General features: G+C 41.6%; 3 protein-coding genes and 6 long non-coding RNA genes across 9 annotated transcripts in view; 8 read left to right on the forward strand and 1 right to left on the reverse strand.

Moving 5' to 3' along the window:
* Positions 1 to 5837: 5837 nt before the first annotated feature.
* si:dkey-30c15.2 (uncharacterized protein LOC558938 homolog) lies at positions 5838 to 14279 on the reverse strand. The gene is made up of 12 exons (XM_039000399.1): positions 14214 to 14279; positions 11793 to 11836; positions 10116 to 10179; positions 9215 to 9349; positions 8475 to 8582; positions 8337 to 8386; positions 8100 to 8219; positions 7919 to 7964; positions 7755 to 7826; positions 7446 to 7596; positions 6913 to 6986; positions 5838 to 6551 (listed from the first exon to the last, which is right to left on the reverse strand). The coding sequence occupies exons 1-12, from the start codon at positions 14277 to 14279 to the stop codon at positions 6393 to 6395; spliced, it is 1089 nt and encodes a 362-aa protein (XP_038856327.1). The 3' UTR covers positions 5838 to 6392.
* A 1856-nt stretch (positions 14280 to 16135) lies between these two features.
* LOC120053994 (ADP-ribosylation factor 4-like) lies at positions 16136 to 27147 on the forward strand. The gene is made up of 6 exons (XM_039001346.1): positions 16136 to 16369; positions 17054 to 17134; positions 17886 to 17995; positions 18125 to 18196; positions 25443 to 25568; positions 25648 to 27147. The coding sequence occupies exons 1-6, from the start codon at positions 16303 to 16305 to the stop codon at positions 25732 to 25734; spliced, it is 543 nt and encodes a 180-aa protein (XP_038857274.1). The 5' UTR covers positions 16136 to 16302; the 3' UTR covers positions 25735 to 27147.
* A 4686-nt stretch (positions 27148 to 31833) lies between these two features.
* LOC120053471 lies at positions 31834 to 33298 on the forward strand. Its single transcript, XR_005477511.1, has 3 exons — positions 31834 to 31931; positions 32392 to 32463; positions 32822 to 33298. It is a non-coding gene; the product is annotated as an uncharacterized LOC120053471 (long non-coding RNA).
* Positions 33299 to 34039: 741 nt separating this feature from the next.
* Positions 34040 to 36158, forward strand: LOC120053473. The gene is made up of 2 exons (XR_005477512.1): positions 34040 to 34318; positions 34567 to 36158. It is a non-coding gene; the product is annotated as an uncharacterized LOC120053473 (long non-coding RNA).
* An 11583-nt stretch (positions 36159 to 47741) lies between these two features.
* LOC120053474 lies at positions 47742 to 49205 on the forward strand. Its single transcript, XR_005477513.1, has 3 exons — positions 47742 to 47839; positions 48299 to 48370; positions 48729 to 49205. It is a non-coding gene; the product is annotated as an uncharacterized LOC120053474 (long non-coding RNA).
* Positions 49206 to 50173: 968 nt separating this feature from the next.
* Positions 50174 to 52136, forward strand: LOC120053475. The gene is made up of 2 exons (XR_005477514.1): positions 50174 to 50296; positions 50545 to 52136. It is a non-coding gene; the product is annotated as an uncharacterized LOC120053475 (long non-coding RNA).
* Positions 52137 to 63748: 11612 nt separating this feature from the next.
* On the forward strand, positions 63749 to 65192 carry LOC120053476. Its single transcript, XR_005477515.1, has 3 exons — positions 63749 to 63846; positions 64307 to 64378; positions 64737 to 65192. It is a non-coding gene; the product is annotated as an uncharacterized LOC120053476 (long non-coding RNA).
* Positions 65193 to 66107: 915 nt separating this feature from the next.
* Positions 66108 to 68070, forward strand: LOC120053477. The gene is made up of 2 exons (XR_005477516.1): positions 66108 to 66230; positions 66479 to 68070. It is a non-coding gene; the product is annotated as an uncharacterized LOC120053477 (long non-coding RNA).
* Positions 68071 to 68546: 476 nt separating this feature from the next.
* LOC120053996 (peroxisomal membrane protein 11A-like) overlaps positions 68547 to 71708 on the forward strand; it is a 3284-nt gene continuing 122 nt past the window's right edge. Inside the window, exons 1-3 of the mRNA XM_039001348.1 lie at positions 68547 to 68728; positions 69276 to 69391; positions 69801 to 71708. The exon at positions 69801 to 71708 is cut by the window's right edge and continues 122 nt beyond it. Of these exons, the coding sequence (XP_038857276.1) occupies positions 68673 to 68728; positions 69276 to 69391; positions 69801 to 70369 (741 nt within the window). The 5' untranslated portion in view covers positions 68547 to 68672 and the 3' untranslated portion in view covers positions 70370 to 71708. The remainder of the gene's footprint in view (positions 68729 to 69275; positions 69392 to 69800) is intronic.

Here is a 71708-nt window from a genome sequence, read left to right on the forward strand (position 1 = left end):
TAGTGTACTGCAGTCAATATTGTACTTACATCCACATATGCTCGTCTGACCTCTTTGTTTCTTTGAGAGTTTCTCTCAAACGGCACCTTATAAAGTTGTTTCATTCTGATTTGGTTTCACTTGAGAATGCGAGCCAATGTGGACAGACTGACTCGTTGAATGTTGTTGAATATGGTGTTGTCTCGGATGATGTGGCTTTGAATTTCTCGTAATCTGATTTTATTATTTTCCAAAACCAAGTTTACAATGGCAGCTTCCTGTACCCCGGTGAACATTTGGCCCCTTCCTCCACCATGGTTACATCTCTCAGTCCTTTAGAAAAACAAAAAAACAAAAATATATGGCTTGGACAATGCAGCCTAAAGATATTTCCCCCACAGTAGAATAAATTCTACAGGAGATTTGTGCAGTTAGTGTATGACATCAGCCATTCATGAAGTAAACAGGTGTCACCCAACTGATACACTATGACATGGGGTGTACTACATAGTGTGAAATAAATGTTGGTTACATACCTGTACTCCAGTCTAAATGTCCGGATGACACAGGCAACAGTAAAACGTCTCAAGTTGGGCTGCACTCTCTGTCCAGCCTCTCGCATTGTCAACCCATGGTTGATGACATGATCAACTAAGGTTGCTCTGATTTCATTTGAAAGATGTTGTCTTCTTTGGCCATGAACTCCTCTACCAGCTCTACCCCTACCTCTCACTCTTCCTCCCCCTCATTCTTACCCTCCCTCTTCCTCTTCCTCTCTCTGCAACGGCTTCCATTGTTGTTGTAAAACAAAAAGTACTCACCTGTGGTCTTTTCATAGTGCTTACTTCTTGATTGAAGTGGTAACAATTAACCATTGAGGTGTTTGGCCAGGTGGCACATGTATTGGCCAATTAGCTCATGTAGTGTCATTTTGAATGGCAGTGTTTTGAAATGGCAAACATGTGACTTTATGTCAGATTGTTGTGTCTTATGCAGAGAACCGTGTGCAGTGCATTTAAAAAGTGCCATTTTGAATTGCAAAATGTGTGTAAAGCAGAAAATGTGTTTAGACTTTTGGAGACTTGAGAAGAGGTTTTGCTCTCTGTGTGTCAGTTTAAATAATTGTGCTGTGCATGTCATTTTAGTGTGTTAGCAATTGGAAAAAACTGTAACACAAAATACAATTAACTTCTACTGGCTTAATCTATTGATGTAATTAATAATTAAAATAGTATAACTCACTTTATTTAAAAATCATGCACAGTATTCACTAATGACCTGATTCACAGATAACATAATCACATGCAACTAGAACTTTGGCATAGATGATCCATGTCAACGGCAGACATGCGCTGACAAGTTAAGCACGCAACTGTGGACTGATCTCAAATCAGAGTACAGCCTGCTGAAAAGTGAAAAGGCACAGGACCTAACTATGGCTTTTGTCTCTGTAGGTGCTGTAGAAATTCACTCTTTTCACCCCTGTCTCAGCACCTGTGGGCCAGAGACACACACAGGAAGTACAAACACATACAGGAAGTACAGATGTTAAAACATTCATAGATTTCAGACACAGCATCAAATAACAGTATTGGAGATGAGTTATTTGAAACAGGAGGAAGAGGGGTTAATAAATAATTACGAGACTTACCAATCACCTTGTAGATAAATTGTCTCTACTCCATGGCTCTAAAGTTAGTGAGGGAGAGCAGAATTGAAATAGCTATCTAAGAAATCGAAAGTATAGCTCAATTGTTACATGGATTACTTTTAACAGTAAATAAACATGGAAGAGGTGCACAATTGGCATCTAAACATTGAGGTGAAAATAGAGAAAAGAAGAATGTCAACACAATAAAATAGTTTTTATCAATGTCGAGGTGTTACTAGGAAAAGCTACGACTCTCTCCCAGAGCGTCCGGGTCTTTCTGCCTTGGGCTCCAATGTGTATGACTATTTACTTTATGATACGTTATCAATAACGCAAATTAACCTCCATTTGCATACATTTGGTTTCCATGCAAAAATGTTTTGTTGGATTTCCATGGAGAATATACTTCAATATTGTATAATAACTGTAAAGAATGCTATTTTATTTTATAGAAAGTTCAAACAATACATTATGTGTTTAATGTCTGGGTTAAGTGCTTAGCTGGTGCAGGGCAGATTTCATGTTTTTCTTAGTTCATTGACCAGTCTAATGGCTACAGCAAAAAACATTTCCTCCTGTTAGTCTTACAATGGGGGCAACAGAAGAGCTTTCCAAATGGCAGGAGTTCAGATGCAGGATTGAGGATATGGGTTCCATCACCCTAGATTGCATAATATGGGCCTTCCTAAGAGTTTTCAGTCAGGCTTGCTTGACCTTGGAGCTGAGGTTCACAATACTTTGAATGTCAATATTCAACCAATGATCTTCACACTATAAGGGATTTGGGAAACAAAATGTGTCCTTATAAAGTGTACCTTGCCATGTCAAGTAAAACGACACCACTGACCTTCTGGCTCTAGGGAGTGTGTACCATGGCAAAGTAGGTAAACACAAATACTTACTATGAAACTCTCCATTTTCCACAGACTGTGCCTGTATATCTCTTTGTGTAGGTAACCCAGTAGTCAAATGATGTGTTATATAACACCTTGTCCTGATCAACCATTAACACAAAACGTCATATAGTACCTGCCCTGGGTCTCTCTGGCTAACCATTAACAGTGGTGTAGTGTCAATATAGAGTGACCTCTCGACCTGAACCACTGTTGTGTCTGCAGGGTGGTGTTTATATTAGGAGGGATAGGGTGGGGCAGATTGATTGAGGAGAGAGGTTGTGAGGGAAGGGGTGTATGTGGAACGTATGATAATGGAGTGAGGGGGGCATTGACATGAGGGGACATGGGGGGGGGTTAGGAGTGAGGGGGGATATTTCGGCTTGGCCCTTAAGACCCTCACAAACTTCTACAGATGCACCATTGAGAGCATACTGTAGGGCTGTATCACCACCTGGTACGACAATTAATTGCACCGACCGCAACCACAGAGCTTTCAGAGGGTGGTGCGGTCAGCTCAATGTGTCACACTGCCTGCCCCCCGGGACATCTACAGCACCCGGTGTCACAGGAAGGCCAAGAAGATCATCAAGGACCTCAGCCACCCGAGCCACGGCCTGTTCACCCCATGAAGGGGTTAGGACAGGTGCATCAAAGCTGGGAACGAGAGACTGAAAAACAGCTTCTATCTCAATGCCATCAGACGATTAAATAGTCACCACTAGCCGGCCTCTGCCCAGTACCCTGCCCTGAACTGAGTCGCAGTTTCTAGCCAGCTCCCACCCCGTTCTCTAGCCTGAACCTTAGAGACTGCTGCCCTATGTACATAGAGTCATTGAATAGCCACATTCTTATCGGCAGACTCAACAGCCTTGGTTTCTCAAATGACTGCCTTGCCTGGTTCACCAACTACTTCTCTGATAGAGTTCAGTGTGTCAAATCGGAGGGCATGTTGTCCGGACCTCTGCCAGTCTCTTTGGAGGTGCCACAGGGTTCAATTCTCGGGCCGACTCTCTTCTCTGTATACATCAATGATGTCGCTCTTGCTGCTGGTGATTCTCTGATCCACCTCTACGCAGACGATACCATTCTGTATACTTCTGGCCCTTCTTTTGACACTGTGTTAACTAACCTCCAGACGAGCTTCAATGCCATACAACTCTCCTTCCGTGTCCTCCAACTGCTCTTAAATGCAAGTAAAACTAAATGCATGCTCTTCAACCGATCGCTGCCCGCACCTGCCCGCCCGTCCAGCATCACTACTCTGGACGGTTCTAACTTAGAATATGTGGACAACTACAAATACCTAGGTGTCTGGTTACAATAACTGTTCGTCGGGAGCTTCATGAAATGGGTTTCCATGGCCGAGCAGCCGCACACAAGCCTAAGATCACCATGTGCAATGACAAGCGTCGGCTGGAGTGGTGTAAAGCTCGCCACAATTGCACTTCTCTGGAGTGATGAATCACACTTCACCATCGGGCAGTCCGACAAACAAATCTGGGTTTGGATGATGCCAGGAGAACGCTACCTGCCCCAATGCATAGTGCAAACTATAAAGTTTGGTGGAGGAGGGATAATGGTATTGGGCTGTTTTTCATGGTTCGGGCTAGGCACCTTAGTTCCAGTGAAGGGAAATCTTAATGCTACAGTATACAATGACTTTCTAGACAATTCTGTGCTTCCAACTTTGTGGCAACAGTTTGTGGAAGGCCCTTTCCTGTTTCAGCATGACAATGAAAACTCCCTTACATAAAGCAAGGTCCATACAGAAATGATTTGTTGAGATAGGTGTGGAAGAACTTGACAGGCCTACACAGAGCCCTGACCTCAACCCCATCGAACACCTTTGGGATGAATTGGAATGCCGACTGCGAGTAATACGTAACCGCCCAACATCTTGACCTCACTAATGGTCTTCTGGCTGAATCGAAGCAAGGTGCGTGACCTTAATCTTTTAAACTCTCATGTCTCTCATTACATACTTCAACATGTATAGTCACACACTGACTGGGCCTGACACAGCACAAAATCCTATCTCATCTATGTCACCACTTGACTCAGCACTCCGATGTCTGAAGTCATTATGATACAAGGTCAACATAGGACTAAACCATTCTTTTCTTAGGTTACCATAAAAGAGATTAGGAGAATATCAGTAGAATGGGACTGGGTAAGAATGCATTTATTGTACAAATAAAACATCATAACGACATGTTATGAAATGTTCTCCTGGGATTTTACTGGCCACAAAAGAAGGTATACTTGCCAAAATATAATACAGTACTGGTCAACAAATAAATGCAAAATGACTCACATTCTTATTTTTCTACTTTTATACACGTCAAACAATATTCCCTTTAAGCTGCGCGCAGTAGCTTGTGACTTCCCCGCAGCTCCCCCAGGATTGCCTTGCAGAGCACAGAAGAAATATCAGCCCACAGAGAGAAGCAGGAGATTGAACTTGACTCAACTTTCTAGAGTTTTCCCTGTTAGTTAACACTATCAACGTTTCCCTTTACTGTGGCAATTGTGATCAAGTGAGTTATTAGCTCAGTTATAGATAATGTGTAGTCAGCAATAGGAGAGTGATTGCTTCCTACAAGAGCACAAAATGTCAACATTTCTAGACATCTTTGAAAAGCTAGTCAAATAAAGAGCTTTTTTGTCTTAAAGGGGCAGTGTTGTAATTTGAGACAGGCTTGAATAATAGAACAGCTATTTCCATGTGTTATGGGATGCATTTTCTCCATTGTTTTTGATGGTAGGCCACTCTGGAAGGCCTATATTATGATCAAATAGCAACAGTAGCCTACTTGGCCACTGTTAAAACGAACTTAAAGCGAGTACAACCTCAGTGTTCACAGTAAATGTGCTGAAAGTTGCACAGAATTTTCACAACGTTCAGGTTCGCACTCAGCAGACCTGCAATTTGCTAAATGCCCCCCCAAAATTAAGGGATCATTGATGTCAAATGATAGAATAAAAAACATACCCCTGATCTTTCTTCAGTTTGTTCAGGGTGATACTATATTTACATTGACATTTTTGTCATTTATTAGACATTCTTATCCAGAGTGACTTACAACCTGATACAAAAGACTGTGAATGTGTACAAATGATAACTTGCTATGCTTGCTAGTTACATTGTTTGCTATGTTGTAGACAATTCCTGCCATAGTAACTCTAGCTATCTATTGGAAATTGTGAAAGGGGCCCATCCCCCAACCCTTAAGGAAGTGCTTTGTAAACCATATTAATCAATGAATTAATCAAACCAGAATCATTGTCATATCATGTTGACTTTTATTATTCTCCGGCCCATCTGGCTCTACAACTCATCATAATAATCACCTTATCAACCCATCTTACAGAAATAACACAGTACTAAAAAAGGAATATTAAAGCATTGAAGATTATTTTCAGAATAAATAACACTAAAATAAGTACATAGTAAACTCCATTGCCTTGGCTCCAGACTCCCAGTGGGAGTAGAGGAATGAAGTTATCCCTAGAAACTGATCTAAGTCCAGTGTTGAATCGCTTTCCTCAATGGTGAAGGTTAGTATTTGAGCAGGGTAAACTCTTTCTAGATCTGGGCCAGAGGGAGAATTCCACCAGCAGCATCTCTCGAGTCAGGGTTAAGGGCTAGAGGTCAGGCGTCAAGGGCGCCCCCAAAAATGGTGGATAGATGAGATGTCCCACTCAGGCCGTTTACCATTGACCAAAAATGGTCAGTTCCTTTCTGCTTAAGGGGGTGGCTCTCCCATAGCACCATTGCATTAGTAGCTGGGTTTGGTCTGTTTAGTTTATTGACTGTATATGAACCAGAAAAAACTTGCGAGTGGAATGTCTCGCTTCCTCTTCCGTCACTCTGGTGGCCCCCTCAGTGATTCGTCGAAGAAGGACAGGGGGGCGTCTTGGCTGAGCAAGGGCATCCTCTCTCCAAGCACAGCGTCTCTGAAGTTTGGTCGTCTCCAGGCGTAGACTACACTGTTCAGACAGCCCTGCAGAGACACCGTCACCGCCTGCAGCGACACCAAGATGGAGTATAGTGGGTACCCAACCAAAAAAATCTGTATTTATTTTCACACAATTTTTTGCCTAAATCCAATGACATGTTGACATTTTTTTGTTGATTTCACATTGAATTCACGTTAGTTGGCAACTCAACCAAATGTCAGTCAGTTCAATGTCTAGTTTTGATTTACATCTGTGCCCAGTGGGTAAGGTTAAAGCATTATGGGTGCTTATCTAGTGTCATTATTAATTTTACATAGTTAAAGAACACTCTCTAGGGGAAAGGGTAATTCATTCTGGGTGATGGCATCTTGTTAGGGCTATGTATGTCTGCAGTCAGCAGTGAGATAGTTGTATAGAAATACTGACCTGTATAACATAGAGGGGGAAGAGCTTCTCTTTAGGTATGTCTGGCATCACAGACAGGACAACCAGAAGAAGAGCTGGTGACAGGAAAAAAAAATAGGAGGTTGGAGATACACGCAGACAATGTGCGTGTGTGTGTCAGAGGAGGCTGGTGGAAGGAGCTATAGGAGGACAGGCTCATTGTAATGGCTGGAATGGAATAAATGGAATGGAGTAAAACACACTTTTCCATGTGTTATATTTGTTTGGTACCCTTCCATTGATTCCGTTCCAGCCATTACAATGAGCCCGTCCTCTTATAGCTCCTCCCACCAGCCTCCTGTGTGTGTGTGTGTGTGTGTGTGTGTGTGTGTGTGTGTGTGTGTGTGTGTGTGTGTGTGTGTGTGTGTGTGTGTGTGTGTGTGTGTGTGTGTGTGTGTGTGTGTGTGTGTGTGTGTGTGTGTGTGTGTGTGTGAGTGCGTGCGTGCGTGCGTGCGTGCGTGCGTGCGTGCGTGCGTGCGTGCGTGCGTGCGTGCGTGCTTGGATGACTTGTGTACCTGGCGTCCAGCAGAAGATGATAACCACAATCATGTAGCGAACAGTGGAGAACACACCCCTCAGTCTTTTCCTGGAACGTGCGTCTCCCTCCACAGGAAATAGTCCCTCCCCGTACCTGCGATACAAGCTGTCCACCTTGTAGTAAACCACCTGCACAGGTACAGTACATCATCACTCATCATTTTCATGATCATCATTCTTCATTATATTGGCTGTAAACTACTTAAACTACTGTAAATGAACCCATGTTGATATGGTAACTGTATTGTGTGTTGTATGCTAGACTAGTGAAGATGTCTGGTACTTACTGTGCAGCACACCAACACTAGTATCACACTGAAGAAGAGAAAGCATCGCATGAACATGTCATGGATCTGTTCCTGAAAAACAAAACAAGGTCTCATTCAATATGCTCTCCAGTCCCTTCATAAACACACAGATACAACCCAGGTGGAACCAGGTATTTACTCACAATATCTGAGCAGTGGTCACTCCAGACATGCAAGAAGAGGATACAGCTAGGAGGAAACAAAATCACAGAGAGAGGTGAGATAAGGAAACCATTTCATTCATACGATTTGTTTCGCTATAGTATCTACATTTTCTCTCATTAGTGTCATAAGACACATTTTGACAAAGACACACACACACACCTGGTGCAGTATGTGCTAACTTCACTGTTGTTTGCTGTCCCGTGGCCGGCTGGTACCAAGTCCGCTGTGGTCAGGACTAAAGACATTGTGTACGCAAAGTACATCACCAACGGCGTAAACCTGTTGGGGCATCACACACACAAACAGTTAGGGACATATGTTGCTTTTAAGACACTACGCAGATCAGTTTGGTTAAAAGCAGGGATGTTATCAGTTGGAAATTAAATGGTGACTCACCACACAAGTGTATATACAGGCAAAACCACCACCCTTCGTCTACACTGGGACTGGGGGGAGAGAGAGATATTTGATTTTAGAATGAATCAAACAAAGTCGAGGTGTGTGTGTGCCCTTGGTGGAGGGTTGGGACCTCACCTCTTCCTCTCTTGGTCTCTCCCTCCATCCCTCGACAGCATGCTTTGACTCCCAGGCATACACTACCACCAGCAGAAACGACACACAGTAAAATGTCTGGAACAGAGAACACACACACACCATACACCCACAAACACACCCACAAACACACAAACACACCCACAAACACACAAACACACACACAAAGTTAAATGTATAGAAAAAAGCACACAGTAAAGTGTCAAGAACAGCAAGCGCACACAGTTAAAGGTCTGTAATAGAAAAGGACAAGCTGTAATACTGCTTCTTCACACTCTGTCTCTATAAATGACACAGCATAATGTCATGCTCCATGACATAACACAGTATAGAACAGTTCCTCCACCCCAAATGTACTGCGTGTTCTGTCTGACCTGCACATTATGTGAATGTGAAGTCTAAACAAACATGAACTAAAATGCTTTTAAAGTTGGATCACTCGCACTGCAGCACTCAAAGACAGACTATGTACAGTATCTATGCCTTATCTATACCTTAGTCTAGAGGTGAGCACACAAGCATTCTAGTCTTTTTATAAACAAAATTTCAAGTAATTGTTTGGCAATTCACAGATCTGTAGTGCGTCTCAAAGCTATAGAGTGTTTTTTAAGGAGACCACGTACAAAATTGAACTCGATTGTATCTACAGAACGTTCATTCTAAGTTGAGGATTATTATAGTGCACTATCCCTGCAAATAAGAACCACAGTAGGCTGGCTCACCAGTGACAGAGGCAGTAGGTGTTTACAGATTAACACACTGTCGGTGAAGCTGTCGGTCTCATTCATTGCATTGGTGAACATCAAGGTGGCTGCTGCCAACAGATCAGCTACAGCCAGCTGGACCAGGGGCTGCACCTAGAGAGACACAGGTGTGTGTTAGCAAAACTAAGAGAAAATGACAACAACATTGTACATCAACGGCCACAGAATATAGCCTGTCTAATGTGCTTGAGGTAAGTGGGAATAGACTTGATATCATTCATAGCCGTGGTGTTACAGCGTCTGTAAGACTGTGTCAAGGGTCACATTGGTCCCATCACCAACATTTCTGACAGTGCTCTGGATGGGTTATTGTATGTTTAGGCTCCATGGACATTCAGTAAATAGTTTGTACTGGTACTGTTCGTTCCCTGTTCTATAGTTCAGGTATTATTGTCCCTTTGTCCAGCCAGCCTCTGTGACCCTTCTAGAATATGCCTCTGACTTTAGCTAGAGTTGATAGAGCACACAGTCCTATAGTTCTGCCTCAATGAGGGAGTATAGACACAAGCAGACAGAGAGGGAGTAGCCTGGGCCACGTTCAGTTGGCCACAACGTTTCAGGAAACATAATGATTATGTTTTGTAGAAAAGACATGCCTCTATTTGACATTTAGAGTAAGGAATCATGTCAGCTCCATTCATGACTATTCTACCTGCAATGTTCAGGTAGTTACATCCTAATGAGAGTGAGCCTGGTAGACAGATATTTAGCCAAGACACCGCCTTGGAAATCATTTTTACAATAACTAAGTTGCATTATCACACTCACACACACACACATAGGTACACATAAGCACACACGCACAAACATACACACACACACACACACACAATCAAACATTCTCTTCTTATCCACCCACCTGTTCTTGTAAGTGCCTCCTCCTTGCGATGGAAACCACCAGCACTGAAAAACTCCCAATCAAGCTGTAAGCAGAAAGTAAAATACCTCAATACTGATTGTATAAAATTATAGCACTATTACATAACATTCCATCATTTCATTCAGCATGTTCACAAAGGTTGTGATGGAGAATAATTACAATTAAATTGAAACAGAAACCCATGAAATACAATAAAGAAATATAAAATCCAAGATAAAATGTAATGTACTGTAAGCCTACACCATGACCTATAAACCATCGGAATAACTAGCAGGTATGCCTGACGTAGATGGATTTAATTGAGCACACTGCCCATGAACTAACTAACTCTCTCTCTCTCTCTCTCTCTCTCTCTCTCTCTCTCTCTCTCTCTCTCTCTCTCTCTCTCTCTCTCTCTCTCTCTCTCTCTCTCTCTCTCTCTCTCTCTCTCTCTCTCTCTCTCTCTCTCTCTCTCTCTCTCTCTCTCTCTCTCTCTCTCTCTCTCTCTCACTCACTCACTCACTCACTCACTCACTCACTCACTCACTCACTCACTCACTCACTCACTCACTCACTCACTCACTCACTCACTCACACACACACACACACACACACACACACACACACACACACACACACACACACACACACACGTTTGTTTTACTATCATTGTGGGGACCAAACAATTGATTCCCATTCAAAATACTATTTTCCTTGAACCCTTAACCTTAACCCCAAACCCCTAATCCCAATTGTAACCCTAAACATAAACCTTAAGCCTAAAATAGCCTTTTTTCTTGTGGGGACCAGCAAAATGTCCCCACTTGTCAGAATTGTCCTTGTTTTACTATCCATGTGAGGACTTCTGGGCCCCACAAAGATATTAAAACCAAAAACACACACACCCACCCACACACACATACACATTGTGGAGGGGGCTTGGTTGAGGGTATTTAGTAAAAAGGGGGAGCTGTCCAACCGAGTAGGTGCTGAAATGGGAGACTAACAACTCAAAAATCACTCACTCATCTCAATACCTCTGCAATCAGATATAGGCTACATACATTCAAATATAAAAAGTCAAGGAAAAGAACAAGGTAGCCTCAAAAATTATGTATATCAAATTTGACCCCAAATAAACATATCATAATCAAGCGGTTCTTTGCAGCCAAGCAACAAACTCCTCATCTGCTATGCAGGCTTAAATTGCACTATGGTAGTGGCGTAACGAGCTATGGTTAGACATAAAAACACAGTGCTTTATATTTTTCTATGGGCCCAGGCTATGATGTGTTAGGATACATTCAGCATTGCGTTAGTCACATGCATGTCAGGTTGCTCAACTGGTCTGACTGGCAACACTGAAGAAATATGAATCTGAAAAGATGGGAGGCCAACCGTGTTATTATGACTTGACACATGAAGTCAACTTCTCAGTGGTGTAGCTTGCCAGTCTACATTTTCAACAACAACAAACTAAAATATGTTCTAGACTAACCAACTATACATTGGTTTGATTTGAAAACACAGGTAAAGTTATTTTCACTACACTTAAGAGCAGATAAATGTAGAAACAGCTAGACCTAAAAATCCTCAAATCCTAGCCAACATGGATGCAACACTTTACATCCATGTGTCACAGATAGTCTAAGGGTGTTTGAAGTCAGATATGCTTACCTTACAGACAGAGATACTAGGTACACAGTCGAGAGACCAGTGATCTAAATAAAGGAAGAAAATTCAAATCAATTCAATAGTGTGTTAAAATAGCCTACTATATAAAACAGACTGAGCCTGGGCTTATAGCGCCAAAAAGAGCGGCAAAATCTGGACCCCTACAAATCAGCCGGGCTAGACAATCTGGACCCTTTCTTTCTAAAATTATCTGCCAAAATTGTCGCAACCCCTATTACCAGCCTGTTCAATCTCTCTTTCGTGTCGTCTGAGATTCCCAAAGATTGGAAAGCAGCTGCAGTCATCCCCCTCTTCAAAGGGGGGGACACTCTTGACCCAAACTGCTATAGACCTATATCTATCCTACCCTGCATTTCTAAGGTCTTCGAAAGCCAAGTCAACAAACAGATTACCGACCATTTCGAATCCCACCATACCTTCTCCGCTATGCAATCTGGTTTCAGAGCTGGTCATGGGTGCACCTCAGCCACGCTCAAGGTCCTAAACGATATCCTAACCGCCATCAATAAGAAACAATACTGTGCAGCCGTATTCATTGACCTGGCCAAGGCTTTCGACTCTGTTGATCACCACATCCTCATCGGCAGACTCGATAGCCTTGGTTTCTCAAATGATTGCCTCGCCTGGTTCACCAACTACTTCTCTGATAGAGTTCAGTGTGTCAAATCGGAGGGTCTGTTGTCCGGGCCTCTGGCAGTCTCTATGGGGGTGCCACAGGATTCAATTCTTGGACCGACTCTCTTCTCTGTATACATCAATGATGTCGCTCTTGCTGCTGGTGAGTCTCTGATCCACCTCTACGCAGACGACACCATTCTGTATACTTCTGGCCCTTCTTTGGACACTGTGTTAACAACCCTCCAGACGAGCTTCAATGCCATACAACTCTCCTTCCGTGGCTTCCAATTGCTCTTAAATACAAGTAAAACTAAATGCATGCTCTTCAACCGATCGCTGCCTGCCACCTGCCCGCCCGTCCAACATCACTACTCTGGACGGTTCTGACTTAGAATATGTGGACAACTACAAATACCTAGGTGTCTGGTTAGACTGTAAACTCTCCTTCCAGACTCACATCAAACATCTCCAATCCAAAGTTAAATCTAGAATTGGCTTCCTATTTCGCAACAATGCATCCTTCACTCATACTGCCAAACATACCCTTGTAAAACTGACCTACCGATCCTCGACTTCGGCGATGTCATTTACAAAATAGCCTCCAATACCCTACTCAATAAATTGGATGCAGTCTATCACAGTGCCATCTGTTTTGTCACCAAAGCCCCATATACTACCCACCACTGCGACCTGTACACTCTCGTTGGCTGGCCCTCGCTTCATACTCGTCACCAAACCCACTGGCTCCAGGTCATCTACAAGACCCTGCTAGGTAAAGTCCCCCCTTATCTCAGCTCGCTGGTCACCATAGCAGCACCCACCTGTAGCACGTGCACCAGCAGGTATATTTCACTGGTCACCCCCAAAGCCAATTCCTCCTTTGGTCAACTTTCCTTCCAGTTCTCTGCTGCCAATGACTGAAATGAACTACAAAAATCTCGGAAACTGGAGACACTTATCTCCCTCACTAGCTTTAAGCACCAGCTGTCAGAGCAGCTCACAGATTACTGCACCTGTACATAGCCCATCTGTAATTTAGCCCAAACAACTACCTCTCCTCCTACTGTATTTATTTATTTTGCTCCTTTGCACCCCATTATTTATATCTTTACTTTGCACATTCTTCCACTGCAAATCTACCATTCCAGTGTTTTACTTGCTATATTGTATTTACTTCGCCACCATGGCCTTTTTTTGCCTTTACCTCCCTTATCTCACCTCATTTGCTCACATTGTATATACTTATTTTTTTTCTACTGTATTATTGACTGTATGTTTATTTTACTCCATGTGTAACTCTGTGTTGTTATATGTGTCGAACTGCTTTGCTTTATCTTGGCCAGATCGCAATTGTAAATGAGAACTTGTTCTCAACTTGCCTACCTGGTTAAATAAAGGTGGGGGGGGGGGGGGGGGGGGGGGGGATGCAGCTCTGTATGGTTTTACATAGGCCACTAGGCCTATAGCTATACCTAAAATGTAAATAGGTTTAGGATACACATCAATTTACTTGCACTAATCAGTGAAAAAAATATTTCATACCTGGTCATTATTTAAAGTTCCATTTGAAGGATCCATAGTGAATGAGCCGCACAATTGCCACCTTGGCAAAGTTATTCAAAGCGAACCTGTCCTTAGCCTGAAATAAAGAAAGCGTTATCCATGTGGTCCACAGCACAAAAGATATGATTCTTTCCATAAATCTGAGTGGGTTATTAACAGATGGCCCCGCCCATGGCACAAAGATATCTGCACCTTGGACCGGTCTGTCACGTGTCCACTTACCTGCACAACGAAAAGCCCCGCAGCACGGGACAGGTGAAGGAATGTCCCCTCGGGAATGCCGTGCATGGCTTTCTTTTGCCTGTCAATGAACCATGACTCATACAGGTTTGGAGATTTTTAGAAAAGGCCAGAGATTGAAATGAATCCTTGCATAACCTGGAGATTCCAGAATATGGGGCCATTGAAGTTATTTCTTTATGGGACACACAAATACAGATGAGAAATACTAAAATGCAGTAAAAACATTGTTTACTCTTAATACCCGATTAACACATTTCTCTGTGATAGTAGACTGTGATAGTAGGCTAGCTGCCCTAAGTGTCTGTTACACCCTCTATAACCACTGTGGTTATTATTTGACCATGCTGGCCATCTATGAACATTTCAACATCTTGTAGAACGATCTGGCTTTAATGGCCATGTACTCTATAATCTCCACCAGCACAGACAGAAGAGGACTGGCCACCCCTCAGAGCCTGGTTCCTCTCTAGGTTTCTTCCTAGGTTCCTGCCTTTCTAGGGAGTTTTCCTAGCCACTGTGCGTCCACATCTGCATTGCTTGCTCTTGTTTTAGGCTGGGTATCTGTATAAGCACTTTGTGATAACTGCTGATGTAAAAAGTGCTTTATAAAATAAATGTGATGGATTGATTGGGGCAGCACACTCCTGATAACACAGAAGTCTCACGTTTTGCACATCTATTGCACAGAATATCCTCAGTTAGTCAGGTGTGCTCTACACCTGTCGTGAGTGTGCACGTCGTGCGTGCAAGTTTATGTTTCAAACAATCTCTATAATGTGTGACATTGGTCCCTGCCCACTGCAGAAACAAACACATGACATCCCTCACACTTTAGAATTGAATGACATGCATCATGAGAAGGATAAAAAAATGCATGCTACCCTCTGATGTTAAATTGTGCTGTCAGATGCTATGGTGCGCTGAGAAATACCAAAGATGATCTATACCGTGGGGCAAAAAAGTATTTAGTCAGCCACCAATTGTGCAAGTTCTCCCACTTAAAAAGATGAGAGAGGCCTGTAATTTTCATCATAGGTACACTTCAACTATGACAGACAAAATGAGAAAAAAAATCCAGAAAATCACATTGTAGGATTTTTAATGAATTTATTTGCAAATTATGGTGGAAAATAAGTAGGGAGTTTCAGAGGGAGTTTGAAACTTGGTAGTCAGTGTTGCAACCGAGGACAGAATAATTGAATTTGCTATGTGCTTCAGCACTAGGCGGTCTCATTCTGTGAGCTTGTGTGGCCTACCACTTCGCGCTGAGCCGATGTTGCTCCTAGACATTTCCACTTCACAATAACAGCACTTACAATTGACCAGGGCAGCTCTAGCAGGTTGAAAAGGTGGCATCCTATGACGGTGCCACGTTGAAAGTCACTGAGCTCTTCAAGAAGACCATTCTACTGCCAATGTTTTGTCTATGGAGATTACATGGCTGTGTGCTCGATTTTATACACCTGTCAGCAACGGGTGTGGCTGAAATAGCCAAATACACTAATTTGAAGGGGTGTCCACATACTTTTGTGCTTCTATATACAGTAAATGCAGTACATCGACTCTTCCTCGGGAAATACTGGCCAGAGGGTCAATCTGATGTGACATTAGTTCGCATTGCAATAACAGCGTAACCGTGTTGTAATGACATCTGGTGCCACACAATTGAACTGCAGCTGGCTGGCAAAATCAGTGTGAACAAGTGACCTTTTACTCATTTTTTTTATGTGATACAAATGAGTAGGGTTGGGTCGGTCGAACCCGTAAATGCAGAGTCGTTTTACTTACGATAATGTTTGTCAAGACACCTGGCCTTGCATTAATGGGTTAATATTATTGTTGTTGTTCAATTTCCATCAGCACATTGAACCCACTGTATTACTAATAAAGTTGAGTCAAATAGATGACGTCGGGAGTTCCACGTTGGCCCGGACGTGGCAGCAGCATCAGAGGACAGAAATAAACGATTCTTGCTTTGGGTGTCACAAACAGAACGATTCACGCCTCGTCTCAACAACGACAAGAATTTAGAAAAGCTTTGCTTAAGATTTTGACATTCACTCACAACATGGGGCTTCTAATCTCGTCAGTTTTTACCAGACTGTTCGGCAAGAAACAGATGAGAATACTTATGGGTAAGTGTCAGCTGTTCGCTAACTAGCTGAAGTCGATGTCAGGTCATCTGTCTAACTTTAGCTTTCAAATGTAAAACTCACGCCACTGGAGTCTTTATTGAGTAAGTAGCCCATGAAGAAAAACTGATTCGTTGGACCCAAATGATTTAGCTTGAAGATTCAATAGTAACGGTAACAAATTAGCTAACGTTACGTTAGTTAACATTAAAGTAACGTTAGTAAATATTTGTTAGTGTTGCTAACTGCTACATTACTGTAGCTAGCTAACGTTAACTTTTTAACTCCCTCGTATTTCATATGTTACAACGATTCATCGATACGTATGCTATGATGCTGGTGAAGTTGTTTCGCGCACCTACAGTGCTGGTCATTAGAAAAAACTATTTTTTGTTGGTTCATTGTCGTGTCAACAAACTTGCAGAATGTTCATAGCCAACTAGCTAACAAAATACCTATCTACTCTAGCAATGTTGTCTTTGAGTAGTTTTTTTTGAGTAGTTTGTTAGTTCTAGTTAACGTTAGCTAGCCATTTTAGCTTATCTGTCATTTGCTGGTGGATTTTCGTATCTTCAAACAGCTGTATCGATATGGATAGTCAATGAGTGATTGCTCGCTCATGCTTGCAGTTGTATGTGCGAATGAGATCTCATTATTTTAATCATAACGTTGTTTGTGTGTTCTCAGTTGGCTTGGATGCTGCAGGGAAAACCACTATCTTGTACAAACTGAAGCTGGGAGAAATAGTGACCACCATTCCAACTATTGGTAAAACACACTCAAACAGTCACACCCACCACCTGTCACCCTCCAGTCTCAACTGTTCCTACTCCGGGCATCAACCTTTGTTGATGATCACCATAGCTAGGTATATTGGAGTCACTAATCACATTCACACAGAGTGTACAAAACATTAGGAACGCCTGCTCTTTCCATGACATCGACTGACCAGGTGAATCCAGATGACAGCTATGAGCTCTTATTGATGCACGTGTTAAATCCACTTCAATCAGTGTAGATGGAGGAGACAGGTTAAAGATGGATTTTTAACCCTTTAGACATCGTTTGTGTGTGTGCCATTCAGAGGGTGAATGGGCAAGACAAAATATTTAAGTGCCTTTGAAATAGGTATGGTAGTAGGTGTCAGGTTTACAGTTTGAGTGTCAAGAACTGCAACGCTGCTGGGTTTTTCACACGCAACAGTTTCCTGTGTGTATCATGAATGGTTTTCCACCCACATTAGATCCAGCCAACTTGACACAACTGTGGGAAGCATTGGAGTCACCATGGGCCAGCATCTCTGTGTTCCTAATGTTTTGTACATGTTGTATATAGCCTAATATTGACATCCATAAATTGTGGGAGTGACATTTAAACCCAATACATGCATACATACAGGTCCACCACACCCTCAAAGTTTCCAAGGTGATAGCTCATGTGACGACAATTGTTTTTGAACACTGGAAATTAGAAATGTCTATTTGTTTAAGGCCCTTAATGGTGTGTGTGTGGGTGACAGGCTTTAACGTGGAGACGGTGGAGTACAAGAACATCTGCTTCACCGTGTGGGATGTGGGTGGGCAGGACAAGATCAGACCTCTCTGGAGACACTACTTCCAGAACACACAGGTAACTCACGCACCAAAAGGAAACCGGGGAGGCTACACTACAGCCTGCTCTTTTACTACTCTTATGTAATGCCTCCGGACATCCTCCTGACTGTCCCTGCCCTGCTCTGACTTTGTGTTCCTCCCTCAGGGTCTGATCTTTGTAGTAGACAGCAACGACAGAGAGAGAGTGGCTGAGTCTGCAGAGGAGCTCTCCAAAATGGTGGGTACAGTGCTCTAGATTAAAATAAGAAATACACTGGTGCTCACAAAAATACACTGGTGCTCACAACTTTAAAAAGTTAGAAGCACCACATGACATTTAGGAACACCTGAAAATGTGTTTTTTAAATGCATTTTTTTTTAAATTCAGAGCCTAAATTAATTCTAGCTGCTCTTGACACCTGTTGTGCCCTAGAAACTAATATGTAACATTGTAAATTAGGGCTGCACGATATATCGGTGAACCTATCGGTATCGGATGATATTAGCTAAAAATGCCAACATCGGTATTGGCCGATGTCTAGTTTAACACCGATGTCAAAGCTGACGTGCATACCTATATATCGTAGGTACGTGATGTAATGACGCCATGTAAAATTTTGCGGTACACCTGCAACACAGCATTCCTAACCTAGCCCACAATGTCAGTGTGACAACTCAAAAGACGAAATCCATTAAAGCCAAGATGATGTAATTCTTTGCCCTTGACAATCAACCGTTCTCTGTCGTGGCTGATGTTGGCTTTCGCCAACTGGTCGAGCACCGGTACATACGATCAAGTGCGCTATTTTTCAGATGTTGCCCTTCTGGAGTTATACAGTAATAGCGTCACTGCTATTAGCTTCACAACATACATACTATGGAACACCGTTTGGGTCTTTGCGTTTCAAAAAGATACAGTAGCACTGTCAAAGCTGTGCAAACAAGCAAAAGCCGGCCACGAAATGTGTTTACAATACCTTGTTGGTAATAAAGCATAATTTGTTTGACCGCAACTTCTGGGGTAGCTAGCTTTAGCTTGGTACCTAGCTAGCGCCAATACAACCAGCCTGAAAACAATGACCAGTGGAAACGGCAGTCATTTTCATTATTCTCACATGTTGTTCGCCTATTGAAATTTAACTTCAGTTCATGAAAATAAATAGCTAGCCAGCCACTTAACCTTGTTTCCCAAAGCTAACGTTATAAGCAGCCAGCTAGCTTCATCTGGCTAGTGAGGCTTGACCGGACTTGGTTATGTATTGTGAAGCTAGCCACAATAAGGATTAGGTACAATAGTGGTATTTGCGGTGTGTCTTCAAAATAAAAGTATGTGATGCAAATATATACAAATAGTAGAATTATGTTATACTTTTATTTTGAAGGCTAACTGCAAAGTCCACTAGTGGCTAATCCTTATTGTGGCTAGCTTCACAAAGATGGGTTTACATTTACATTTTAGTCATTTAGCAGACGCTCTTATCCAGAGCGACTTACAAGTACATACATTCATACTTTTTTGTACTGGCCCCCCGTGGGAATCGAACCCACAACCCTGGCGTTGCAAGCGCCATGCTCTACCAACTGAGCCACACGGCTCAGCCACACGTTTGACCACCATTAATCAAATAAGAACTGTCTTATAAATTAGGGTTATTTTAGATGACACCTAGCTATATAGTTAGCTAGCTAACTATAGCTACTGAAACAGATTATGTTGTTTTGCTATGTTTTTTGGGAAGAACATTGTTTGCATCCATGAGCTAGCTAGCTTTTTATGACCAGCACTATAGGTGCACGAGACAACTTTACCAGCATCATAGCATACGTATCAAATCGTTGTGACAGATGAAATACGAGTGATGGTGTATGAACGCGTTAAATTATGTGACGTGCAGTCATATTCAGGTCCTGATTGGTCAAAAAGCTTATTTGACACGTCAAGTAGTGTTATTTGACGTATCTTTTTTTGACATGCAAAGACCCAAACGGCGTTCCATAGCAATCCTGGTTGAGAATGAAACGCCTGAACAAATAAACAACGAAACAGCACAGCAAGTAAGTGAAAGAAATAATGGGAACATGCGTAAATGCCAACAAAATAACTCTTTGGTCAGTGTGGTGTGCGTGTGACCTTTATTTAACTAGGCAAGTCAGTTAAGAACAAATTCTTATTTACAATGACGGCCTACCCCGGCCAAACCCGGATGAAGCTGGGCCAATTGTGCGCCGCCCTATGGGACTCAATCGCGGGCGGATGTGATGCAGCCTGGATTTGAACCAGGGACTGGAGTGATGTCTCTTGCACTGAGATGCAGTGCCTTAGACCGCTGCGTCCATGTGTCTGTTAAGCATTCTAGTACAGTTAAATAGTTAAAAGGCCGCAATTTTTTTTAATATCGGTATTTTTTGGGTGGGGCAAGGAAGATATCGGTATCAGCCAAAAATGTAATATCGGTGCATCACTAGTGTGAATACATTAGTTTATTATAAAAGCTAAAATGTTGATACAAATATCTGGATATACTGGTGAAGTTACCAGACGGGTATACTACAAAGCAGGATCAATGAGTTAGCCAGCTAACTTTGATAAACAACCAGAAAAAACAGATTTTTCTGGTTCGTTAAGAAATCAAAACTTGTTGGTTGATTTTGGTGGTTGTCAATTAGACAACCACAAAATGCCCATTTCAAGCTTATCCCACCCCAAAAAATTGTTATTTCAGAATATTTAGGTAAGTTAGCTGGCTAATTCATTTATGCTGCTTTGTAGTATTATACTCTAGTTAGCTAGATAGCCATTGAGTTAACATGGCTGAACAAAGTGTAACAAATGGTTAACAACGTCAACGTGCGAGTAGTTTTAGAATGACCCGCGACATGATTTATCAATGTGAAATGCACTATGGGAAGATAAACATTTTGCACCGGTAATATGGGCCGATTCTTTTGACCTGGTTGGTCTAGAAATGAAGCTGTTTGCGCTGCAGTAATGGTGCAACCATGACTCTTATGAATCTGCACAGATTTGTTTCCCTAGGGCACTCGGAAACAACGGTACAGCAAAGCTTTATCATTACAACAATTATCTGGGAGGTTTTTCACAGTGCTCCCAAAATAAAACAAAATATTTAGTCTCGTATGCAACCAAATTAGTTGTACTTTAGAGCCCTGGGTAGGAATATTTACTGTATGTATGATATGTAGCCAGCTAACAGTAGGTATATTTAGTGTTGGTATGGTATGTAGGCATAAAGGCCTGGTCTGTTTATTTATAATTGACTGGACATTGAAACTTGGTGGGGGTGCACACCCCCATTTACATCGACGGGGCCGCAGTGCAGAGGGTCAAGGGCATCAAATTCCTCGGTGTCCACTTAACGGAGGACTTAACATGGTCCTCTCACACCAGAAGGGTTGTGAAGAAGCCACGGCAACGCCTCTTCTCCCTCAGGAAGCTGAAACGTTTTTGCATGGCCCCTCAGATACTCAGGAACTTTTACAGCTGCACTATTGAGAGCATCCTGACTGGTTGTACCACCGTTTAGTACGGCAACTCCCATGACCGGAAGGCCCTACAGAAGGTGGTGCGGATGGCCCAGCACATCACTGGGGGTGAGCTCCCAGGACATATATGCCAGGCGGTGTCTAAGAAAGGCCTGAAAGATTGCCCAAAACTCCAGCTACCCAAGACATGGGCTGTTCTCCATGCTCCCGTTCGGCAGGCAGTACTGGCGCATCAAAGCTCAGGCAGACTCCTAAACAGCTTCTATCCCTTGGCCATAACTGTTAAATGGCTAACAACTACTCCTCTCCCACAGACTATCCAAACTGACTCTATGCCCATCCACAGGTCTCTACTGACTCAGACACAACTTACGCTGCTGCTAAAGTGATTATTGATTAGATGTATTAATTCCTTAAGCTGCTGTACATTGATTGCCAATACCATTAGTATTTATCCTGCTACTGGTCACTATTACCCCTGTTTACGTGTGTGTATACACTATCGTTCAAAAGTTTGGGGTCACTTGTAAATTTCCTTGTTTTCCATGAAAACATACATGAAATGAGTTGCAAAATGAATAGGAAATATAGTCAAGACGTTGACAAGGTTATAAATAATAATTTTTAATTTAAATATTTGTGTCCTTCAAACTTTGCTTTTGTCAAAGACTCTTCCATTTGCAGCAATTACAACCTTGCAGACCGTTTGCATTCTAGTTGTCAATTTGTTGAGGTAATCTGAAGAGATTTCACCCCATTTGCTTGATGGGCACTTTTTACGTACCATACGGTCAAGCTGCTCCCACAACTGCTCAATAGGGTTGAGATCCGGTGACTATGCTGGCTACTCCATTATAGACAGAATACCAGCTGACTGCTTCTTCCCTAAATAGTTCTTGCATAGTTTGGAGCTGTGCATTGTCCTGTTGTAGGAGGAAATTGGCTCCAATTAAGCGCTGTCCACAGGGTATGGCATGGCAAAATGGAGTGATAGCCTTCTTCAAGATCCCTTTTACCCTGTACAAATCTCCCACTTTACCACCACCAAAGCACGCACAGATCACATTGGCTCCACCATGCTTGACAGATGGTGTCAAAGCACTCCCAGTATCTTCATTTTTTCCTGCGTCTCACGAATGTTCTTTGTGATCCAAACACCTCAAACTTAGATGCGTCTGTCCATAACACTTTTTTCCCCAATCTTCCTCTGTATAGTGTCTGTTCTTTTGTCCATCTTAATCGTTATTTTTATTGGCCAGTCTGAGATGTGGCTTTTTCTTTGCAACTCTGCCTAGAAGGCCAGCATCCCGGAGTTGCCTCTTCATTGTTGACGTTGAGACTGGTGTTTTGCGGGTACTATTTAATGAAGCTGCCAGTTGAACTTGTAAGGCGTCTGTTTCTCAAACTAGACACTCTAATGTACACTCCTCAAAAAAATAAAGGGAACACTAAAATAACACATTCTAGATCTGAATGAATGAAATATTCTTATTAAATACTTTTTTCTTTACATAGTTGAATGTGCTGACAACAAAATCACACAAATTATCAATGGAAATCAAATTTATCAACCCATGGAGGTCTGGATTTGGAGTCACACTCAAAATTAAAGTGGAAAACCACACTACAGGCTGATCCAACTTTGATGTAATGTCCTTAAAACAAGTCAAAATGAGGCTCAGTAGTGTGTGTGGCCTCCACGTGCCTGTATGACCTCCCTACAACGCCTGGGCATGCTCCTGATGAGGTGGCGGATGGTCTCCTGAGGGATCTCCTCCCAGACCTGGACTAAAGCATCCGCCAACTCCTGGACAGTCTGTGGTGCAACGTGGCGTTGGTGGATGGAGCGAGACATGATGTCCCAGATGTGCTCAATTGGATTCAGGTCTGGGGAACGGGCGGGCCAGTCCATAGCATCAATGCCTTCCTCTTGCAGGAACTGCTGACACACTCCAGCCACATGAGGTCTAGCATTGTCTTGCATTAGGAGGAACCCAGGGCCAACCGCACCAGCATATGGTCTGAGGATCTCATCTCGGTACCTAATGGCAGTCAGGCTACCTCTGGCGAGCACATGGAGGGCTGTGCGGCCGCCCAAAGAAATGCCACCCCACACCATGACTGACCCACCGCCAAACCGGTCATGCTTGAGGATGTTGCAGGCAGCAGAACGTTCTCCACGGCGTCTCCAGACTCTGTCACGTCTGTCACGTGCTCAGTGTGAACCTGCTTTCATCTGTGAAGAGCACAGGGCGCCAGTGGCGAATTTGCCGATCTTGGTGTTCTCTGGCAAATGCCAAACGTCCTGCACGGTGTTGGGCTGTAAGCACAACCCCCACCTGTGGACGTCGGGCCCTCATACCACCCTCATGGAGTCTGTTTCTGACCGTTTGAGCAGACACATGCACATTTGTGGCCTGCTGTAGGTCATTTTGCAGGGCTCTGGCAGTGCTCCTCCTGCTCCTACTTGCACAAAGGCGGAGGTAGCTGTCCTGCTGCTGGGTTATTGCCCTCCTACGGCCTCCTCCACATCTCTTGATGTACTGGCCTGTCTCCTGGTAGCGCCTCCATGCTCTGGACACTACGCTGACAGACACAGCAAACCTTCTTGCCACAGCTCGCATTGATGTGAGACTCCGTCTCATGCTACCACTAGAGTGAGAGCAACGCCAGCATTCAAAAGTGACCAAAACATCAGCCAGGAAGCATAGGAACTGAGAAGTGGTCTGTGGTCACCACCTGCAGAACCACTCCTTTATTGGGGGTGTCTTGCTAATTGCCTATCATTTCCACCTGTTGTCTATTCCAGTTCCACCTGTTCCACCTGTTGTCTATTCCACCTGTTGTCTATTCCAATTTGTAAGTCGCTCTGGATAAGAGCGTCTGCTAAATGACTAAAATGTAAATGTAATTTGCACAACAGCATGTGAAATTTATTGTCAATCAGTGTTGCTTCCTAAGTGGACAGTTTGATTTCACAGAAGTGTGATTGACTTGGAGTTACATTGTGTTGTTTAAGTGTTCCCTTAATTTTTTTGAGCAGTGTACTTGTCGTCTTGCTCAGTTGTGCACCGGGGCCTCCCACTCTTTCTATTCTGGTTAGGGCCAGTTTGCGCTGTTCTGTGACGGGATTAGTACACAGCGTTGTACGAGATATTCCGTTTCTTGGCAATTTCTTGCATGGAAAAACCTTCATTTCTCAGAACAAGAATAGACTGACGAGTTTGAGAAGAAAGTGCTTTGTTTCTGGCCATTTTGAGCCTGTAATCGAACCCACAAATGCTGATGCTCCAGATACTCAACTAGTCTAAAGAAGGCCTGTTTTATTGCTTCTTTAATCAGAACAACAGTTATCAGCTGTGCTAACATAATTGCCAAAGTTTTTTTTATTTTTATAAACTTGGATTAGCTAACATAACGTGCCATTGGAACACAGGGGTGATGGTTACTGATAATGGGCCTCTGTACACCTATGTAGATATTCCATAAAAAATATGCAGTTTCCAGCTACAATAGTCATTTACAACATTAACAATGTCTACAATGTATTTCTGATCAATTTGATGTTATTTTAATGGACAAAATGTGATTTTCTTTAAAAAACAAGGACCCCAAACTTCTGCACGGTTGTGTATATAATTGGTATATTACCAAAAGTATTTATATATTCATGCTACCAGTCACTTTTTCAGCCCTGTTTGCTTGAATAGCCTACCAGTCACTTTATGTATAAACCCACCTTAACCACTCCTGTACCTGCACATTGAATAAGGTACTGGCACTGACATGTGTATATACTTGTGTTCCTTAATAAACTGACGAGTTACTCTATCACTGCATTGTTGGGAACGCCCTCTCAAGGTAAGAATTTCACTGTGCTGTTTTACACCTCTTGTATCCTGTGCATGTGGTGAATAAGCTTTGAAACTCAGTATCTCAAACTAGCGAATCAATCACTGTCTCCCCCCCCCCCCCCCCAGCTCCAGGAGGATGAGTTGAGAGAAGCAGTATTGCTGGTGTTTGCTAACAAGCAGGACCTTCCCAACGCTATGGCGGTCAGCGACCTCACAGACAAACTGGGACTGCAGAGCCTCCGCAGCAGAGTGGTGAGTCTCACTCACGCCCGTGTAAACTCCGACATAGACATACACGCACACTATTCTCAATGTTTTTCTTCCTCCTTAGTGGCACGTGCAGGCGACCTGTGCGACGCAGGGCACAGGGCTGTATGAAGGACTGGACTGGCTTTCCAACGAGCTGTCCAAGCAGTAATACCGGACATAACAGGCGAGAGAAGCAGAGAACGATAGAGGGTGAGAACACCTCGGGGAGAGAGAGACTGACACCTTTAATCAACTTTGGTCTTGAAGAACCTGTGCCCCTAGAGTGGACAGAACTTGTGGACAATGCAATCAATACCTATTGGAACATGTTATGTTACTACTCTTTTTACTTTATTGTCATCCCTTCAGATACTTGTCTAATCTTCACATTTTCCCCAACCTCATGTCTCGCAGCAGATAAACTGTCGCTCTGTTGCATGTTTAGAAATTGCTGCTCTGAGACACCATGTTCAACTGGGTCGAAGTTGCCCCAAAACGCTGATCCTGGGTCACACTTTTTTCTTATTGTTTTGTATATGGTTAAGATTAGGATTGGGTGTGTTGTAATCTGATCCTAGATCTGTGGTTAAGGGCAACTTCTACCTCAAAGTGTTCAGCTCCACTAGACTTCATGGACATTTTCACTGAAACAACCTTACCCCTGTGACCTCATTGCCATTCTATGTCACCTCGGTAAGGACAGAAGCTTCTAGAATGAGATGAAGACACTGATGCCATAAACCTCAAGATGTTTGAGGAAGTCTTTCTGTGCTGGGAGCCAAATGGAACTCCTTTAGTGACTGGAACCACTGGAAACAGTTGGCTCCTGGTACTTACTATTTTCTTCATCTCATTGTAGAGTAGGTTTGCTCTGGGTTCTCCACTTAGAAAATATGAGATTCTTGACACTTGTCCTTTTTATTTTTTATGCAATAACCCATTTCCTTATGTGCTTTGATGTAAACTGGGAATCTGAAATGGTTAGGTAGTTGCTGCCACTAAGCATTGAAATGGGCTGAATACTTTTTCATCCACCTTATTGTTCAGGTTAGGATGGGTTATCTGATCTAGGAGCTGTGTTTAGGTATAACTTCTACCTCAAGCAAGTTGAAACCACACGAGGCTGTTTTGTGAGAATAAGCAGCACCTAACCCAGACTGGGCCTGTTCTAATACTTAAATGTTTTCTTCCCTCCTGCCCTTCCTTGAACATTATTAGATTTAAGAAATACTGGCTTGAAACAATGCAGTGGAAACCTTGTCCTCACTTGACCAATCTTTGATGACCTAAAGGGAAGAAGCAGAAATTGTGTTTTCTAAGCATTGGAACAAGGCCAATATCAGTGTTGTATAGTGCAGTGGCATGCTTTGGCTCAGCTGCGTGTGGTTGTGGTTAGGTGTGCTCTTCTGGCTGATTTTGCACACTTAATCTGACCCTTCCACACATACCCCTACCCACTCCCCGGGCTAGGCATACATTCCAGCTGACTGACTTCTTCTGGAAGCTGCCTCACAACTTTGAATGATGTGATAACTAATTGTTTTACAAAAGATCTCAAAATAAATTCACCTGTTAAATTGTGTTTTTCTGAGGATGTAACTTTGCTTGTCTATGTTCATGTGTTCTGGATATTTCAGTATACGTATGTAATTCTCTGTAGATTGCGTTAATGTGTAATGTACTCATGCTTCATCTTTGGCAGCCACACGCTTTAGGTCTCTCTGGTGGAAGTGAATTTGCTCCTTTCTGGTATTGTGCCAAAGCCAACACTAGACAAACCTGAGGGTGACTGTGCACATTCACTTGCCTGGCTGAGTGGCAATCTGGAATGAGATGAAACCAGGACCAAACTGATGCAAATTACTTCTGTCTAATGTCCTTGATTTCACACAGTGCCTCAGTCAGGTTTTACCAAAAATATAGAGGGTGTGACACCATAGTCCACACTGCCACCTCGGTTTGGGGGGGGGGGACTAAATGTGAACCCGGAGGGGCCCCAGGACTGAGTTTGGGAACATGTAATAGAGGACTGAAATGTTCAGACAGATCATGAGATGGCAGTTGTAATCCAAGAGAGGGAGTAGTTTGCATGGTAGTGTGTGTGTCAGCCCAGGTAGTTTCTGTTGGGAGGGGTTGGGTACAAGCTCTGTTTGTGCTAAGTCAGTATTATGAAATGTGACATCTTTGTCTCAAATTACAGAAGTCATTTATGGAGTAAAGAGAGTGGATTGGTCAAACAATACAGTAGGAATTATCCTCACAAAATTTAAGTTTCCTTTTATTTGTGTAACAGCAAAGACCAACATGTTGAGTCAAATCAAATGTTATTTGTCACATGCTTTGTAAACGACAGGTGTAGGCTAATAGTGAAATGCTTTTGCAACAATATAGACATTAAAATGAAATAGTGACAAGCGGAATACACAGTGAATAACAATAGAGTACAAATAACTTGGCTACAGTGTATATACAGGGAATACCAGTACTGAGTCGCTATGCATGGATACGAGGTAGAGGTAGATATACTGTAGGAAGGGGTAAAGTCTCTAGGCAACAGGATAGATAGTAGGCAGTGGCAGCAGCGTGTGTGTGTGATGTCAGTATGCATGTGTTGGGGTGTCAGTTTAATTATGTGTGATTGTGCATAGTCAGTGCAAGAGTTGGTGCTAAAAAGGGTCAATGCAGAGAGTTAAATAGTTAACGAATAGCTAACTGGATTAACTATGTAGCAGTCTTATGGCTTGTGGGGTAGAAGCTGTTCAGGGTCCTGTTGGTTCCAGACTTGGTGCATTAGTGAAGAGAACAGTGGCTTGGGTGGCCGGAGTCTGACAATTATTTGGGCCTTCCTTTGACACTGCCTGTTATAGAGGTCTTGGATGGCAGGGAGCTTGGCTCGAGTGATGTACTGTGCCGTACTCACCACCCTCTGTAGTGCCTTGCGGTCGGGTGCCTTGCTGTGATGCAGCCAATCAAGATGCTCTCAATGGTGCAGCTGGTCTGATGAAACAAAAATAGAACTGTTTGGCCATAATGACCATCGTTATGTTTGGAGGAAAAAGGGGGAGACTTGCAAGCCGAAGAACACCATCCCAACCGTGAAGCACAGGGGTGGCAGCATCATGTTGTGGAGGTGCTTTGCTGCAGGAGGGACTGGTGCACTTCACAAAAATAGATGGCATCATGAGGATGGAAAATTATGTGGATATATCGAAGCAACATCTCAAGACATCAGTCAGGAACTTAAAGCTTGGTCGCAAATGGGTCTTCCAAATGGACAATGAACCCAAGGGTACTTCCAAAGTTGTGGCATAATGGCTTAAGGACAACAAAGTCAAGGTGTTGGAGTGGGCATCACAAAGCCCTGACCTTAATCCTATAGAAAATTTGTGGGTAGAACTGAAAAAGCGTGTGCGAGCAAGGAGGCCTACAAACCTGACTCAGTTACACCAGCTCTGTCAGGAGGAATGGGCCAACATTCACCCAATTTACTGTGGGAAGCTTGTGGAAGGCTACCCAAAACGTTTGACCCAAGTTAAACAATTTAAAGGCAATGCTACCAAATACTATTTGAGTGTATGTAAACTTCTGACCCACTGGGAATGTGGTGAAAGAAGTAAAAGCTGAAATTAATCATTCTCTCTACTATTATTCTGACGTTTCACATTCTTAAAATAAAGTGGTGATCCTAACTGACCTAAGACAGGGAATTTTTACTAGGATTAAATGTCAGGAATTGTGAAAAACTGAGTTTAAATGTATTTGGCTAAGGTGTATGTAAACATCCGACTATAACTGTATAAGAGTCTTTTGACCATTGCGTTTGTAGGTCACGTGACCCTCCTTTATAAAGGTGCATTTTTTTGGTTGAAAATGACTTTCCCCGAACTTGAAACTCACCTGCTGCATACAGTGCCTTCGGAATGTATTCAGACCCCTTGACTTTTTCTACATTGTTACGTTACAGCCTTATTCTAAAATAGATTAAATATAGATATTATTTAGCAATTTACACACAATACATCATAATAAAGTGATATATAACAGATAAACCTTGAGCTCAGGTGCATCCTGTTTCCATTGATCATCCTTGATGTTTCTACATCTGGATTGGAGTCCACCTTTGGTAAATTCAATTGATTGGACATGATTTGGAAAGTCACACCTGTCTATATAATGTCCCACAGTTGGACAGTGCATGTCAGACCAAAAACCAAGCCATGAGGTTAAAGGAATTGTCCGTAGAGCTCTGAGACACGATTGTGTCGAGGCACAGATCAGGAGAAGTGAAGCAAAACATTTCTTCAGCATTGAAGGTCCCCAAGAACACAGTGTCCTCCATCATTCTTAAATGGAAGACGTTTGGAACAACCAAGACGCTTCCTAGAGCTGGCCGCCCGGCCAAAATGAGCAATCGGGGAGAAGGGCCTTGGTCAGGGAGGTGACCAAGAACCCGATGGTCACTCTCACAGAGCTCCAGAGTTCCTCTGTGGAGATGGGAGAACCTTCCAGAAGGACACCCATCTCTACAGCACTCCACCAATCAGGCCTTTATGGTAGAATGGCCAGACGGAAGCCACTCCTCAGTAAAAGGGTCATGACAGCCCGCTTGGAATTTTCCCAAAGGCAGGTAAAGACTCTCAGAACATGAGAAACATGATTCTCTGGTCTGATGAAACCAAGATTGAACTGTTTGGCCTGAATGCGAAGTGTTAAGTATGGAGGAAACCTGGCACCATCCCTACGGTGAAGCATGGTGGTAGCAGCATCATGCTGTAGGGATGTTTTTCAGCGGCATGGACTGTGAGACCAGTCAGGATCGAGGGAAAGATGAACAGAGCAAAGTACAGAGAGATCCTTGATGAAAACCTGCTCCAGAGCGCTCAGGACCTCAGACTGGGGCGAAGGTTCACCTTCCAACAGGACAACGACCCTAAGCACACAGCCAAGACAACGCAGGACTAGCTTCGGGACAAGTCTCTGAATGTCCTTGAGTGGCCCAGTCATAACCTGGACTTGAACCCGATCGAACATCTTTGGAGAGACCTGAAAATAGCTGTGCAGTGACTTTCCCTATCCAACCTGACAGAGCTTGAGAGGATCTGCAGAGAAGAATGGGAGAAACTCCCCACATACAGGTGTGCCTAGCTTGTATCGTCATACTCAAGAAGACTCGAGGCTGTAATCGCTGCCAAAGGTGCTTCAACAAAGTACTGAGTAAAGAGTCTGAATACTAATGTAAAAAAATAAATTTTGCTTTGTCATTATGGGGTATTGTGTGTAGATTGAGGAAAAAATTATTGAATCCATTTTAGAGTAACGCCGTAACGTAACAAAATGTGGAAAAAGTCAAGGGGTCTGAACGCTTTCCAAATGCACTGTACATGTACGCACGTCATAGTTTGGTTCTCTTTTAAATACACATTTCCGGGTTATAAAGAGGGAGGGGCTCACCTCATTCGCCACTTCGCCACTGGACCCAATAAGTGATACATCTCACTTATCAGTTAACCGGGGTTACGAAAGTAACCTTGAGTTTTGTTGTGTTTGTTCAGCACCTAGTAACCAAAGAAGGCACACCCTATCTGAGAAATAGGCAGTGCAAAAAATGAAACTAAAAGATGGATGTTGATGTAAACAAAACAGACAAAGAAAGAAGTAAAGCTTGCTGACACACACACGCACACACAGACACACACACACATACACAAACAAACACACTGTCACGATCGTCGTAATGATGAGACCAAGGTGCAGTGTGAGTAGAGTTCCACATAATTTTAATCAACTGAAACTCACCTAACAAAACAACAAACAACCGAACGAACGAACGAACCGTGCCGCTACAGGTGTGCACTCAGGCAACTCAAAGTAGACAAGATCCCACAACACAAATGAGGAAAAATGGCTACCTAAATATGATCCCCAATCAGAGACAACGATAAACAGCTGTCTCTGATTGGGAACCATATCAGGCCAACATAGACATACAAAACCCCTAGACATACAACACCCCTAGACATACAAAAACCCTAGACATACACAAAAACCCTAGACATACAAAAACCCTAGACATACAAAACTAGCGTACCCACCCTAGTCTCACCCTGACCTAACCAAAATATATAGAAAAACAGAGATATCTAAGGTCAGGGCGTGACACACACAGTGCAGGCTGCTTGTCTGAGGTGCTGTCAGACAGGGCTAAACAGTTCAGGGTATAGGATGAGGGAGAGTAAGAGGAGGAGGAGGGAGAGGAGGAGCAGGAGAGTAGGAGGAGGAGAAGAGGGTTCTCAGGGTTTATAAGGAAGATGCAGCGATTCATCTGTCCTTTCTATCCTGCGGATATGTCTGCTGAAGGATTCAGGGGTGAGTTTTATCTCTATAATGATAAAGAACTTACTGTAAACATTGACCTGTGTTATTTGACCTGACAAATATTTAGTTCAGTTTACATTCATTTCAGTATAATTATTGCTTTACACTTTTTTAAAGTAAAGTTGATATGACAAACAGGAATGTTTTTAAAAAACATTTAAAAAACTTTAAGTACATTTCCCGTATTATAAGAGCAGTACAAGTAGAAGTTTAATGTGATGTACAGTCATGATCATATGACAACAGCCTGTTGTTGTTGTTGTTTAGTCAGAGAGTAGCAGATTTATTGAGAACATATGAATCATAATTCAATGAATAGCTTTTGAATTATTGATAAACCATGTAATACATTGAATTCAGAATCAGAAAAATAGTCTGATCAAAGGGAAGTGACCATGTTTTGTAATTACTGACTGCGTCACATCGAAGTCTGTCATTCCTTGTGTTTCAGGGCTGGTGACCTTAATTAACCCTTTAACAGGTCACCCATGGAGTCCCATTCTGTATGCTTGCTATGAATCATGTAAGTATCTCTGTTTGAAGTATCTCTGTAAAACAATATATTACTGTTCAGAGATGTCAGGTCCTAGATAATGTATCTGTAAAAAAAGGAGACAAGTACAGACTTCCTTTTTATTGCTGTAAATCAAGCAATTTCTCACAACTACTCAGAACCGTTGTCTCAATAAGTCAATAAGTCTGTATTGGAACACGTTTCAATGATACGTATCAAGACCTCTACTGCTGCTGTTTTCTCTGCCACTCCCTTGCATCACCAGTGATAAAGTACTATTTGATAAAGGTTTATTAGCAAATGTGAAGGTTTTGCTGTGGTGAAGGTTTCTGAATTGTAGTACTGAACACAATCTCTCTTCCCACAGTGAGGAGGAGGAGGAGGACAAGGAGAAGAAATCCTGGGCTAGACTAAGGGCGGGTCGCGCCTCCCCCGCGACCGTCCTGACATGAGAACACTACACATCGGGTGCGGCCTTCACTAGGGAGTAACGCAACAGTGGTGCTGCCTACCGCAGGTACAAGGCCGATGCGTTGTGTTCCCATACCGGGCCAGCAGGGGGTGACGTGTGCAGAGCCAGTGCTGCAGAAATGCAGTGACCTCGAAACAACTAACCAAAACTCAGACTACAGAAGCAAACCACAAAAGCCAAAACTACTTTCCACTTCCCTTTTTCCCTTTGGCTTCTGGTGGTCTGCGTGCTTGGTTAGGTGGGCTTGAGGGAGGGGCCTGCTGATAAACACAATCCCATAATAGATTCATCTAAAAAGGCTGTACGCAACATTTACTGTAAAAAAAACAATGAAACTGTGAAAATAAAAACTGTAAACACATGCAACTTTAACATGTTTTGTCCAGTGTCTGTTGTTTCTATGTGTTGTTTATTCCATATTATAAACCGAGTGGTTCGAGTCTTGAATGCTGATTGGCTGAAAGCTGTGGTATATCAGACCTTATACCATGGGTATGACAAAAAATGACTATTTACTGTTCTAATTACATTGGTAAGAAGTGTATGATAGCAATAAGGCACCTTGTGGGATTGTGCTAAATTGACAATTTACCACCCCTCCTCGTGCCTTATTGCTTAATTGTATCCTTTCACCAAAATATAGTATGTTTGAATTCGATGTATTGTTAGGTTGACCAAATGAGTCTTCCCCTCATCGGCCCTACTAGTATTAGTTCAATTCAAACATAAGAATGGTTTATATGAATTGTTATAGTAGGTTTAGTTTTGATAGGAGTTTTAGTGCCAATGATGTTACAGACAGGAGAACAACAGAGACACAACAGTACAATAACATACATATAACTATGAGAACTGTCATTTGCTCAATATGGGCACAAGGTCACTAGCCATTAGCAGATATAAGGTGCACTAGTGGGTGGGTGCCAGCTGGGTAGTCAAGAGTGACAAAAGCCTAGTTTACATTTAGTAACATCTGTAGTTTTAGAAGGTCTCATCATGAGACTCGAGGCTCATGCACCCCACTGGTGTGACTTTTCAAATATGTCCAGGGGAAATAAATGATTACAAAGGAATGCAAAGTACAATTACACAATATTTGATAATAACATAATATTAATCATCAGATAATGTACAGTGTAACTTTTTAAAGACAATAATGTGTGTGTGTGTGTGTGTGTGTGTGCACACATTTAGTATGCACTGGGCTCAGTCGCACTTCACTGAGACACACCCCTTTCTTCTTTCCCATCTGTTTTGTTTTCCAGAAAAGTGGGTCTGAGTTTCACTTCACAGGGGAGGTGGAGACTCAGGTTTTGTTGCTACCCTGCAGTATAAAATCCACCCACTGCTCGCTCTGCTCAGTCCTGCAGTCCCCTGCTGAACGCCATTATGGTAAGCTTTATGTTTTTTGATTTGCATCAATGACAACTTCTATTTTAGGAACAGTGCAACATATACCAGCAACACATAACTACTTACACTGTATTACATTGTATTGCTACAAAATACTGTTTAGTTTTAAATTTGATATTTTGTAAAGTGATCAGTTGTATCATTCTCACTCAAATGTACAGTCAATATCACATGATAAAGGATCTCTCACACACACTGCATAACTGATATACATGTTCTATCTACAGACGACCACAGATGAGGAGGATGAAGAGGAAGATGATGATTATGACGAAAAGTATGAAGATTATAAGTATAATTACTTTTTATAGTGTACAGTCAGTCTACTCCCAAGGGTAGCACATCGGGTTTCTTTGGCCCTGCATACTGCACGAATACTGTAGACCATGTGTGGGGGGTGGAACCGGTGGGCAGAAGTCCATCTGAGGCACTGAAACAGGCCTTAAAACTAGGAGGTGGAACTCCTTCCAGATGAGGAAGGACTTAAACTTGAACAAAACAGACAATCACTATCACAATGCTATGTGAAGGTACTTGAAGGAATTTCTGAGTGGCTCAGAACATATCAGGGTTGCTTCTTTGGCTAATGGTTAGGATTGCATAACTTACTATATGAGGATATTATGGTTGTAGATATCTTTTCAATAATGTAAGATATGTAGATGCATCTAACCTCCAAACCCAGGATCTCTCCTGAAATGAAGCCAGAAGTCTAAACTCCCATCTTCTGCTGTGTGTCATGCAAAAAAGCATCACAAACCGCTGAAAGGCACAAAAGAGAGCCACTAGGAGACAGGAGGGCAGAGTTCCACCTGAGGTACTGAAGATAAGACAAGATGTCTACCAGGCCTTAAAGGGAGAAGCGGCGCCTACCAGATGAGGAAGGAGGACTTAAGCCTTGAACCCTTGAAGCGAGAAGACTCTCACAATATGAAGGCAGTTTATTATGCTAATCATAACATGATTAACATAATACATAATTTCTGTTGTACCTTAAACATATGGACATACTGTATGTTCAACTAACGCTATGTGAAGCAAAGTGTCTCAGAAAATTTCAGGGTAGCTGCTTGCCCAAAATGGTCAGGATTGCATAATTTCCTATATGAGGATATTATAGTGGTAGCTCTTTTCAATAATGTAAGCTATGCATCTAACTGATAAATGAGGAAAAAGGCCTTCTATACTTCAAGTGAGAAGGCACTCACAATGTGAAAGCATACAGTTACAGGGTATAAATAACATAACAAAATAGTATGTTTATTATCAAACCATGTTTACTTGTGCTGTTGTAACCGATGTGAAATGGCTAGCTAGTAAGCAGGGTGCGCGCTAATAGCGTTTCAATCGTAACGTCACTTGCTCTGAGACCTTGAAGTAATTGTTCCCCTTGCTCGGCTTTTGTGGAGCGATGTGTAACGATGCTTCAAGGGTGACTGTTGTCTATGTGTGCAGAGGGTCCCTGATTCGAGCCCATGTAGGGGCAAAGAGAGGGATGGAAGCTATACTGTCACACTGTTCTACTTTTAACATAGGGACTATGTTAAACTATATCTATAAGGATTTCTGTCGCTTGGTTTTGTGGCTAAAGGGAACATTTGAGGGTAGTTGTTCAGGATAAAATGGTTATGATTGCCTATATTTTCATAATGTAATATGAACATAATTTAGGGTGATTACATATGTTCATATATAATGTATATGTAGATACAACTAACTATCAAAACCAAGTTAACATCTCCCTTCACTTGGAGCCACATGTTGAATGTCCCTTCTTGTGTTTTACTTGTTTTGAAATAAATGTTTTCTTTCATTCTAATGTTGTCTGTACTTTGTATTCAAATTCATGTAAATCCTGTGAGATTAATGTGTAAGTACTTCCATGCCTATCATTATTGCTGAATCCTGTTGAACCATGATATTACTATGCCTAATTTACTTGCTTTGTTACATATTACTCGCGTAAGATCAGTGAATCTTACTCCAAGCAAGGAAATAATAAAATTATTATTGTTAAAAGTATTCGAAAGGGCCGTTTGACAAACCCACTTGTCCGTCTGCAAAACCCTCCGTACTGGAACGTAAATTCGCTAGCTATGATATGAGAGCAGTTGCCCATAGAGAATGATAGAGGCCAAAACGCCATTGAGGGCGTTTGTGACCATGTTGGAGTGATGTCCAACTGGGTCATCAGGACGGTGGGTCACCAGGAGGGATCAGCCAATCGTGAAGAAGAAAATGTTCTACGTCAAAATTGAGATTGCCTCAATTGTCCTACATATGCTGTCATATACCCTAAAATAGCATAGATACAAAGATGAGTCCTCTATCTATCTCTATGCAGTTGCCTGACCCTCCTTTATAAAGGTGCATTTCTTTGGTTGAAAATGACTTTCCCCGAACTTGAAACTCACCTGCTGCATACAGTGCCTTCGGAATGTATTCAGACCCCTTGACTTTTTCTACATTGTTACGTTACAGCCTTATTCTAAAATAGATTAAATATAGATATTATTTAGCAATTTACAAACAATGCATCATAATAAAGCGAAAACAGGTTTTTAGAAAATTTTGCAAGTGTATTAAAAATATATAACAGATAAACCTTGAGCTCAGGTGCATCCTGTTTCCATTGATCATCCTTGATGTTTCTACATCTGGATTGGAGTCCACCTTTGGTAAATTCAATTGATTGGACATGATTTGGAAAGGCACACACCTGTCTATATAAGGTTCCACAGTTGACAGTGCATGTCAGAGCAAAAACCAAGCCATGAGGTCGAAGGAATTGTCCGTAGAGTTCCGAGACAGGATTGTGTCGAGGAACAGATCTGAGGAAGGGTACCAAAAAATGTCTGCAGCATTGAAGGTCCCCAAGAACACAGTCGCCTCCATCATTCTTAAATGGAAGAAGTTTGAAACCACCAAAACTCTTCCTAGAGCTGACCGCCCAACCAAACAGCAATCGGGGGAGAAGGGCCTTGGTCATGGAGGTGACCAAGAACCCGATGGTCACTGACAGAGCTCTAGAGTTCCTCTGTGGAGATGGAAGAACATTCCAATAGGACAACCATCTATGCAGCACTACAGCAATCAGGCCTTTATGGAAGAGTGGCCAGACGGAAGCCACTCCTCAGTAAAAGGCACATGACAGCCCGCTTGGAGTTTGCCAAAGGCACCTAAAGATTCTCAGACCATGAGAAACAAGATTCTCAAGATTGATCACTTTGGCCTGAATGCCAAGCGCCACGTCTGGAGGAAACCTGGCACCATGCCTATGGTGAAGCATGGTGGTGGCAGCATCATGCTGTGGGGATGTTTTTCAGCGGCATGGACTGGTTGACTAGTCAGGATCGAGGCAAAGATGAACAGAGCAAAGTACAGAGAGATCCTTGATGAAAACCTGCTCCAGAGCGCTCAGGACCTCAGACTGGGGCGAAGGTTCAACTTCCAACAGGACAATGAACCAAAGTACACAGTCAAGACAACGCAGGAGTGGCTTCGGGACAAGTCTCTGAATGTCCTTGAGTGGCCCAGCCAGAGCCGGACTTGAACCTGATCGAACCTCTCTGGAGAGACCTGAAAATAGCTGTGCAGCAACGTTCCCCATCCAACATGACAGCGCTTGAGAAGATCTGCAGAGAAGAATGGGAGAAACTCCCCAAATACAGATGTGCTAAGCTTGTAGCGTCCTACCCAAGAAGACGCAATGCTGTAATCGCTGCCAAGGGTGCTTCAACGAAGTACTGAATACTTATGTAAATGTAATATATATATATATATATATTTTTTTTTTTTTTTTTTTTTTGCTAAAATAAAGAATCTTAACCTGTTTTTGCTTTGCCGTTATGGATTATTTTGTGTAGATTGATGAGGGGAAAAAAACAATTTAACCAATTTTAGAATAAGGCTGTAACATAACAAAATGTGGAAAAAGTCAAGGGGTCTGAATACTTTCCGACGTCACTGTATGTTAACATGGGCTATTTTGAGCACTTTTCTGGGATGCTTGTTTTCATTGCTTTACTGGGAAGCTTAGCAGAAGTAGACATTCTCATGTTATTTATGTTAGTGCAGGATGAGCAGCACACAGTGGACTTCCTACTAGGGCACACCTCAGTGCTAACAGCATAAATCTGGTTCATAGGCACATGTTTGCTGCATACAATAGCTGTAGGATCAGCAGAGGCATTCAGGGCAGTTAGAGGGAAATAAATTAGGTTACTTGAACATTGTGTCTTCCAATGCCCCTTGTATAATGTACATTTGCTAAATCATTATGATGACTCAGTGACACAATGGCAGGGATTAACTGAGCTGAGCTTGGGTCATTGATAAGTCATTGTCTCAACGCAGCCTTATAATGCTGTGAAAGGATCCAGGAAACCAAATGATTTGGGTGGATCACATCCTCTTTATAAAACGTGTTTTGTTTCCAAAAGGTATTGAAATTGTCAACAAAAGATACACCCATTGAGCTGCAATAATCACGTAGCCAGTTGTGAAGAGAAAGAATCCTGCTAAAGCGTTTAATGCCATGATTCAAAGAGGACCCAGGGCCAGATATGATGGGTCTTTGAAATCCAGTTTCAACTGTTCAGAGCTGCCCTTCATAATGTCATTAAAACCCACATGGACTATGATAGAATCGGTGTCCATGTTCTGGCGTAGTACATTCGGGAGCATTTTAGTAATGTCATTTACTTGAGCCACAGGATAGGACATTGTTTTTACACCAGGAACAGTCACATTTCTTACCATAACAGCCTTACCGGTGACTGATGTGGTAAACTCCTCAATGTTATCAGATAAATCCTGGAACATATTCCAGTCTGTGCTAGTGAACCAGTCCTGTAGCTTAGCATCCACTTCATCTGACCAGTTCCACATTGAGCGCATCACTGGTACTTCCTGTTTGAGTTTTTGCTTGTAAGCAGGAAGAAGGAGGATAGGGTAATGGTCTGACCTTGTATATATTTCTGTGTGTGGATTAAAGGGGATATAGAATTTTCCATTTCCCAGCACCGGCCACGAGAAATGCCGCCTCTTAAAACCTTTTCTCAATAGGGGGTGCTGTTTGCACTTTGTAATAATTTCGTTCCCAAATTAAACTGCCTCGTACTCAATTCTTGCTCGTACAATATGCATATTATTATTACTATTGGATAGAAAACACTCCCTAGTTTCTAAAACCGTTTGAATTATATCTGTGAGTAAAACAGAACTCGAGTTGGAGCAATTTTCCTATGAGGATGTGAGAATGCTGAATTCTGCAAGCTGTTCTGAGGTCGGTTTATTAATTTGCCTGTCTTCTATTGGTTGAGATGCACTGCATACGCCTTCCCCTGGATGTCAGCGAATAGTGAGAATTGAAATGGTGTCGCTAGGCAGATCTGAGAGCTTATAAATGGGCTGGCAACGTGGGGTCCTTCCTTTCTTCTCTTCGCCATGACGCAAAAAGGACCTCTGGATGTCGTTCTAGAAAGCTCCCGTTATAGCCCTTAGATATATCCGGCTCTGTTTTTATTCGATATAGGTGTTAAAGACATCATAATGTTGTTATTTTAAACCGAGTTATATCAGTTTATATCAGTATATTGCGATTTTCGGATATTTATTAGTGCTGCGTTATAGTGAGTTGGACACGTCTTTGCCACATGGCTAATGTTTACTGCTAATTCCAACGTTGAAGACTACATTCTACAACCGAGCAACGATTCTTTTGGACAAAGGACAACTTGCCCAAGATTCTGATGGAAGCTCATCGAAAAGTAAGAACTATTTATGATGTTAATTCGTTGTTCTGTTGAAAAATGTAAAACGCATATTCCGCCATTAATTTCGGTGCGGTCTCGCTTTAACGCACGCTGTATGTCGTAGTAACGTTAATTTTAAAAATCTAACACAGCGATTGCATTAAGAACTAATGTATCTTTCATTTGCTGTCCAACCTGTATTTTTTTGTCAAGTTTATGATTAGTTATCGATTAGAATAGGTGCCTCTCCCAAGATTTCTCCCGACATATTGTTGGCAGCTTGGCTACTATTCTCATTGTATAACCACGATTTGTGACGCTAAATATGCACATTTTCGAACAAACTCTATATGTATTGTGTAATATGATGTTATAGGACTGTCATCTGAAGAAGTTTGAGAAGGTTAGTGAAAAAATTAATATCTTTTGCTGGTTTATACGTTATCGCTATTGTTGGCTTGAATCAATGCTGTTGTGTGGTTGGCTATTGTAGTAAGCTAATATAATGCTATATTGTGTTTTCGCTGTAAAACACTTAAAAAATCTGAAATATTGGCTGGATTCACAAGATCTTTGTCTTTCATTTGCTGTACGCTGTGTATTTTTCAGAAATGTTTTATGATGAGTATTTAGGTAATTCACGTTGGTCTCTGTAGTTATTCTAGTTGTTTTGGTGAGAGTTGTGATGGTGGCTGCAATGGTAAACTATGATTTATACCTGAAATATGCACATTTTTCTAACAAAACATATGCTATACAATAAATATGTTATCAGACTGTCATCTGATGAAGTTGTTTCTTGGTTAGTGGCTATTTATATCTTTATTTGGTCGAAATTGTGATAGCTACCTATGCAGGAAAAAAATGGTGGAGTAAAAAAAGTTGTGTCTTTTGCTATCGTGGTTAGCTAATAGATTTACATATTGTGTCTTCCCTGTAAAACATTTTAAAAATCAGAAATGATGGCTGGATTCACAAGATGTGTATCTTTCATCTGGTGTCTTGGACTTGTGATTTAATGATATTTAGATGCTAGTATTTACTTGTGACGCTATGCTAGGCTATGCTAGTCAGCTTTTTTACTGATGGGGGTGCTCCCGGATCCGGGATTGTGATGAAGTAGAAGTTAATGTCAATTTTCTTGTGTGCTTACGCTCCTCTACAGATCATTGAGTGCCAGCATTGGTTTGTGGTGGTAAATACTATAGACCGCTACAAAAAATATAGATTAAGACTCTCTTGTTAAATAGTATGGTCTGCAGTCATGAGGTATTTTAACTCAGGTGAGCAAAAACTTGAGACCTCCTTAACATTAGAGAACGCGCACCAGCTGTTGTTAACAGAGACAGACCCTTCCTCCCTTTGTCTTGCCATCTGGTTCTGACAATGCATAGAAAAATCAGTCATGACTTTGAGAGACAGGATATTCCAGTTTTTCAGGTCCCGTTGACAGGATAGTCTCGAACGGATCTCATCCAGCTTGTTCTCCAGTGACTGCACGTTCGCCAATAGAAGAGGGCGATGCAGTCTATTTGCTCGCCGACCTAATCTCGTCAGGATGCCGCCTCGCCTGCCTCTCTTTCACAGGGATTAGGACCTGGTCTGGAATAAGCAGAACGGTAATAAAACGTGTAACAAAAAGTAAAATGAAGATGTGATTGCTGATGTGAAAGTTATATAAAGACAGAGTTTTATGTTAAGAGTTTTGTATTGGTCTTTCATTGCCATCTAAAAATAAGAGTTGTACTTGTTGACACAGGTGCCTAGAAACCTAGTAACCAGACACACACCCTTTCTTGAGAAAAGGGAACAGGGAAATTAAACTCAAGACAGACTTTACTGGAAACAAAACTGAAGGGAAAGAAGAGTTGTGTGGCAAATAGCCATTGTGCTCAGCGTGTGCATGAGTCAGCACACACACCGCAGAAGGCTGCTGAGGGGAGAACGGCTCATAATAATGGTTGGAACAGAGCAAATGGAATGGCGTCAATGGAAACCATGTGTGGATGTATTTGATACCATTCCACAAATTCCAGGCCAGCTATTACCACGAGCCCATCCTCCCCAATTAAGGTGCCACCAACCTCCTGTGACATACACACAAACAATGCAGGCTGAGGATAAATTAGGTGCTTTCCTGTGGCCCTTGGCATTAACAGTTGAGGAGGAGGGGAGGGTTTTTTCAGGGCATAAATGGACGATGCAACGTTTGATCTGTCCTTTTTATTCTGCGGAGCCCTTGGCTAAAGGGTTCAGGGGCGAGTTTATTTTCCATAGAGATCTAATAGCTCGTATAGTGATGCATTGTTTTATTTTTTAATGTGCTTTGTATGTCATTCACTTTGCATGCATTTCAATGTCATCAAACCAAAATATTGTATTTGTGTTGTTGTACATTTACAGTTACACGGAAAGGCTACTGTTTTGTCTTTAGAGTAAAATTGCTATAGTTCAAGATAACTTTGACAATAATATAATACATGGTAAGAGTATTTGTTAAACATCAATTCTGAACCAGGAAGTATCCGTATCGCCTGCGTCACTTACATCTATCTGTGTCCTTCCTTGTGTTGCAGTACTGGTGACCCTCTGTCAGGTCACCATGGAGTTCCCACTCTGTCTGCTTGCTGTGTATTTTTATTGTACCTCACATCCGCAACATGAATGTGCCTGTGATGAATAAACCTTTTATGGACAATAAAGATGAATATAATTCAAATGAACCTTTAAACATACTAAATTGTTGGGCCAGAGTTGCCTAGCTGTGACTAAAACAAAGTATTTTCCCACGGTGACAAGGAGGAAGAGAGGAGGCTCCCAAGGGGAGATCACTGGGTCCCTGGCCATGTCCTGAGGGGTGTGTTGGGAGTCTGTCCACTAGCAGGTACTGACCCTCAGCATGACCCTTCAGGACCTGTGCCCGGTTTCCCAAAAGTATCTTGATGCTAAGGTTCGAAGATTAACTTAGCCTTAAGATGCTTCTGGGAAACCGGGCCCTGGTCAGTCGGGCCTGGTGAGCAGAGCTAGGTGACCTTGACGCACTGGCGAACCCAAGCGCTAGACACCCGAAGACACCTAGGACGACAAGATGAAGCTCATCCAAAGCACAAAGCTTACATAACTTACCTGAATACTTAAACAATTAATACTTACCTGAATACTTCTTATGGCTGAGATCCCGTTAACGGGATCGACATGACAACAGCCAGTGAAAGTGCAGGGCGCCAAATTCAAACAACAGAAATCTCATAATTAAAATTCCTCAAACATACAAGTATTTTACACCATTTTAAAGATAAACTTGTTGTTAATCCCACCACAGTGTCCGATTTCAAAAAGGCTTTACGACGAAGGCACACCATCTGATTATGTTAGGTCAGTACCTAGTCACAAAAAAACACAGCCATTTTTCCAGCCAAAGAGAGGAGTCACAAAAAGCAGAAATAGAGATCAAATGAATCACTAACCTTTGATGATCTTCACCAGATGACACTCATAGGACTTCATGTTACACAATACATGTATGTTTTGTTCGATAAAGTTCCAATCTAAGTTTACATTGGCGCGTTATGTTCAGTAATGTTTTGCCTCCAAAACATCCGGTGTTTTGCAGAGAGCCACATCAATTTACAGAAATACTAATAATAAACATTGATAAAAGATACAAGTGTTTTACATGGAACTTTAGATAAACTTCTCCTTAATGCAACCGCTGTGTCAGATTTCAAAAAAGCTTTACGGAAAAAGCACACCATGCAATAATCTGAGTACAGCGCTCAGAGACCAAAACAAGCCATATAGGTACCCGCCATGTTGTGGAGTCAACAGAAGTCAGAAATAGCATTAGAAATATTCACTTACCTTTGATGATCTTCATCAGAATGCACTCCCAGGAATCCCAGTTCCACAACAAATGTTAGTTTTGTTCGATAACGTCCATAATTTATGTCCAAATACCTCCTTTTTGTTTGCGCGTTTAGTTCGAAAATCCAAATTGATGACACACAGGCCAGACGAAAAGTCAAAAGATTCCATTATAGTTCGTAGAAACATGTCAAACGATGTATAGAATCAATCTTTAGGATGTTTTTAACATAAATCTTCAATAATGTTTCAACCAGAAAATTCCTTTGTCTTTAGAAAGGAGAAGGAACGCAGCTACCTCTCACGGGGGCGCACCTGAGTGAGCTCATGGCACTCTGCCAGACATCTGACTCAATCAGCTCGTATTCCCGCCTCCTTCACAGTAGAAGCCTGAAACAAGGTTCTAAAGACTGTTGACATCTAGTGGAAGCCTTAGGAAGTGCAATATGACCCCATAGACACTGTATATTGGATAGGCAAACCTACAAACCTCAGATTTCCCACTTCCTGGTTGGATGTTTTCTCAGGTTTTTGTCTGCCATATGAGTTTTGTTATACTCACAGACATCATGCAAACAGTTTTAGAAACTTCAGAGTGTTTTCTATCCAAATCTACTAATAATATGCATATCTTAGCTTCTGGGACTGAGTAGCAGGCAGTTTACTCTGGGCACCTTATTCATCCAATCTACTCAATACTGCCCCCAGCCATAAGAAGTTAAACAATTAATACTTACCTGAATACTTAAACAAGCAATGTAACTATATAGAATGCAGCCAGATGAAGAACCATTCTTTTCTTTATTTTGGTTGGCTTCTGGTTGTCTGTGTTTCGGCAGCTCGTGGGGGGGGGGGGGGCTGCTGATTTAAACACAATCCCAAATACACTACAAGGCTGAAAGCATGATTTCCTTAAATGTTTTTAAAAACTTTAATAAAAATGGAAAGAACCTATGCGACATGAACAAACTTGCCTGTGTCATGTGTTCTGTAGTTTTGCAATTCGGGTATTTATAAGCTCTCTGATATTGATTCCACATTGCAGAGAACTACTGCAAAATGATACATATAGCTAGTAGTGTAGTGTAAGTAAATCATATCAAATCTACTTGACACATCCTTGAATTGATACATACTTCCAATTTCATATCAGTCTCACTGCATTATTTTAGTTGTACTTTTTTGTAATTAGCTTCATGTAGGCCAAGATTAGCGTGTAGTTTAGAGCCTTCTCTGGTTTCATACTTCCTTGAATGGGATTTCCCTCTCTCCAGCCACGCACGCACACATACAGTGCATTCAGAAAGTATTCAGACCCCTTGACTTTTTCCACATTTTGTTACTCTACAGCCTTATTCTAAAATGGATTTTTGTCAACAATATACACACATGTAAATAAGGTATTTTTGTGTTTTATATTTAGTAAATTTGCAAACATTTCTAAAAACCTGTTTTCAATTTGTCATTATTGGGTATTAAGTATTCAGACCATTTGCTATCAGACTCGAAATTTAGCTCAGGTGCATCTTGTTTCCATTGATCATCCTTGAGATGTTTCTACAACTTGATTGGTAAATTCAATTGATTGGACATGATTTGGAAAGTCACACCTGTCTATATAATGTCCCACAGTTGACAGTGCATGTCAGACCAAAAACCAAGCCATGAGGTTAAAGGAATTGTCCGTAGAGCTCTGAGACACGATTGTGTCGAGGCACAGATCAGGAGAAGTGAAGCAAAACATTTCTTCAGCATTGAAGGTCCCCAAGAACACAGTGTCCTCCATCATTCTTAAATGGAAGACGTTTGGAACAACCAAGACGCTTCCTAGAGCTGGCCGCCCGGCCAAAATGAGCAATCGGGGAGAAGGGCCTTGGTCAGGGAGGTGACCAAGAACCCGATGGTCACTCTCACAGAGCTCCAGAGTTCCTCTGTGGAGATGGGAGAACCTTCCAGAAGGACACCCATCTCTACAGCACTCCACCAATCAGGCCTTTATGGTAGAATGGCCAGACGGAAGCCACTCCTCAGTAAAAGGGTCATGACAGCCCGCTTGGAATTTTCCCAAAGGCAGGTAAAGACTCTCAGAACATGAGAAACATGATTCTCTGGTCTGATGAAACCAAGATTGAACTGTTTGGCCTGAATGCGAAGTGTTAAGTATGGAGGAAACCTGGCACCATCCCTACGGTGAAGCATGGTGGTAGCAGCATCATGCTGTAGGGATGTTTTTCAGCGGCATGGACTGTGAGACCAGTCAGGATCGAGGGAAAAGATGAACAGAGCAAAGTACAGAGAGATCCTTGATGAAAACCTGCTCCAGAGCGCTCAGGACCTCAGACTGGGGCGAAGGTTCACCTTCCAACAGGACAACGACCCTAAGCACACAGCCAAGACAACGCAGGACTAGCTTCGGGACAAGTCTCTGAATGTCCTTGAGTGGCCCAGTCATAACCTGGACTTGAACCCGATCGAACATCTTTGGAGAGACCTGAAAATAGCTGTGCAGTGACTTTCCCTATCCAACCTGACAGAGCTTGAGAGGATCTGCAGAGAAGAATGGGAGAAACTCCCCACATACAGGTGTGCCAAGCTTGTATCGTCATACTCAAGAAGACTCGAGGCTGTAATCGCTGCCAAAGGTATTTCAACAAAGTACTGAGTAAAGAGTCTGAATACTAATGTAAAACATTTTTTTTTGCTTTGTCATTATGGGGTATTGTGTGTAGATTGAGGAAAAAATTATTGAATCCATTTTAGAGTAACGCCGTAACGTAACAAAATGTGGAAAAAGTCAAGGGGTCTGAACGCTTTCCAAATGCACTGTACATGTACGCACGTCATAGTTTGGTTCTCTTTTAAATACACATTTCCGGGTTATAAAGAGGGAGGGGCTCACCTCATTCACCACTTCGCCACTGGACCCAATAAGCGATACATCTCACTTATCAGTTAACCGGGGTTACGAAAGTAACCTTGAGTTTTGTTGTGTTTGTTCAGCACCTAGTAACCAAAGAAGGCACACCCTATCTGAGAAATAGGCAGTGCAAAAAATGAAACTAAAAGATGGATGTTGATGTAAACAAAACAGACAAAGAAAGAAGTAAAGCTTGCTGACACACACACGCACACACAGACACACACACACACACACATACACAAACAAACACACTGTCACGATCGTCATAATGATGAGACCAAGGTGCAGTGTGAGTAGAGTTCCACATAATTTTAATCAACTGAAACTCACCTAACAAAACAACAAACAACCGAACGAACGAATGAACGAACGAACGAACGAACGAACGAACGAACGAACGAACGAACGAACGAACGAACGAACGAACCGTGCCGCTACAGGTGTGCACTCAGGCAACTCAAAGTAGACAAGATCCCACAACACAAATGAGGAAAAATGGCTACCTAAATATGATCCCCAATCAGAGACAACGATAAACAGCTGTCTCTGATTGGGAACCATATCAGGCCAACATAGACATACAAAACCCCTAGACATACAACACCCCTAGACATACAAAAACCCTAGACATACACAAAAACCCTAGACATACAAAAACCCTAGACATACAAAACTAGCGTACCCACCCTAGTCTCACCCTGACCTAACCAAAATATATAGAAAAACAGAGATATCTAAGGTCAGGGCGTGACACACACAGTGCAGGCTGCTTGTCTGAGGTGCTGTCAGACAGGGCTAAACAGTTCAGGGTATAGGATGAGGGAGAGTAAGAGGAGGAGGAGGGAGAGGAGGAGCAGGAGAGTAGGAGGAGGAGAAGAGGGTTCTCAGGGTTTATAAGGAAGATGCAGCGATTCATCTGTCCTTTCTATCCTGCGGATATGTCTGCTGAAGGATTCAGGGGTGAGTTTTATCTCTATAATGATAAAGAACTTACTGTAAACATTGACCTGTGTTATTTGACCTGACAAATATTTAGTTCAGTTTACATTCATTTCAGTATAATTATTGCTTTACACTTTTTAAAGTAAAGTTGATATGACAAACAGGAATGTTTTTAAAAAACATTTAAAAAACTTTAAGTACATTTCCCGTATTATAAGAGCAGTACAAGTAGAAGTTTAATGTGATGTACAGTCATGATCATATGACAACAGCCTGTTGTTGTTGTTGTTTAGTCAGAGAGTAGCAGATTTATTGAGAACATATGAATCATAATTCAATGAATAGCTTTTGAATTATTGATAAACCATGTAATACATTGAATTCAGAATCAGAAAAATAGTCTGATCAAAGGGAAGTGACCATGTTTTGTAATTACTGACTGCGTCACATCGAAGTCTGTCATTCCTTGTGTTTCAGGGCTGGTGACCTTAATTAACCCTTTAACAGGTCACCCATGGAGTCCCATTCTGTATGCTTGCTATGAATCATGTAAGTATCTCTGTTTGAAGTATCTCTGTAAAACAATATATTACTGTTCAGAGATGTCAGGTCCTAGATAATGTATCTGTAAAAAAAGGAGACAAGTACAGACTTCCTTTTTATTGCTGTAAATCAAGCAATTTCTCACAACTACTCAGAACCGTTGTCTCAATAAGTCAATAAGTCTGTATTGGAACACGTTTCAATGATACGTATCAAGACCTCTACTGCTGCTGTTTTCTCTGCCACTCCCTTGCATCACCAGTGATAAAGTACTATTTGATAAAGGTTTATTAGCAAATGTGAAGGTTTTGCTGTGGTGAAGGTTTCTGAATTGTAGTACTGAACACAATCTCTCTTCCCACAGTGAGGAGGAGGAGGAGGACAAGGAGAAGAAATCCTGGGCTAGACTAAGGGCGGGTCGCGCCTCCCCCGCGACCGTCCTGACATGAGAACACTACACATCGGGTGCGGCCTTCACTAGGGAGTAACGCAACAGTGGTGCTGCCTACCGCAGGTACAAGGCCGATGCGTTGTGTTCCCATACCGGGCCAGCAGGGGGTGACGTGTGCAGAGCCAGTGCTGCAGAAATGCAGTGACCTCGAAACAACTAACCAAAACTCAGACTACAGAAGCAAACCACAAAAGCCAAAACTACTTTCCACTTCCCTTTTTCCCTTTGGCTTCTGGTGGTCTGCGTGCTTGGTTAGGTGGGCTTGAGGGAGGGGCCTGCTGATAAACACAATCCCATAATAGATTCATCTAAAAAGGCTGTACGCAACATTTACTGTAAAAAAAACAATGAAACTGTGAAAATAAAAACTGTAAACACATGCAACTTTAACATGTTTTGTCCAGTGTCTGTTGTTTCTATGTGTTGTTTATTCCATATTATAAACCGAGTGGTTCGAGTCTTGAATGCTGATTGGCTGAAAGCTGTGGTATATCAGACCTTATACCATGGGTATGACAAAAAATGACTATTTACTGTTCTAATTACATTGGTAAGAAGTGTATGATAGCAATAAGGCACCTTGTGGGATTGTGCTAAATTGACAATTTACCACCCCTCCTCGTGCCTTATTGCTTAATTGTATCCTTTCACCAAAATATAGTATGTTTGAATTCGATGTATTGTTAGGTTGACCAAATGAGTCTTCCCCTCATCGGCCCTACTAGTATTAGTTCAATTCAAACATAAGAATGGTTTATATGAATTGTTATAGTAGGTTTAGTTTTGATAGGAGTTTTAGTGCCAATGATGTTACAGACAGGAGAACAACAGAGACACAACAGTACAATAACATACATATAACTATGAGAACTGTCATTTGCTCAATATGGGCACAAGGTCACTAGCCATTAGCAGATATAAGGTGCACTAGTGGGTGGGTGCCAGCTGGGTAGTCAAGAGTGACAAAAGCCTAGTTTACATTTAGTAACATCTGTAGTTTTAGAAGGTCTCATCATGAGACTCGAGACTCGAGACTTTTCAAATATGTCCAGGGGAAATAAATGATTACAAAGGAATGCAAAGTACAATTACACAATATTTGATAATAACATAATATTAATCATCAGATAATGTACAGTGTAACTTTTTAAAGACAATAATGTGTGTGTGTGTGTGTGTGTGTGTGTGTGTGTGTGTGTGTGTGTGTGTGTGTGTGTGTGTGTGTGTGTGTGTGTGTGTGTGTGTGTGTGTGTGTGTGTGTGTGTGTGTGTGCACACATTTAGTATGCACTGGGCTCAGTCGCACTTCACTGAGACACACCCCTTTCTTATTTCCCATCTGTTTTGTTTTCCAGAAAAGTGGGTCTGAGTTTCACTTCACAGGGGAGGTGGAGACTCAGGTTTTGTTGCTACCCTGCAGTATAAAATCCACCCACTGCTCGCTCTGCTCAGTCCTGCAGTCCCCTGCTGAACGCCATTATGGTAAGCTTTATGTTTTTTGATTTGCATCAATGACAACTTCTATTTTAGGAACAGTGCAACATATACCAGCAACACATAACTACTTACACTGTATTACATTGTATTGCTACAAAATACTGTTTAGTTTTAAATTTGATATTTTGTAAAGTGATCAGTTATATCATTCTCACTCAAATGTACAGTCAATATCACATGATAAAGGATCTCTCACACACACTGCATAACTGATAAACATGTTCTATCTACAGACGACCACAGATGAGCAGGATGAAGAGGAAGATGATGATTATGACGAAAAGTATGAAGATTATAAGTATAATTACTTTTTATAGTGTACAGTCAGTCTACTCCCAAGGGTAGCACACCGGGTTTCTTTGGCCCTGCATACTGCACGAATACTGTAGACCATGTGTGGGGGGTGGAACCGGTGGGCAGAAGTCCATCTGAGGCACTGAAACAGGCCTTAAAACTAGGAGGTGGAACTCCTTCCAGATGAGGGAGGACTTAAACTTGAACAAAACAGACAATCACTATCACAATGCTATGTGAAGGTACTTGAAGGAATTTCTGAGTGGCTCAGAACATATCAGGGTTGCTTCTTTGGCTAATGGTTAGGATTGCATAACTTACTATATGAGGATATTATGGTTGTAGATATCTTTTCAATAATGTAAGATATGTAGATGCATCTAACCTCCAAACCCAGGATCTCTCCTGAAATGAAGCCAGAAGTCTAAACTCCCATCTTCTGCTGTGTGTCATGCAAAAAAGCATCACAAACCGCTGAAAGGCACAAAAGAGAGCCACTAGGAGACAGGAGGGCAGAGTTCCACCTGAGGTGCTGAAGATAAGACAAGATGTCTACCAGGCCTTAAAGGGAGAAGTGGCGCCTACCAGATGAGGAAGGAGGACTTAAGCCTTGAAACCTTGAAGCGAGAAGACTCTCACAATATGAAGGCAGTTTATTATGCTAATCATAACATGATTAACATAATACATCATTTCTGTTGTACCTTAAACATATGGACATACTGTATGTTCAACTAACGCTATGTGAAGCAAAGTGTCTCAGAAAATTTCAGGGTAGCTGCTTGCCCAAAATGGTCAGGATTGCATAATTTCCTATATGAGGATATTATAGTGATAGCTCTTTTCAATAATGTAAGCTATGCATCTAACTGATAAATGAGGAAAAAGGCCTTCTATACTTCAAGTGAGAAGGCACTCACAATGTGAAAGCATACAGTTACAGGGTATAAATAACATAACAAAATAGTATGTTTATTATCAAACCATGTTTACTTGTGCTGTTGTAACCGATGTGAAATGGCTAGCTAGTAAGCAGGGTGCGCGCTAATAGCGTTTCAATCGTAACGTCACTTGCTCTGAGACCTTGAAGTAGTTGTTCCCCTTGCTCGGCTTTTGTGGAGCGATGTGTAACGATGCTTCAAGGGTGACTGTTGTCTATGTGTGCAGAGGGTCCCTGATTCGAGCCCATGTAGGGGCAAAGAGAGGGATGCAAGCTATACTGTTACACTGTTCTACTTTTAACATAGGGACTATGTTAAACGATATCTATAAGGATTTCTGTCGCTTGGTTTTGTGGCTAAAGGGAACATTTGAGGGTAGTTGTTCAGGATAAAATGGTTATGATTGCCTATATTTTCATAATGTAATATGAACATAATTTAGGGTGATTACATATGTTCATATATAATGTATATGTAGATACAACTAACTATCAAAACCAAGTTAACATCTCCCTTCACTTGGAGCCACATGTTGAATGTCCCTTCTTGTGTTTTACTTGTTTTGAAATAAATGTTTTCTTTCATTCTAATGTTGTCTGTACTTTGTATTCAAATTAATGTAAATCCTGTGAGATTAATGTGTAAGTACTTCCATGCCTATCATTATTGCTGAATCCTGTTGAACCATGATATTACTATGCCTAATTTACTTGCTTTGTTACATATTACTCGCGTAAGATCAGTGAATCTTACTCCAAGCAAGGAAATAATAAAATTATTATTGTTAAAAGTATTCGAAAGGGCCGTTTGACAAACCCACTTGTCCGTCTGCAAAACCCTCCGTACTGGAACGTAAATTCGCTAGCTATGATATGAGAGCAGTTGCCCATAGAGAATGATAGAGGCCAAAACGCCATTGAGGGCGTTTGTGACCATGTTGGAGTGATGTCCAACTGGGTCATCAGGACGGTGGGTCACCAGGAGGGATCAGCCAATCGTGAAGAAGAAAATGTTCTACGTCAAAATTGAGATTGCCTCAATTGTCCTACATATGCTGTCATATACCCTAAAATAGCATAGATACAAAGATGAGTCCTCTATCTATCTCTATGCAGTTGCCTGACCCTCCTTTATAAAGGTGCATTTCTTTGGTTGAAAATGACTTTCCCCGAACTTGAAACTCACCTGCTGCATACAGTGCCTTCGGAATGTATTCAGACCCCTTGACTTTTTCTACATTGTTACGTTACAGCCTTATTCTAAAATAGATTAAATATAGATATTATTTAGCAATTTACACACAATACATCATAATAAAGCGAAAACAGGTTTTTAGAAAATTTTGCAAGTGTATTAAAAATATATAACAGATAAACCTTGAGCTCAGGTGCATCCTGTTTCCATTGATCATCCTTGATGTTTCTACATCTGGATTGGAGTCCACCTTTGGTAAATTCAATTGATTGGACATGATTTGGAAAGGCACACACCTGTCTATATAAGGTTCCACAGTTGACAGTGCATGTCAGAGCAAAAACCAAGCCATGAGGTCGAAGGAATTGTCCGTAGAGTTCCGAGACAGGATTGTGTCGAGGAACAGATCTGAGGAAGGGTACCAAAAAATGTCTGCAGCATTGAAGGTCCCCAAGAACACAGTCGCCTCCATCATTCTTAAATGGAAGAAGTTTGAAACCACCAAAACTCTTCCTAGAGCTGACCGCCCAACCAAACAGCAATCGGGGGAGAAGGGCCTTGGTCATGGAGGTGACCAAGAACCCGATGGTCACTGACAGAGCTCTAGAGTTCCTCTGTGGAGATGGAAGAACATTCCAATAGGACAACCATCTATGCAGCACTACAGCAATCAGGCCTTTATGGAAGAGTGGCCAGACGGAAGCCACTCCTCAGTAAAAGGCACATGACAGCCCGCTTGGAGTTTGCCAAAGGCACCTAAAGATTCTCAGACCATGAGAAACAAGATTCTCAAGATTGATCACTTTGGCCTGAATGCCAAGCGCCACGTCTGGAGGAAACCTGGCACCATGCCTATGGTGAAGCATGGTGGTAGCAGCATCATGCTGTGGGGATGTTTTTCAGCGGCATGGACTGGTTGACTAGTCAGGATCGAGGCAAAGATGAACAGAGCAAAGTACAGAGAGATCCTTGATGAAAACCTGCTCCAGAGCGCTCAGGACCTCAGACTGGGGCGAAGGTTCAACTTCCAACAGGACAATGAACCAAAGTACACAGTCAAGACAACGCAGGAGTGGCTTCGGGACAAGTCTCTGAATGTCCTTGAGTGGCCCAGCCAGAGCCGGACTTGAACCTGATCGAACCTCTCTGGAGAGACCTGAAAATAGCTGTGCAGCAACGTTCCCCATCCAACATGACAGCGCTTGAGAAGATCTGCAGAGAAGAATGGGAGAAACTCCCCAAATACAGATGTGCTAAGCTTGTAGCGTCCTACCCAAGAAGACGCAATGCTGTAATCGCTGCCAAGGGTGCTTCAACGAAGTACTGAATACTTATGTAAATGTAATATATATATATATATATATTTTTTTTTTTTGCAAAAATAAAGAATCTTAACCTGTTTTTGCTTTGCCGTTATGGATTATTTTGTGTAGATTGATGAGGGGAAAAAAACAATTTAACCAATTTTAGAATAAGGCTGTAACATAACAAAATGTGGAAAAAGTCAAGGGGTCTGAATACTTTCCGACGTCACTGTATGTTAACATGGGCTATTTTGAGCACTTTTCTGGGATGCTTGTTTTCATTGCTTTACTGGGAAGCTTAGCAGAAGTAGACATTCTCATGTTATTTATGTTAGTGCAGGATGAGCAGCACACAGTGGACTTCCTACTAGGGCACACCTCAGTGCTAACAGCATAAATCTGGTTCATAGGCACATGTTTGCTGCATACAATAGCTGTAGGATCAGCAGAGGCATTCAGGGCAGTTAGAGGGAAATAAATTAGGTTACTTGAACATTGTGTCTTCCAATGCCCCTTGTATAATGTACATTTGCTAAATCATTATGATGACTCAGTGACACAATGGCAGGGATTAACTGAGCTGAGCTTGGGTCATTGATAAGTCATTGTCTCAACGCAGCCTTATAATGCTGTGAAAGGATCCAGGAAACCAAATGATTTGGGTGGATCACATCCTCTTTATAAAACGTGTTTTGTTTCCAAAAGGTATTGAAATTGTCAACAAAAGATACACCCATTGAGCTGCAATAATCACGTAGCCAGTTGTGAAGAGAAAGAATCCTGCTAAAGCGTTTAATGCCATGATTCAAAGAGGACCCAGGGCCAGATATGATGGGTCTTTGAAATCCAGTTTCAACTGTTCAGAGCTGCCCTTCATAATGTCATTAAAACCCACATGGACTATGATAGAATCGGTGTCCATGTTCTGGCGTAGTACATTCGGGAGCATTTTAGTAATGTCATTTACTTGAGCCACAGGATAGGACATTGTTTTTACACCAGGAACAGTCACATTTCTTACCATAACAGCCTTACCGGTGACTGATGTGGTAAACTCCTCAATGTTATCAGATAAATCCTGGAACATATTCCAGTCTGTGCTAGTGAACCAGTCCTGTAGCTTAGCATCCACTTCATCTGACCAGTTCCACATTGAGCGCATCACTGGTACTTCCTGTTTGAGTTTTTGCTTGTAAGCAGGAAGAAGGAGGATAGGGTAATGGTCTGACCTTGTATATATTTCTGTGTGTGGATTAAAGGGGATATAGAATTTTCCATTTCCCAGCACCGGCCACGAGAAATGCCGCCTCTTAAAACCTTTTCTCAATAGGGGGTGCTGTTTGCACTTTGTAATAATTTCGTTCCCAAATTAAACTGCCTCGTACTCAATTCTTGCTCGTACAATATGCATATTATTATTACTATTGGATAGAAAACACTCCCTAGTTTCTAAAACCGTTTGAATTATATCTGTGAGTAAAACAGAACTCGAGTTGGAGCAATTTTCCTATGAGGATGTGAGAATGCTGAATTCTGCAAGCTGTTCTGAGGTCGGTTTATTAATTTGCCTGTCTTCTATTGGTTGAGATGCACTGCATACGCCTTCCCCTGGATGTCAGCGAATAGTGAGAATTGAAATGGTGTCGCTAGGCAGATCTGAGAGCTTATAAATGGGCTGGCAACGTGGGGTCCTTCCTTTCTTCTCTTCGCCATGACGCAAAAAGGACCTCTGGATGTCGTTCTAGAAAGCTCCCGTTATAGCCCTTAGATATATCCGGCTCTGTTTTTATTCGATATAGGTGTTAAAGACATCATAATGTTGTTATTTTAAACCGAGTTATATCAGTTTATATCAGTATATTGCGATTTTCGGATATTTATTAGTGCTGCGTTATAGTGAGTTGGACACGTCTTTGCCACATGGCTAATGTTTACTGCTAATTCCAACGTTGAAGACTACATTCTACAACCGAGCAACGATTCTTTTGGACAAAGGACAACTTGCCCAAGATTCTGATGGAAGCTCATCGAAAAGTAAGAACTATTTATGATGTTAATTCGTTGTTCTGTTGAAAAATGTAAAACGCATATTCCGCCATTAATTTCGGTGCGGTCTCGCTTTAACGCACGCTGTATGTCGTAGTAACGTTAATTTTAAAAATCTAACACAGCGATTGCATTAAGAACTAATGTATCTTTCATTTGCTGTCCAACCTGTATTTTTTTGTCAAGTTTATGATTAGTTATCGATTAGAATAGGTGCCTCTCCCAAGATTTCTCCCGACATATTGTTGGCAGCTTGGCTACTATTCTCATTGTATAACCACGATTTGTGACGCTAAATATGCACATTTTCGAACAAACTCTATATGTATTGTGTAATATGATGTTATAGGACTGTCATCTGAAGAAGTTTGAGAAGGTTAGTGAAAAAATTAATATCTTTTGCTGGTTTATACGTTATCGCTATTGTTGGCTTGAATCAATGCTGTTGTGTGGTTGGCTATTGTAGTAAGCTAATATAATGCTATATTGTGTTTTCGCTGTAAAACACTTAAAAAATCTGAAATATTGGCTGGATTCACAAGATCTTTGTCTTTCATTTGCTGTACGCTGTGTATTTTTCAGAAATGTTTTATGATGAGTATTTAGGTAATTCACGTTGGTCTCTGTAGTTATTCTAGTTGTTTTGGTGAGAGTTGTGATGGTGGCTGCAATGGTAAACTATGATTTATACCTGAAATATGCACATTTTTCTAACAAAACATATGCTATACAATAAATATGTTATCAGACTGTCATCTGATGAAGTTGTTTCTTGGTTAGTGGCTATTTATATCTTTATTTGGTCGAAATTGTGATAGCTACCTATGCAGGAAAAAAATGGTGGAGTAAAAAAAGTTGTGTCTTTTGCTATCGTGGTTAGCTAATAGATTTACATATTGTGTCTTCCCTGTAAAACATTTTAAAAATCAGAAATGATGGCTGGATTCACAAGATGTGTATCTTTCATCTGGTGTCTTGGACTTGTGATTTAATGATATTTAGATGCTAGTATTTACTTGTGACGCTATGCTAGGCTATGCTAGTCAGCTTTTTTACTGATGGGGGTGCTCCCGGATCCGGGATTGTGATGAAGTAGAAGTTAATTAATTTTCTTGTGTGCTTACGCTCCTCTACAGATCATTGAGTGCCAGCATTGGTTTGTGGTGGTAAATACTATAGACCGCTACAAAAAATATAGATTAAGACTCTCTTGTTAAATAGTATGGTCTGCAGTCATGAGGTATTTTAACTCAGGTGAGCAAAAACTTGAGACCTCCTTAACATTAGAGAACGCGCACCAGCTGTTGTTAACAGAGACAGACCCTTCCTCCCTTTGTCTTGCCATCTGGTTCTGACAATGCATAGAAAAATCAGTCATGACTTTGAGAGACAGGATATTCCAGTTTTTCAGGTCCCGTTGACAGGATAGTCTCGAACGGATCTCATCCAGCTTGTTCTCCAGTGACTGCACGTTCGCCAATAGAAGAGGGCGATGCAGTCTATTTGCTCGCCGACCTAATCTCGTCAGGATGCCGCCTCGCCTGCCTCTCTTTCACAGGGATTAGGACCTGGTCTGGAATAAGCAGAACGGTAATAAAACGTGTAACAAAAAGTAAAATGAAGATGTGATTGCTGATGTGAAAGTTATATAAAGACAGAGTTTTATGTTAAGAGTTTTGTATTGGTCTTTCATTGCCATCTAAAAATAAGAGTTGTACTTGTTGACACAGGTGCCTAGAAACCTAGTAACCAGACACACACCCTTTCTTGAGAAAAGGGAACAGGGAAATTAAACTCAAGACAGACTTTACTGGAAACAAAACTGAAGGGAAAGAAGAGTTGTGTGGCAAATAGCCATTGTGCTCAGCGTGTGCATGAGTCAGCACACACACCGCAGAAGGCTGCTGAGGGGAGAACGGCTCATAATAATGGTTGGAACAGAGCAAATGGAATGGCGTCAATGGAAACCATGTGTGGATGTATTTGATACCATTCCACAAATTCCAGGCCAGCTATTACCACGAGCCCATCCTCCCCAATTAAGGTGCCACCAACCTCCTGTGACATACACACAAACAATGCAGGCTGAGGATAAATTAGGTGCTTTCCTGTGGCCCTTGGCATTAACAGTTGAGGAGGAGGGGAGGGTTTTTTCAGGGCATAAATGGACGATGCAACGTTTGATCTGTCCTTTTTATTCTGCGGAGCCCTTGGCTAAAGGGTTCAGGGGCGAGTTTATTTTCCATAGAGATCTAATAGCTCGTATAGTGATGCATTGTTTTATTTTTTAATGTGCTTTGTATGTCATTCACTTTGCATGCATTTCAATGTCATCAAACCAAAATATTGTATTTGTGTTGTTGTACATTTACAGTTACACGGAAAGGCTACTGTTTTGTCTTTAGAGTAAAATTGCTATAGTTCAAGATAACTTTGACAATAATATAATACATGGTAAGAGTATTTGTTAAACATCAATTCTGAACCAGGAAGTATCCGTATCGCCTGCGTCACTTACATCTATCTGTGTCCTTCCTTGTGTTGCAGTACTGGTGACCCTCTGTCAGGTCACCATGGAGTTCCCACTCTGTCTGCTTGCTGTGTATTTTTATTGTACCTCACATCCGCAACATGAATGTGCCTGTGATGAATAAACCTTTTATGGACAATAAAGATGAATATAATTCAAATGAACCTTTAAACATACTAAATTGTTGGGCCAGAGTTGCCTAGCTGTGACTAAAACAAAGTATTTTCCCACGGTGACAAGGAGGAAGAGAGGAGGCTCCCAAGGGGAGATCACTGGGTCCCTGGCCATGTCCTGAGGGGTGTGTTGGGAGTCTGTCCACTAGCAGGTACTGACCCTCAGCATGACCCTTCAGGACCTGTGCCCGGTTTCCCAAAAGTATCTTGATGCTAAGGTTCGAAGATTAACTTAGCCTTAAGATGCTTCTGGGAAACCGGGCCCTGGTCAGTCGGGCCTGGTGAGCAGAGCTAGGTGACCTTGACGCACTGGCGAACCCAAGCGCTAGACACCCGAAGACACCTAGGACGACAAGATGAAGCTCATCCAAAGCACAAAGCTTACATAACTTACCTGAATACTTAAACAATTAATACTTACCTGAATACTTCTTATGGCTGAGATCCCGTTAACGGGATCGACATGACAACAGCCAGTGAAAGTGCAGGGCGCCAAATTCAAACAACAGAAATCTCATAATTAAAATTCCTCAAACATACAAGTATTTTACACCATTTTAAAGATAAACTTGTTGTTAATCCCACCACAGTGTCCGATTTCAAAAAGGCTTTACGACGAAGGCACACCATCTGATTATGTTAGGTCAGTACCTAGTCACAAAAAAACACAGCCATTTTTCCAGCCAAAGAGAGGAGTCACAAAAAGCAGAAATAGAGATCAAATGAATCACTAACCTTTGATGATCTTCACCAGATGACACTCATAGGACTTCATGTTACACAATACATGTATGTTTTGTTCGATAAAGTTCCAATCTAAGTTTACATTGGCGCGTTATGTTCAGTAATGTTTTGCCTCCAAAACATCCGGTGTTTTGCAGAGAGCCACATCAATTTACAGAAATACTAATAATAAACATTGATAAAAGATACAAGTGTTTTACATGGAACTTTAGATAAACTTCTCCTTAATGCAACCGCTGTGTCAGATTTCAAAAAAGCTTTACGGAAAAAGCACACCATGCAATAATCTGAGTACAGCGCTCAGAGACCAAAACAAGCCATATAGGTACCCGCCATGTTGTGGAGTCAACAGAAGTCAGAAATAGCATTAGAAATATTCACTTACCTTTGATGATCTTCATCAGAATGCACTCCCAGGAATCCCAGTTCCACAACAAATGTTAGTTTTGTTCGATAACGTCCATAATTTATGTCCAAATACCTCCTTTTTGTTTGCGCGTTTAGTTCGAAAATCCAAATTGATGACACACAGGCCAGACGAAAAGTCAAAAGATTCCATTATAGTTCGTAGAAACATGTCAAACGATGTATAGAATCAATCTTTAGGATGTTTTTAACATAAATCTTCAATAATGTTTCAACCAGAAAATTCCTTTGTCTTTAGAAAGGAGAAGGAACGCAGCTACCTCTCACGGGGGCGCACCTGAGTGAGCTCATGGCACTCTGCCAGACATCTGACTCAATCAGCTCGTATTCCCGCCTCCTTCACAGTAGAAGCCTGAAACAAGGTTCTAAAGACTGTTGACATCTAGTGGAAGCCTTAGGAAGTGCAATATGACCCCATAGACACTGTATATTGGATAGGCAAACCTACAAACCTCAGATTTCCCACTTCCTGGTTGGATGTTTTCTCAGGTTTTTGTCTGCCATATGAGTTTTGTTATACTCACAGACATCATGCAAACAGTTTTAGAAACTTCAGAGTGTTTTCTATCCAAATCTACTAATAATATGCATATCTTAGCTTCTGGGACTGAGTAGCAGGCAGTTTACTCTGGGCACCTTATTCATCCAATCTACTCAATACTGCCCCCAGCCATAAGAAGTTAAACAATTAATACTTACCTGAATACTTAAACAAGCAATGTAACTATATAGAATGCAGCCAGATGAAGAACCATTCTTTTCTTTATTTTGGTTGGCTTCTGGTTGTCTGTGTTTCGGCAGCTCGTGGGGGGGGGGGGGGGGGGGGCTGCTGATTTAAACACAATCCCAAATACACTACAAGGCTGAAAGCATGATTTCCTTAAATGTTTTTAAAAACTTTAATAAAAATGGAAAGAACCTATGCGACATGAACAAACTTGCCTGTGTCATGTGTTCTGTAGTTTTGCAATTCGGGTATTTATAAGCTCTCTGATATTGATTCCACATTGCAGAGAACTACTGCAAAATGATACATATAGCTAGTAGTGTAGTGTAAGTAAATCATATCAAATCTACTTGACACATCCTTGAATTGATACATACTTCCAATTTCATATCAGTCTCACTGCATTATTTTAGTTGTACTTTTTTGTAATTAGCTTCATGTAGGCCAAGATTAGCGTGTAGTTTAGAGCCTTCTCTGGTTTCATACTTCCTTGAATGGGATTTCCCTCTCTCCAGCCACGCACGCACACATACAGTGCATTCAGAAAGTATTCAGACCCCTTGACTTTTTCCACATTTTGTTACTCTACAGCCTTATTCTAAAATGGATTTTTGTCAACAATATACACACATGTAAATAAGGTATTTTTGTGTTTTATATTTAGTAAATTTGCAAACATTTCTAAAAACCTGTTTTCAATTTGTCATTATTGGGTATTAAGTATTCAGACCATTTGCTATCAGACTCGAAATTTAGCTCAGGTGCATCTTGTTTCCATTGATCATCCTTGAGATGTTTCTACAACTTGATTGGTAAATTCAATTGATTGGACATGATTTGGAAAGTCACACCTGTCTATATAATGTCCCACAGTTGACAGTGCATGTCAGACCAAAAACCAAGCCATGAGGTTAAAGGAATTGTCCGTAGAGCTCTGAGACACGATTGTGTCGAGGCACAGATCAGGAGAAGTGAAGCAAAACATTTCTTCAGCATTGAAGGTCCCCAAGAACACAGTGTCCTCCATCATTCTTAAATGGAAGACGTTTGGAACAACCAAGACGCTTCCTAGAGCTGGCCGCCCGGCCAAAATGAGCAATCGGGGAGAAGGGCCTTGGTCAGGGAGGTGACCAAGAACCCGATGGTCACTCTGACAGAGCTCCAGAGTTCCTCTGTGGAGATGGGAGAACCTTCCAGAAGGACACCCATCTCTACAGCACTCCACCAATCAGGCCTTTATGGTAGAATGGCCAGACGGAAGCCACTCCTCAGTAAAAGGGTCATGACAGCCCGCTTGGAATTTTCCCAAAGGCAGGTAAAGACTCTCAGAACATGAGAAACATGATTCTCTGGTCTGATGAAACCAAGATTGAACTGTTTGGCCTGAATGCGAAGTGTTAAGTATGGAGGAAACCTGGCACCATCCCTACGGTGAAGCATGGTGGTAGCAGCATCATGCTGTAGGGATGTTTTTCAGCGGCATGGACTGTGAGACCAGTCAGGATCGAGGGAAAGATGAACAGAGCAAAGTACAGAGAGATCCTTGATGAAAACCTGCTCCAGAGCGCTCAGGACCTCAGACTGGGGCGAAGGTTCACCTTCCAACAGGACAACGACCCTAAGCACACAGCCAAGACAACGCAGGACTAGCTTCGGGACAAGTCTCTGAATGTCCTTGAGTGGCCCAGTCATAACCTGGACTTGAACCCGATCGAACATCTTTGGAGAGACCTGAAAATAGCTGTACAGTGACTTTCCCTATCCAACCTGACAGAGCTTGAGAGGATCTGCAGAGAAGAATGGGAGAAACTCCCCACATACAGGTGTGCCAAGCTTGTATCGTCATACTCAAGAAGACTCGAGGCTGTAATCGCTGCCAAAGGTGCTTCAACAAAGTACTGAGTAAAGAGTCTGAATACTAATGTAAAAAAAAAAATTTTGCTTTGTCATTATGGGGTATTGTGTGTAGATTGAGGAAAAAATTATTGAATCCATTTTAGAGTAACGCCGTAACGTAACAAAATGTGGAAAAAGTCAAGGGGTCTGAACGCTTTCCAAATGCACTGTGCATGTACGCACGTCATAGTTTGGTTCTCTTTTAAATACACATTTCCGGGTTATAAAGAGGGAGGGGCTCACCTCATTCACCACTTCGCCACTGGACCCAATAAGCGATACATCTCACTTATCAGTTAACCGGGGTTACGAAAGTAACCTTGAGTTTTGTTGTGTTTGTTCAGCACCTAGTAACCAAAGAAGGCACACCCTATCTGAGAAATAGGCAGTGCAAAAAATGAAACTAAAAGATGGATGTTGATGTAAACAAAACAGACAAAGAAAGAAGTAAAGCTTGCTGACACACACACGCACACACAGACACACACACACACACACATACACAAACAAACACACTGTCACGATCGTCGTAATGATGAGACCAAGGTGCAGTGTGAGTAGAGTTCCACATAATTTTAATCAACTGAAACTCACCTAACAAAACAACAAACAACCGAACGAACGAATGAACGAACGAACGAACGAACGAACGAACGAACGAACGAACGAACGAACGAACGAACGAACGAACGAACGAACGAACGAACGAACGAACGAACGAACGAACCGTGCCGCTACAGGTGTGCACTCAGGCAACTCAAAGTAGACAAGATCCCACAACACAAACGAGGAAAAATGGCTACCTAAATATGATCCCCAATCAGAGACAACGATAAACAGCTGTCTCTGATTGGGAACCATATCAGGCCAACATAGACATACAAAACCCCTAGACATACAACACCCCTAGACATACAAAAACCCTAGACATACACAAAAACCCTAGACATACAAAAACCCTAGACATACAAAACTAGCGTACCCACCCTAGTCTCACCCTGACCTAACCAAAATATATAGAAAAACAGAGATATCTAAGGTCAGGGCGTGACACACACAGTGCAGGCTGCTTGTCTGAGGTGCTGTCAGACAGGGCTAAACAGTTCAGGGTATAGGATGAGGGAGAGTAAGAGGAGGAGGAGGGAGAGGAGGAGCAGGAGAGTAGGAGGAGGAGAAGAGGGTTCTCAGGGTTTATAAGGAAGATGCAGCGATTCATCTGTCCTTTCTATCCTGCGGATATGTCTGCTGAAGGATTCAGGGGTGAGTTTTATCTCTATAATGATAAAGAACTTACTGTAAACATTGACCTGTGTTATTTGACCTGACAAATATTTAGTTCAGTTTACATTCATTTCAGTATAATTATTGCTTTACACTTTTTAAAGTAAAGTTGATATGACAAACAGGAATGTTTTTAAAAAACATTTAAAAAACTTTAATCACATTTCCCCGTATTATAAGAGCAGTACAAGTAGAAGTTTAATGTGATGTACAGTCATGATCATATGACAACAGCCTGTTGTTGTTGTTGTTTAGTCAGAGAGTAGCAGATTTATTGAGAACATATGAATCATAATTCAATGAATAGCTTTTGAATTATTGATAAACCATGTAATACATTGAATTCAGAATCAGAAAAATAGTCTGATCAAAGGGAAGTGACCATGTTTTGTAATTACTGACTGCGTCACATCGAAGTCTGTCATTCCTTGTGTTTCAGGGCTGGTGACCTTAATTAACCCTTTAACAGGTCACCCATGGAGTCCCATTCTGTATGCTTGCTATGAATCATGTAAGTATCTCTGTTTGAAGTATCTCTGTAAAACAATATATTACTGTTCAGAGATGTCAGGTCCTAGATAATGTATCTGTAAAAAAAGGAGACAAGTACAGACTTCCTTTTTATTGCTGTAAATCAAGCAATTTCTCACAACTACTCAGAACCGTTGTCTCAATAAGTCAATAAGTCTGTATTGGAACACGTTTCAATGATACGTATCAAGACCTCTACTGCTGCTGTTTTCTCTGCCACTCCCTTGCATCACCAGTGATAAAGTACTATTTGATAAAGGTTTATTAGCAAATGTGAAGGTTTTGCTGTGGTGAAGGTTTCTGAATTGTAGTACTGAACACAATCTCTCTTCCCACAGTGAGGAGGAGGAGGAGGACAAGGAGAAGAAATCCTGGGCTAGACTAAGGGCGGGTCGCGCCTCCCCCGCGACCGTCCTGACATGAGAACACTACACATCGGGTGCGGCCTTCACTAGGGAGTAACGCAACAGTGGTGCTGCCTACCCCAGGTACAAGGCCGATGCGTTGTGTTCCCATACCGGGCCAGCAGGGGGTGACGTGTGCAGAGCCAGTGCTGCAGAAATGCAGTGACCTCGAAACAACTAACCAAAACTCAGACTACAGAAGCAAACCACAAAAGCCAAAACTACTTTCCACTTCCCTTTTTCCCTTTGGCTTCTGGTGGTCTGCGTGCTTGGTTAGGTGGGCTTGAGGGAGGGGCCTGCTGATAAACACAATCCCATAATAGATTCATCTAAAAAGGCTGTACGCAACATTTACTGTAAAAAAACAATGAAACTGTGAAAATAAAAACTGTAAACACATGCAACTTTAACATGTTTTGTCCAGTGTCTGTTGTTTCTATGTGTTGTTTATTCCATATTATAAACCGAGTGGTTCGAGTCTTGAATGCTGATTGGCTGAAAGCTGTGGTATATCAGACCTTATACCATGGGTATGACAAAAAATGACTATTTACTGTTCTAATTACATTGGTAAGAAGTGTATGATAGCAATAAGGCACCTTGTGGGATTGTGCTAAATTGACAATTTACCACCCCTCCTCGTGCCTTATTGCTTAATTGTATCCTTTCACCAAAATATAGTATGTTTGAATTCGATGTATTGTTAGGTTGACCAAATGAGTCTTCCCCTCATCGGCCCTACTAGTATTAGTTCAATTCAAACATAAGAATGGGTTATATGAATTGTTATAGTAGGTTTAGTTTTGAAAGGAGTTTTAGTGCCAATGATGTTACAGACAGGAGAACAACAGAGACACAACAGTACAATAACATACATATAACTATGAGAACTGTCATTTGCTCAATATGGGCACAAGGTCACTAGCCATTAGCAGATATAAGGTGCACTAGTGGGTGGGTGCCAGCTGGGTAGTCAAGAGTGACAAAAGCCTAGTTTACATTTAGTAACATCTGTAGTTTTAGAAGGTCTCATCATGAGACTCGAGGCTCATGCACCCCACTGGTGAGACTTTTCAAATATGTCCAGGGGAAATAAATGATTACAAAGGAATGCAAAGTACAATTACACAATATTTGATAATAACATAATATTAATCATCAGATAATGTACAGTGTAACTTTTTAAAGACAATAATGTGTGTGTGTGTGTGTGTGTGTGCACACATTTAGTATGCACTGGGCTCAGTCGCACTTCACTGAGACACACCCCTTTCTTCTTTCCCATCTGTTTTGTTTTCCAGAAAAGTGGGTCTGAGTTTCACTTCACAGGGGAGGTGGAGACTCAGGTTTTGTTGCTACCCTGCAGTATAAAATCCACCCACTGCTCGCTCTGCTCAGTCCTGCAGTCCCCTGCTGAACGCCATTATGGTAAGCTTTATGTTTTTTGATTTGCATCAATGACAACTTCTATTTTAGGAACAGTGCAACATATACCAGCAACACATAACTACTTACACTGTATTACATTGTATTGCTACAAAATACTGTTTAGTTTTAAATTTGATATTTTGTAAAGTGATCAGTTGTATCATTCTCACTCAAATGTACAGTCAATATCACATGATAAAGGAGCTCTCACACACACTGCATAACTGATATACATGTTCTATCTACAGACGACCACAGATGAGGAGGATGAAGAGGAAGATGATGATTATGACGAAAAGTATGAAGATTATAAGTATAATTACTTTTTATAGTGTACAGTCAGTCTACTCCCAAGGGTAGCACATCGGGTTTCTTTGGCCCTGCATACTGCACGAATACTGTAGACCATGTGTGGGGGGTGGAACCGGTGGGCAGAAGTCCATCTGAGGCACTGAAACAGGCCTTAAAACTAGGAGGTGGAACTCCTTCCAGATGAGGAAGGACTTAAACTTGAACAAAACAGACAATCACTATCACAATGCTATGTGAAGGTACTTGAAGGAATTTCTGAGTGGCTCAGAACATATCAGGGTTGCTTCTTTGGCTAATGGTTAGGATTGCATAACTTACTATATGAGGATATTATGGTTGTAGATATCTTTTCAATAATGTAAGATATGTAGATGCATCTAACCTCCAAACCCAGGATCTCTCCTGAAATGAAGCCAGAAGTCTAAACTCCCATCTTCTGCTGTGTGTCATGCAAAAAAGCATCACAAACCGCTGAAAGGCACAAAAGAGAGCCACTAGGAGACAGGAGGGCAGAGTTCCACCTGAGGTACTGAAGATAAGACAAGATGTCTACCAGGCCTTAAAGGGAGAAGTGGCGCCTACCAGATGAGGAAGGAGGACTTAAGCCTTGAAACCTTGAAGCGAGAAGACTCTCACAATATGAAGGCAGTTTATTATGCTAATCATAACATGATTAACATAATACATAATTTCTGTTGTACCTTAAACATATGGACATACTGTATGTTCAACTAACGCTATGTGAAGCAAAGTGTCTCAGAAAATTTCAGGGTAGCTGCTTGCCCAAAATGGTCAGGATTGCATAATTTCCTATATGAGGATATTATAGTGATAGCTCTTTTCAATAATGTAAGCTATGCATCTAACTGATAAATGAGGAAAAAGGCCTTCTATACTTCAAGTGAGAAGGCACTCACAATGTGAAAGCATACAGTTACAGGGTATAAATAACATAACAAAATAGTATGTTTATTATCAAACCATGTTTACTTGTGCTGTTGTAACGGATGTGAAATGGCTAGCTAGTAAGCAGGGTGCGCGCTAATAGCGTTTCAATCGTAACGTCACTTGCTCTGAGACCTTGAAGTAGTTGTTCCCCTTGCTCGGCTTTTGTGGAGCGATGTGTAACGATGCTTCAAGGGTGACTGTTGTCTATGTGTGCAGAGGGTCCCTGATTCGAGCCCATGTAGGGGCAAAGAGAGGGATGGAAGCTATACTGTTACACTGTTCTACTTTTAACATAGGGACTATGTTAAACGATATCTATAAGGATTTCTGTCGCTTGGTTTTGTGGCTAAAGGGAACATTTGAGGGTAGTTGTTCAGGATAAAATGGTTATGATTGCCTATATTTTCATAATGTAATATGAACATAATTTAGGGTGATTACATATGTTCATATATAATGTATATGTAGATACAACTAACTATCAAAACCAAGTTAACATCTCCCTTCACTTGGAGCCACATGTTGAATGTCCCTTCTTGTGTTTTACTTGTTCTGAAATAAATGTTTTCTTTCATTCTAATGTTGTCTGTACTTTGTATTCAAATTAATGTAAATCCTGTGAGATTAATGTGTAAGTACTTCCATGCCTATCATTATTGCTGAATCCTGTTGAACCATGATATTACTATGCCTAATTTACTTGCTTTGTTACATATTACTCGCGTAAGATCAGTGAATCTTACTCCAAGCAAGGAAATAATAAAAATATTATTGTTAAAAGTATTCGAAAGGGCCGTTTGACAAACCCACTTGTCCGTCTGCAAAACCCTCCGTACTGGAACGTAAATTCGCTAGCTATGATATGAGAGCAGTTGTCCATAGAGAATGATAGAGGCCAAAACGCCATTGAGGGCGTTTGTGACCATTTTTGGGTGATGTCCAACTGGGTCATCAGGAGGGTGGGTCACCAGGAGGGGTCAGCCAATCGTGAAGAAGAAAATGTTCTTCGTCAAAATTGAGATTGCCTCAATTGTCCTACATATGCTGTCATATACCCTAAAATAGCATAGATACAAAAATGAGTCCTCTATCTATCTCTATGCAGTTGCCTTACTTTAGCTTCGGCTTGGCTGCAAATTTGACATTTTATCTTCTGTTTGAAACAATAAGGCACTGGTCGCAATGGAGTCTTTTGTTAAGTTCACAAATCAAAGTCAAGGAAGGGATCGTATTTTCAGGTATGTCATTGGTCTTTGGTAAGTTAGCTAGCTAAATCGTCTTATTTAGTATAAAGCTAACGTTAGCTGTCTGCAGTAATTTAGCTAACTCATAACTTAAAAGTTAAGGTTGAGCATAATTCCAACCGTAGCTAGCTAACTAATGCCAATGTTATCCATCATTCATTTGCTGCAACAAGTTACATATCTTTGCTAATGTAGCTTGCTGACTGTCAATTTAGCAAGTCAGATCAGCTTAGTTTGTATGATGATCTCCTTTTCAGTCTAACGTTACTAGATACAGATTGCTCCCGAGTAGCGCAGTGGTCTAAGGCACTGCATCTCAGTGCTAGAGGCGTCACTACAGACCCTGGTTCGATCCCGGGCTGTATCACAACTGGGCCGTGATCGGGAGTCCCATAGGGTGGTGCACAATTGGCCCAATGTCGTCCGGGTTAAGCTGTTATTGTAAAATAAGAATTTGTTCTTAACTGACTTGTATAGTTAAATAAACATATAGTTGCTGAGATGTGTCTAATGGTCATAATGTCTAATGCTTGTATTTCAGGACAACCCAATATGCATGTGCCTTGGTGAAGTATTTGCTTCGCAATAATTCTGCAAGGAAAGCGCTTGTTGTCAAGCTGCAGAGTCTGGAGTCCAACATGAGTTCTGGAAGGAAATGTGAGTTTGTACAATCTTCACCACCACCAACTACTACACTCCCCAGGGACATACTGTAGCTAACTAACCGTTAGAACAAGTGTTTTTGAAACGAGCTGTAGGCTAATTATTATTGGATGGCTTTATTGACTGTAAGTGGAGAACATTTTGGGTATCAGACCTTCAACCACTCGGAAGAGTAGGATCACTAGGCTGTTTATGCAATTGCATAAGACATAGACAGTTAATAGTTACATAAGCAGTGATTTTTCCCCAACCATAGGTCATATAGGAAAGCTGTAGTTCTAGAAAGAAGCTCTAGTTTTGTGCTGACAAATATTTGGTTCAACAATCAGTCAAATGTAGCTTACTTGAGAACTGTTTTCATGAGCATGTGCTGAATTCTGTCCTTTTATGTTCTTTGTTTCAGTGTTCAGACTGGGGAACACTGTGAATTCCATTGACGCTGCCAAGCGAACCTTGCAGCTCTCTGACCCTGTGTTGCGCCTCTGCCTTACTGTGGCGAACCTCAACCGCGCCCTTTACTTTATCTGCGACAATGTGCTCTGGGCCAGAAATGTTGGCCTTGTCCCTGGTATCGACAAGGAGCGCTGGAGCTTGAATGGCTCTTGTTGCTACTTCCTGTCCCTGGTTATGAGTCTGACCAGAGATGTTTACGTAATCACCCAGACTATGGTTCAGAGAACCAGAGATAGGCAGTTTCAGCAGAAAATGGATCAGCACCTCAACGACAACCCTGATGTGGCTACTGTTATTGTTCCTCAACTGGATGCTTTTCTGTTCCTGCTCTTCGAGAGTCTTAAAAGCAATCCCTCGGTTGCCCTTGACACACTGAAAAACATTTGTGATATTTTCATTCCACTGGACAGGCTGGGTGTGTACCGGTCAAACCCAGGAGTGGTGGGCTTTTGTGGGCTGATTTCATCTCTCTTAGGGATAGTGTCAGTCTTGCACCCCAGTTTGAAAATCCAACCGTAACCTAGAGTTGAAGGAAAATGAAAGGAGCTAGAATTAAGAGAAGCCATACACAGTACTGGCATCTGCCCATTGTACTAAGGTTTATAGTCATTTTTCAGGGGTACTATCCTACTTTGAATGTCACTTCAGGGGAATTTGCATGCTAGCAGAAGTTCACTGATGACAGCAACCCCTTCAGATAGAAATTAGGAGCTTAAAGGGCAAACACTTATGAGTAGCCAATGTGTATGATTACTGTTAGGACCAGCAACAGCTCATAGGTGGATCCATATGTACCTTTTTAGACATTTTCAAAATTAATATATTATAAAGGGAACTTTGCAGTATTTTAGGAACCACAAAGACAGACGAGGCTGGACAGGGATCTTAGTCAACTTTGTTTGCTAGGGTTTAATTGAGCCCGAGGAGGTTTGTGATATATGGCCAATATACCACGGCTAAGGGCTGTTCTTACGCACGACGCAACATGGAGTGCCTGGACACAGCCCTTAGCCGTGGTATATTGGCCATATATCATAAACCCCCAAGGTGCATTATTGCTTTTATAACTGGTTAATGTATTTAGAGCAATAAAAATAAATGTTTTGTCATACTCATGGTATACGGTCTGATATACCATGGTTGTCAGCCAATCAGCTTTCAGGGCTCGAACCACCCAGCAATTTATAATTGAACGTAGAGCACTGTAGGTGGGGGCCATAATGCTTTATTAACTAAATAACTTGACGGATCATGAGTTGCGTGATTCAGCATTACCACACTAATCCAAACCCACCAGCTGAGTAGCACTGTCTTCTGTATGTCTTTGTTTCCAAGGCCACTTTGTATAATCATGTGAATTTGCACAGCCTGTGCAATTGATAAAAGGAAGCATTCACTTTGGAAATAAGGACCTTATGATGTAGCATATAACTGATTGAATTGAACACAAATTCAAGTGTACTTTAGATTGGTAAATGCTCCAATTAGTCACAAACAAGTTTTGTTAATGTCTTGTGTAATTGTCAAATCATGTACAGTATTTTTCTTTATTGTATTGTTTAACTATGTACCAATACTTGAAACGCTGATGTTTAGGCCACTCCTGCCTTTTTAGTTACAATAATCTTCCTCTTAATAGATGCTGTTCAGCATACATAGTCTACCTCAATTTTTAGATGGTCTACATTTTGTATTCTGCCTGGGAGATGGCCTAGAAATCAGTATTTCTCCAGCGCTTTGAAATGTTTGTAACAAACACTATGGTTATAGAATGAAATCAAAGTTTCAAAAGGTTCTAATGATTAACACTAATCAATAGTTGTAATGTTCTGTTTATCATGAGAAAAGTACAAAAGGT

The sequence above is a fragment of the Salvelinus namaycush genome, chromosome 9 (assembly GCF_016432855.1).
Source record: "Salvelinus namaycush isolate Seneca chromosome 9, SaNama_1.0, whole genome shotgun sequence".
NCBI lineage: Eukaryota > Metazoa > Chordata > Actinopteri > Salmoniformes > Salmonidae > Salvelinus > Salvelinus namaycush.

What these genes read in the sequence shown, in the direction of transcription:
- LOC120053994 (XM_039001346.1), top strand. Translation starts at nt 16,303, where the DNA reads ATGGGGCTTCTAATCTCGTCAGTTTTTACCAGACTGTTCGGCAAGAAA. An exon ending in GACCACCATTCCAACTATTG is followed by an intron (nt 17,135 to 17,885) that starts GTAAAACACACT and finishes TGTGGGTGACAG; the next exon opens with GCTTTAACGTGGAGACGGTG. An exon ending in AGAGCCTCCGCAGCAGAGTG is followed by an intron (nt 25,569 to 25,647) that starts GTGAGTCTCACT and finishes CTTCCTCCTTAG; the next exon opens with TGGCACGTGCAGGCGACCTG.
- si:dkey-30c15.2 (XM_039000399.1), bottom strand. Translation starts at nt 14,279, where the DNA reads ATGCACGGCATTCCCGAGGGGACATTCCTTCACCTGTCCCGTGCTGCG. An exon ending in AGAGACCAAGAGAGGAAGAG is followed by an intron (nt 8,387 to 8,474) that starts GTGAGGTCCCAA and finishes CTCTCCCCCCAG; the next exon opens with TCCCAGTGTAGACGAAGGGT. An exon ending in CATCTTCTGCTGGACGCCAG is followed by an intron (nt 6,987 to 7,445) that starts GTACACAAGTCA and finishes TCCTGTCACCAG; the next exon opens with CTCTTCTTCTGGTTGTCCTG.